Here is a 72,089-nt window from a genome sequence, read left to right as displayed (position 1 = left end):
ATCTCATTTAGCTTACCTTTAATTGAAAGAGCTCTTCTTCATTTTCAGTATTATCAAAGAAATGTTGATAATAAGAGTAGAAAATAAAAAGTGGTAGGGAATGCATGTGTGTGTACTATTCAATGGCATTGATGCAATAGTTCTTTTAAGTACAAGTTGAGATATGGAACCTTAGATGAGACTATAAAGCAACAAGGGAATCACTCTTTTTCAGTGTAATTCATTTTACCACAATTCAATTCTCTAAACTTTGAAATAGCAAGCATTAATGTTGATTTGTTGAGGTTATTTCCAATTACATCTAATATAGACTAATGAAAAATATACATATTCACCTATTGCAATGTATTCTGGAGCAACATAACCATATGTGCCCATAATTCTAGTTGTTACATGCGAGTTTCCACCTGAGGGCCCAATTTTGCTAAGCCAAAATCTGAGATTTTTGCATTGAAGACAGAAGCTTTCAGAATAATTGGTTTTGAATATCTCGAGTAGCATAACACCAAAAGCATGCACATTGCTCTTCACATCACTGCTTCAGTTTAAACAAGTTAATCTTTCTCTTGTTTTGTATTTCAGGACATGTCCAAGTATATATTTACTCCCTGTACTTTTGTTTATGTGTTGCATGCTTGAATGTTCTTTCTTTCTTTTGAACTTGTGTAGAGACAACCAAGTGTGAGTTCTATGCAAAACAAGTCATTTCCATATTACGAAGATTGGCTTGTTCTCTTTGGCAAAGACAAAGCCACTGGTGAGTTAGCTGAAGATCCCGTAGATGCAGTTGAAGCAATTGTTGTGGAAGAAGCTATGGGGGAGAAGGGTGATGGTTCTCCAGCTAAGTAATTCAATGTTGCTAACTTCGAGTGTTCAATGTCTACAAATGGAAATGCATCCAACTCTTCTGCCTTTAGCAATGGAGGAGCAAAAAGAGGCATGACTACTAAAGGAATTGCAAGTAATATTATTGTTGGAAAAATGGTGTGATAAGGCTTATTTTGGGCCAAGTTTGTAGAAGGGAGGAGTTATGGACAAAGTGAACCATAGCCTAAACCACCACACACGCGTGCACGCTCCGCCGAGCCGTGCCGGGCACGGGTGTGGGTCGGGTCGGTTCTAATATTAATTTTTTGGACAAAATTCTTTTGAAGTTTTTCAAAAATTATTGCAAGAATTTAATTCCAAATTTGAATTTGAAATTTAAATTTTTGTCCATAATTTTGTGCCTCTTTTCTGAACCAAATTCCACAACAGATTTTTCAGCCCGAACTAGTTTTTTAATCTATTCAAATCCGGATAGATTCAGATTCAAAAATCTGGATAGTTAGCAGTTGCAGATCTGTTTGAATAATAATTGTACCTGTTCATTTACTTCTTCAACAGATTTATTTTCAAACTGATTTAAACTGTTTTGACAAGTTTATAACTGCCAGAAGCTGCCCAGCAGTTTACAAATTAATTTGTGTCCAGATCTATTCAAATTTTGAATTTGTATCTGTTCAAACAGTGTAGTTTCTGTTCAGTTTAAATGCAACACCTATTGGATTCAAAATTACACATGTTTGGTCCTATTTATACCTGGGTTGTTCCAGCATTTTCCATATTTGAAAAACAGTCTGCAAAATTTATTTTTGCTGTCTAAGTTTGCTCTTTAGTTGCATTATTCTTCATATAATTTTAGGGAAAAAATAAAGAGAGTATAGAACATAAGTTCTAGTTCCCTGTACAAATTTGTTTGGAGTGCTACTACAAATTGTAAAGATCATTGTATCCTAGGAGATAGACGCCACTTAACCGTAAGTATCGTAGCGGGGCGAATCTGTCTTAAGGACAGAGTGTCACACACTCGACTTGGTCTTTTATTTTTCATTCAGTTCGATCAAATAAATTTTGTAAGTTATTTATTTTATTTTGTTCGATTTAGTTTCAATTTATTTATTTACACAAAAGATTGTTTCAACAATCTTAAGACAAATTCAAATTATTCTGTTTACAGAATTTTTTGTTTGTTTCCTTTCTCTTTCTTCTTTTACAAAAATTATTTTTTCTGGATTTACAAAATAATATTATGGTTGGAAAAATAAATAGTGATTATATACTATTTGAAAAATAGTAGTAATATACTGGTGTCATTAACAATTCAGAATATTTATTTGTGGAAATTTTTTTTTCAAAAATTAATTTTGTTTTTCAGAAATTATTTTTGAGTGTTCATTAATTAAAATTCTATTTTAGTGTTTTAATTATTGAATTATTACAGAAATTTAATTTTCTCTGTGGAATTAATTTGGTTAAATAAAATTTTATTTTATTTCCAAATTAATGGAAAAATAAAAGTTACATTTCTTGTTTCTTTTATTTTTACAGAATTTAATTATGTGAATTTGGTTTAATTTTCTGTATAGTATAAATTCTAATTATAATTTTGTTTTATAATTTAGAATTCATGGCTACTGAAACTAATGCCCAAACATGTACTAGTGTGGTGGCTGCAATTGCGCCAACCCCCTCTCTTGTTGTGGCAGTACCGGTAAATCACGGTGAGAAGCCATAGAAGTTCTCTGGAACTGATTTTAAACGATAGCAACAAAAAATGTTGTTCTATCTTACAACTCTGAACCTGGCTCGTTTCCTCCATGAAGATGCTCCTGTTTTGAAAGAGGATAAAACCGACCGGCAAGTGGTTACTGCAGTCGATGCCTGGAAACATGCTGGTTTCCTTTGCCGGAACTACATCTTGAACGAACTTGACAACACATTATACAACGTCTACAGTCCTATCAAGACAACAAAGGAACTTTGGGAGTCTTTGGAGAAAAAAATACAAAACAGAAGATACCGGGTCAAAGAAATTTATGGTTGGAAAATTCCTGAATTTTGTGATGGTTGATTCTAAGACTGTGATCAGCCAAGTTCAAGATCTCCAACTCATTCTGCATGACATTCACGTAGAGGGCATGTCTCTCAGTGAATCCTTCCAAGTTGCAGCCTTAATTGAGAAATTACCACAAGGTTGGAAGGAATTCAAGAACTACCTCAAACACAAGCGCAAAGAAATGTCTTTGGAAGAATTAATTGTGCGTTTGAGGATTGAGAAGGACAACCGCAATTCTGAAAAGCGGGTTGGTAATTATCCTATGGAGTCTAAGGCAAATATGGTGGAACATGCTTCAAAAACCAAGAAACGAAAGTCTTCTGGAGAAAGTTAATCACAAGGCTCTAAATGGGGGGGGAAATAAAAAGTACAAGCTTAATGCAAATGTTACATCTGTGAGAAAGAGGGACATCAGGCCAAAGATTGCCGTAGCAAAAGCAAAAACAAAAGAAAAACAAGTAAGAAGCCTGCTCAAGCTCATATGACTGAAGTGAACAATATTTCCAATGGTGTAGATAACATCAATCTTTCTGTAGTTGTTTCCGAGGCAAACCTTATCGGAAATCCTAAAGAATGGTGGGTGGACACTGGTTCTACTCGCCATATCTGTGCTGACAAAAAGATATTCACATCTTATTCCACAGTGGACAATGATGAATAACTTTTTATGGGTAGCTCCTCAACTTCTAAAGTTGAAGGACAAGGGAAGATTGTTTTGAAGATGACATTTGGAAAGGAACTTACTCTCAACAATGTGCTGCATGTACCGAACATTCGCAAGAATCTTGTTTCCAGATCTTTGTTGAGTAAGAATGGGTTTAGGCTAGTATTTGAGAGTGATAAATTTGTACTTACTAAGAATGGGATGTATGTAGAAAAAGGTTACATGTCTGATGGGCTTTTCAAGATGAATGTAATGACCGTTGTACCCTCAGTTATTAATAAAAATACATCTTCTTCTTACTTGCTTGAGTCTTCAAATTTATGGCATGGTAAACTAGGACATGTTAATTATGGATCTTTACGTAGATTAATTAATATGGAATGTTTACCTAAATTTGACATTGATTCAAATCATAAATGTGAAATTTGCGTTTAGGTAAAATTATCCAAAACTCATTGTCATTTAATTGAAAGAAGTATGGAACCACTTGAATTAATTCATAGTGACATTTGTGATTTTAAATCAATTCAAACTAAAGGTAGGAAAAAATATTTTATCACTTTTATAGATAACTTTACCAGATATAGTTATGTTTATTTAATTCGAACCAAGGATGAAACTTTAAAAACTTTCATTCAATTGAAGAATGAAGTTAAAAATTAACTTGGTAAGAAAATCAAAAAACTTAAAAGTAATAGAGGTGGTAAATATGAATCACCTTTTGATGAGTTTTGTAAAGAACATGGAATAATTCATCAAACCAGTGCTCCTTTCTCATCTCAGCAAAATGGAATTGCTGAAAAAAAAAATAGGACTTTAAAAGAAATGATGAATGCCATGTTAATAAGTTCTGGATTATGTCAGAACTTGTGGGGGGAAGCAATACTTTCTGCTAATTATATACTTAATAAAGTACCACGAAAGAAAGTGAATCAAACACCTTATGAAATGTGGCATGGAAGAGTACCATCCTACAAATACTTAAAAGTGTGGGATGTTTGGCTAAAGTGGCTATTCTTAATCCTAAAAAGACTAAGATAGGTCCTAAAACCATTGATTGCATTTTCATTGATTATGCTAAGAATAGTAGTGCATATCGGTTTTTGATTCATAAATCAGAACATTCCAAAATGTATGTAAATGCTATTATTGAATCCCGGAATGCATCTTTCTTTGAACATGTATTTCCAAATAAGACTGGACAAGAGACTAGTAGTAATAAAATATAGCGATCCCGGCTTTCCCTTTTGTGTTTAACTATAATCCGGATTCGATTTCGTAAGGGTGCCGTTGTCTTATCCTCTTTCCATCCCTTCCACTTTGTGTTCGAGTTTTGGGTCGTGTTGGGCAAGTTGGGAATAAGTTGGTTGTGTTTTAAAACGTAGAATCGTCGCCCAGTTTTTGGTCTCTCCGCTCGAGCTGCGCTTTTGACGCTCGAGCGGGGAAATCACCCATCTAGTATTTCGTCTGCAAAGGTAGACGCTCGAGCGGGGTATTGGCCGCTCGAGCGGGAGCTTGTGTCTGACGCTCGAGCGGGAACCATGTCTGTAAAAGTTCTGGGAGCGTGCATCTGCCGCTCGAGCGGGGAATTGGACGCTCGAGCGGGGATCTGTGAGTGACGCTCGAGCGGGGAGTTTGGCGCTCGAGCGGGGCGACTTTTATATAAAGCCGAGATCTGACTTTTTTGTTCACTTTTCAACATCCTTTCTCTCTCTTACTTTTCCAAAAAGCTATTTTGAGAGTTCCTCTCACTAAAACCCTAACTTCTCTCTTAGGATTGATCTAGTAGGAGTTGTTTTCTCACCTTGGGCCTTTACAAAAGTTGTGTTGATCGTCGAGGGCTATCTTTTAATCTGAAAATTTTGGGATTTGGAGCATTTCCGTTTCTTCACCTCCTTCGTTGGGTCCCATTATTTGAGGTAGGGATAACCTACTCCATCTTATGAGCTTTGTCTTTGAATTTTAGCATTTTGATGCGTTGGGGGTTTGTTGGGAAATTTTGAGAAAGTTTGGGGCCTTTGTGTAATTTTACAAAAGTTGGGGTTTAAAATATATAAACCTATATGCATGTTAAGCACAGAGAAATGAGATTTATGTTGGGACATTGATGGAAATGGAACCTTAGGGTTGTTTTGTGAATTATGGTAGTTTATCCTAATTGGTTTAATTAATTAATGCATATAATTAATTGAAGAAAATGAGGAGTTGAATTGAGAATGTTGATATATTATCTATTTGTGCATTTATTTCCTGCTTAGAAATAATTGCTTTGGGTTACCGGTGGAGGGTAGTGTTGATTGTTGTAGACAATGCATGATAATTAGGCAAACTAAAACTAATCAATTGGATGTGTCATAGAGTATGACGGTTGATAGAATACATTAACTTTATGTATCTGTGGATTGTGCATGTGACCAATGTGTTTATATGCATTATGTGTAGACGGTTGATAGAATACATTAATTTTATGTATTGATTGATTGCGTATGTGATTCTGTGTTTATATGCATTACTTGTGTATGGGAAGAGATGGGGGATGTACTCCACGGTTTAGGGGAAAATGGGGGATGTACCTCTAAACCTGTTAATGGTTTAGGGGAAGATGGGGGATGTACCTCTAAACCGGTTATTGGTTAAGGGGAGATGGGGGATGAACCCGGGGATGCAGCTCATATGCTTATCTATTGGAATGTTGATACAGCTCATATGCTTATCTATTGGAATGTTGATACAGCTCATATGCTTATCTATTGGAATGTTGATACAGCTCATATGTTTATCTATTGGAATGTTGATACAGCTCATATGCTTATCTGTTGTAGTATTAAATATAGCTCATATGCTTATTTGTTGAAGTATTGATATAGCTCATATGCTTGTCTGTTATGGTAGTGATATAGCTCATATGCTTATCTATTGAAAAGTTGTTTGATTTGATATAGCACTAAAATGTATGTCATCATCGTTTGTGAAGTATGGAAGTAGTTCATATGCTATTGATACAACACCAAAATGTGTATCCACCTTGAATTTCGAAAATGTTCTAGTGATGAACTATAATCCCATCAAATGTGTTGGCCAGAGTATTGAACCTTGTTTTCAAACCCAAAGTTGAATAAGAAATGGAAGGTGAATTGTAACCTAGACTTAACCGTCATGGAATTGTAATAAAATGTAAATGGAAGTGTCAGTGTTGACCATCTATCAGTTGCTAATTTCTTAGTCATTGTTCATAGTTGGTTTAGTATATTTCTACTGGGTTGTGGGTCACCCTATATGGGAACATCATTTTCAGGTACAGGTAGCATGCCACCTCCAAGGACATAGCTTGGGAGGCTAGAGACGGACAGACTTTTGTTGTCTTATTTCCTTTTGGATGTATTACGTGTAAATTCAAGCCAAGGGCTTAATGTGTAATTGAGTTAGTACTCTCTTTTGTAACCAAGTGTTAACTTGGAAAGCTGTAAGCCCGTAGGGGCATTTGCTTTTGTTGTTAAAATGTAATACTTTTGCAATGAAATACTCTGATTAATTGAAGAATGTGGATCTTTTATATATAAATGTAGGTTTATATTGTTGGGTTTAATGTCATTATTTTGAGGGCGTGACATAAAAGATCTCATGATGCTATTACTAGTCAGGATCAAGAACATGAACATGATCAAGAGCAGGAGCTAGATCAAAATGAAGAAGAGGAACTTAGGCGTAGTAAACGTGCTAGAACCTCAAAATCTTTTGGTCCAGATTTTCTAACATTTTTGTTAGAAAATGAGCCTTTAACTTTTAAAGAAGCTATGTCCAGTCATGATGCTCCTTTATGGAAAGACGCTGTCAATAGTGAAGTTGAATTCATCTTACAAAATCACACTTGGGAATTAGTGGACTTACCACCGGATTGTAAACCTCTTGGGTATAAGTGGATTTTCAAAAGAAAAATGAAAGCGGATGGATCAATTGACAAATACAAGGCAAGACTTGTGGTCAAAGGGTATAGACAAAAAGAAGGTCTTGATTACTTTGACACATACTCACCAGTTACTAGAATAACATCCATTAGAATGCTAATTGCTATTGCATCTTTGTACAATCTAGAAATTCATCAAATGGATGTAAAAACCGCTTTCTTAAATGGTGAGTTAGATGAAGAAATTTACATGGAACAACCAGAAGGATTTTCTGTTCCAGGAAAAGAAAAGAAAGTGTGTAAATTGGTTAAATCATTATATGGTTTAAAACAAGCGCCAAAGCAATGGCATGAGAAATTTGACAAGGCAATGTTGTCAAATGGTTTTAAAATTAATGAGTGTGACAAATGTGTTTATATTAAAAACAAAAACAAAGGTTATGTCATTGTATGTCTTTATGTAGATGATATGCTTATCATAGGTAGTAATAGTGATACTCCCTCCGTCCCAAAATAATGGTCCCTTTTGGGAAATCTAACTTTTTTTGGTAGTACAATTATTGCATTTGAAAAAAGTTGATTTTCCAAACTTATCCTTTTGATAGTACATTTTTTGGGAATATCAATGTCATAATTGTACCTTTTATATTGTTTATTAATTTAAAAGAAGGGCAAAATAGGAAATTTATATTATTTTTGTACTTGATTTTTGAAGAGGGACTAATATTTTGGGACAATGAAAAATGGAATAAGGGACTAATGTTTTGGGACGGAGGGAGTATGATTAAAACTACCAAGAAAATGTTGAATAAACATTTTGACATGAAGGACATGGGCATTGCTGATATAATTCTTAGTATGAAAATTACCAAAACATCAGAAGGATATGTTTTGTCACAATCTCATTACATTGATAAAATACTTAACAAATTCAGCAAAGATGATGACCACCTTGCTAGAACACCTGTAGATGTTAATTTGTTTCTATCTAAGAATGTACAAGAAAGTATTTCTTAATTAGAGTATGCCCCAATTATTGGAAGCTTAATGTACTTGATGAACTGCACTCGCCCAAATATAGCTTATGCAGTAAGTAAATTAAGTAGACATACGAGTAGTCCAGGAGTAGAACACTGGAAAGCTATTATAAGGGTTCTTAGATATCTCCGATTTACTCGTAACATTGGGCTTAATGATACTAGATATCCAGCAATTTTGAAGGATACTGTGATGCAAACTAGATATCGGATACTAGAGACTCAAAGTCCACCAGTGGTATGTCTTTACTCTGGGTGGTGCGGCTGTATCTTAGAAATCTTCCAAACAGACTTGCATAGCTAGGTCTACTATGGAATCAGAATTCATAGCTTTAGACAAAGTTAGGGAAGAAGTAGAATGGCTTCGCCACTTCCTTGAAGATATTCCAATATGGTCAAAATCGATGCTTGCTATTTGCATACATTGTGATAGTTAATCAACAATTGGTAAAGCACAGAGTCATATGTATAACGATAAGTCGCGACACATTCATTATCGACATAACACCGGAAGACAACTACTCTCTAATGAAACTATTTCCATTGAATATGTGAAGTCTAAAGACAACATAGCGAATCCACTAACCAAAGGGTTAGCCAAAAGAGTTAGTTGAAAACTCATCGAGGGAAATGGGACTAAAGCCTATTAAATAAGAGTTACCACAATGGCAACCCAACCTAGTTGACTGGATATCCCAAGATCTAGGTTCAAAGGGACAACCGAGTTGTGATTGACTCAGAATGATCATTAGGGAGTTAAACTCCTACCCATTTCTATGATGAAATAGTGATGTCTACAGTGTTTTAGGTTAAGTAAAATTTTAATGGTTCTTATATCTAGGTAAACTTAATGGAGTATGGCAGGATACTCTTCATAAGAATCACCTATGTGAGTGTAAACTGGGCCAGTTCTATGAGATTTGTGAAGAGCTACAATTCTCTAGAGCAATCATGAAAGACCAGGTTGTTCAGGGCCAAAATGAACACAATAGTGAGAACTAAACTGTGTCTGGAGATATACTGTGTGAGTTCTGTTGTCTTGGTTTACACAAACGGTTGAACAGTTCAAGACATCATGTTCACTGGTTAGCTGGTGAATCCGATAGTGTCTCACAAGGGAAGGTTCAAAGCCAAAAGCCACCTATCCTTTGCAGAATATTTCCAATTTATGTACTCTCTGTATTTAGATCATGTTGTTGCATTTTCTCTCTGTCAAATTCCATTCATGTGGGGGATTGTTGGAAAATGGTGTGATAAGGCTTATTTTGGGCCATCTTTGAGCCCAAAATAGAGTGGGCCCCAAACCTCTTTTGGGGTGGGTCTGAAAAGGTGACATGTTCGTTGCCACGTAGCAAGTCACATGGTGAAGATGGTTCGTTAAAACCATTTATGAGTGAATGGGAACTTGACGTCGTTTTTGGATTCGTGGAATGGACATTTAAAGAATGAAATGTGGGTTTCCTTGAAATGGGTTGTTCCACATTGAAACTTTAAGAGAACTTTTTTGTGTATATAAGCTCTAGACTACAACACTTGGGTTGGGCCCCAAGGGGCACCCAAGTTTGTAGAAAGGAGGAGTTATGGACAAAGTGAACCTTAGCCTAAACCACCACACACGTGCGCGCGCGTCGCTGCCGCCGTCCGGCCGGCCGGCCAAGCCGTGCCGAGCACGAGTCAAGGTTGGGTCGGTTCTAATATTAATTTTTTAGACAAAATTCTTTTGAAGTTTTTGAAAAATTATTGCAGGAATTTAATTCCAAATTCAATTTTTTGTCCATAATTTTGTGCCTCTTTTCTAAACCAAATTTCATAACAGAAATTTCAGCCCGAACTGGTTTTTTAATCTGTTCAAATCCAGACAGATTCAGATTCAAAAATCTGGACAGTTAGCAGTTGTAGATTTGTTTGAATAGTAATTGTACCTGTTCATTTACTTCTTCAACAAATTTATTTTCAAACAGATTTAAACTGTTTTGACAAGTTTATAACTGTCAGAAACTGCCCAGCAGTTTGTGTCCAAATCTGTTCAAATTTTGAATTTGTATCTGTTCAAACAGTGCAATATTTGTTCAATTTAAATGCTACACCTCTTGGATTCAAAATTATACCTATTCGATCCTATTTATACTTGGGCTGTTCCAGCATTTTCCACATTCGAAAAACAGTCTGCAAAATTTATTTTTGTTGTCTAAGTTTGCTCTTTAGTTGCATTATTCTTCATATAATTCTAGGGAAAAAAATAAAGAGAGTATAGAACATAGGTTCTAGTTCGTCAAACAAATTTGTTTGGAGTGCTACTACAAATTTGTAAAGATCATTATATCTTGGAAGATAGACGCCACTTAACCGTAAGCACTGTAGCGGAGCGAATCTGTCTTAAGGATAGAGTGTCACACACTCGACTTGGTCTTTTATTTTTCATTCAGTTCAATAAAATAAATTCCATAAGTTATTTATTGTATTTTGTTTGATTTAGTTTCAATTTATTTATTTACACAGAAGATTATTCCAACAATTGTTACAATGACGGAGACACTCGGCTCTTTTTTGGACAAAACAGACGCTAGATTGGGTGAGATTGTTAAGAGGATTAGATATCAACATGACTTATCCCAAGCTAGGAGGAGTGTCAATGTTGAACTTCTGAAGCTCCCCCTTACATCAACTCAAACGTTAACAATAGGTTCCCTCATTGTCAAAGATGTTCAGCGAGTTGACTTCTTTTTCAGTCTCTTCGATACCGACAAATTGGAGTGGGTATGTCTTTTGTTGGGAGGGCACATGTGAGTACATATGTTGGGGATTGTGGTTTATTCAACACAATAGAATATATAATAGTATTTAATAATGTCGGAATTTAGTTGTGTAGAAGATATTGGAGATGCTATATTTCTAGCTTATACATATCATTGTTCTACAAACTATTGTGCACATTGCTTTTCTGAGTTTAATATTGAACTTGAGTTGATTGGTGGACCCAAAAAAAAAAAAAACATAATCTGTTACATGTAGTTCTGATGGGTGAATCAAACATAATCTGTGTTCAGACAAATCTGTGTTCAAACATAATTTTGCATGTGTACTTTTAGGCCATGTTTGCATGTGCTTAACTACCATTTTGTGTGTGTGTGGGGGGGGGGGGGGAGAGGGAGGAGGAGGGGGATGTGTTGGTCATGTTTGGTTTGGTTTTTATAAACTCGTTTCAAAATTACTTTGAAAATTAATTTGGTGAGAGAAATAAAAAAAAAATAAAACAGTTATTATTAAATCTATATAATTTTATATTTTAGAAGGCCAAAAATAATTTTTTAAAATTTAAAAATATTTTTTGATATTTATTTTATCAAATTAGTTTATATTTTTTTATAAAAAAAAATTAAAAAACAAACCAAACATGGCCTTTGTATTTTAATTTTGCTTTTATTTATTTATTTATAATTTTTTTCAAAATCATGTTTATGAAGAAATTTTGATGAAGTAAAGATTGTGAAGAAACATTGATGGAAGGTAAGATTGGAAGAGAAGATAAATATAGTTGTGATCCTACATTCATAAGTTTTCTTATCACATGCAAATCAAACAATGGACAAGAGGATAATTTATCTTATTAATCAAATTGGATAGTGAATACCACACTAATTTGATGGCATTATTAATAGCTTCACTATTAGTCTTGTAAATCAAACATGGCCTTAGAGAATTGATGGATATTCTTAGAGCCAAACAAGTGGCAAGAATAGTTGAATGGGAGACTAGAGCTTCATTCCTGAAAAAGGAAATTTTTCGTTCGAATCTTGTCGAGTTTCTTGGGGGTGCTAAACCGTTAAAGGTGAACGAATGACTTGAGCAAATTACTAAATCTTTTGAGATCTTAGATATTTGAGATGGTGAGCTTCGGGTCGCGCTTGCTAGTTATCAATTAAAGGGAGATGCCGGCCAATGGTGGAAATATGCCAAGGGCCGAGTTCAGCATACTTGGGAGACGTTTACTCATGCCTTTCAAGAGAAGTACCTTCCTCCCACTGCAAGGGAACATTTGTGGAGAGAGTTTCAGGAACTTGAACATTTTGATTGCACAATGATGGAGTATGAGGGTACTTTTATGAGTCTATCACGTTTTGCACCCAACCTAGTAGCTACTAAAGAACGTAGGTCTCTAGAATTTGAGAAGAGACTGAGGCCAGGAATTTTGATGAAAGTGATGGGAACCATGATCCGAGATTATGATATGTTGGTGGAGTCTGCAGTACATGTTAAGATTATGCTTGAAGGCGAGAAAAAGAAGCGACAACTTAAGAGACAAGGGTTTACAGAACCTCGAGGGGGTTCTATGGCATCAAAGAAGTCGAGGAGTTCTACACCTTCTCATCTACCGGTGCCACCAGTTGCATCATCAAACCCCATGTCGAGAAAGAGTACAGATAGTACAAGACAAAGTGAGATCACTTATTATCGGTGTGGTGAGTGGGGCTATAAGTCCATTACATGCCTGCAGAGGGGCAACCAACAACGCCAACCTCCTACACGTCTTCAAAATCAGACCTTGAGTGGGAGTCAATTGCCTGTTTGTTACCAATGTGACCAATCAGGTCATATGAAGAAGTTTTGTCCCCAGCTTATCGGGACGGCTAGTGCTTCAGGGTTTCAGGTCGGATAGAGCCAGAGACAGACTCATCAGCCAGTTTAGTCTAGATAAGCATCTTGAACTATACATATAGCTACCTCCACACAATTTGTACCACATGTCTATCAACAAAGTGGTGAGCAAAGTGAACAGAGGCCTCAATGGAGAGTTTATGTAGTTACCACATCTGAACAATTGATCGGACCTATGGTGATGCGAGGGACATATCTCATATATAATACTTGGACAAATGTATTGATAGATACGGGGGCATCTCATTCATTCATAGCATTCTTATTAGCATTCATGTTGGGGTTAGAGGTCAAACCATTAGAATCTTCTATTGTGGTAGAATCGACGGTTGGGAGTAAATTGGTTTTGACCTACGGGTGTTGTGGGTGTGTGATCGAAGTCGCTAACTACCGACTACCTGTTAGTTTGGTGTTGTTGGAGATGACTAGCTTTGATGTCATTCTCGGTATGGACTGGCTATCCTCTTATCGTGCAATAATAGATTGTTATCGTGAAAGAGTTACTGTATGTACTGCTGGGGGTGACTATTTCTATTTTCTGGGAGATAAGTCTGATAGACTTGTACCACTACTATATGACTCACGTAGTCGAGGTAAATTCATTTTTCTTCTTACAGCCTTGATGATTGATGAGAAGAGTAAAGTGCGAAGGGTATTTCCTAGGGTGGTTTGTGAGTATTTAGATGTAGTTTCGGAGGACCTTACCGAATTACTACCACATCGGGAGATCAAATTTTCCATAGACCTAGTGCTAGGCACTGCACCCATTTCCATGTCACTTTATCAATTTGCCCTAGAAGAGTTACTTGTTTTGAAGGAACAATTACAAGAGCTATTAGATACGAGCTTTATACACCCTAGTACCTCGCCCTGGGGAGCCCTGACTCTCTTTGCAAAGAATAAAAATGGTTCTTCACGGTTATGCATTGATTATCGTAAGCTAAATAGGGTCACGATTAAGAATAAATACCCGTTGCCAAGAATAGACAATCTTTGTGACCAACTCAAAGGCTCTCAGTGTTTCTTAAAGATAGATCTAAGATCAAGCTACTAACTGTTACATGTGAAAGAAGAGGACATTCCAAAGATGGCCTTTCATACGCACTATGGTCACTATGAATTCCTTGTGATGCCGTTTGGGTTAACCAATGCCCTTGCCACCTTTATGGACTTGATGAACCGGGTTTTCCGTGACTATCGTGACAAGTTTGTGGTAGATTTTGTGGATGATATTCTTATAAATTCGCCTTCTGAGGAAGAAAATGAGTTGCACCTTCGCATTATGTTGCAATTACTTAGGGAGCATAGACTATACGCTAAGTATGAAAAGTGTGAGTTCTAGCTTTTTAGGTGAAATTTTTGGGTCATGTTGTTTCTAAAGATAGAGTTACCGTAAATTTTTCAAAGATCGAGGTAATGCAGAATTAGGAGCGACCTAGGAACACAGTTGAAATTCATAGTTTCTTAGGTCTTGTCGGTTACTATAAATGGTTTCTGAAGCACTTCTCCGTGTTAGCTTCTCTATTGACTAGGCTAATGAGAAAGGGGGTGAAGTTTGTGTGGAATAAAACATGTGAGAAATCCTTCTTAGAATTGTAAGATAGACTAACCACAACACTAGTTGGGTTATACTGTGTACTGTGATGCCTCTAGAGAGGGTTTGGGATGTATATTGATGTAGGAGGGTAAGGTAGTGGCTTATGGTTCACACCAACTAAAGACCCATGAGAGGAACTATCCAACATATGATTTAGAGCTAGCCGTTGTTATTTTTTCCCTAAAATTGTGGAGACATCATTTGTATGGGGAGAAATTTGAGGTGTTCTCGGATCATAAAAGCCTTAAATATTTATTTTCCCAAAAGGATTTGAATTTGTGTCAAAGGAGGTGGATGGAATTTTTGGAAGATTATAACTTTGAATTACGCTACCATCTCAAGAAAGACAATGTGGTGGCTGATGCTTTGAGCATAAAATATGTAAGTACTTTTGCTACTCTTGTTATTAAAGAATGGAAAATATAGGGTGATTTGCGTGAGTTCAATTTGCATCTTAGTAAATCTTCGGCGCATGCTACCTTGCTTTCTGTCCTGGTACAACTTACACTTGTTACTCGAGTTATGGAGGCACAACAAAATGATTTAAAAACCGAAACAATCAAGGAGAAAATTGCACAAAGGGAAGAAGAAAGGGGTTTGAGGGTCGATTCCAAATCAAATGTCCAGTATCTGAATCGTCTTTTTGTACCAAAGTCATGTAGAGAAGAAATACTTTGAGAATTTCACCATTCCTGTCTTGCGGTATACCCAGGAGGTACAAAAATGTACCGTGATCTTAGTCGACAATTTTGGTGGAAAGGTATGAAGTAGGATGTGGCATCATTTGTATCTTGATGTCTAACTTGTCAGCAAGTCAAAGCGGAACGACAACGGCCAGCCGGGCTATTGCAACCCTTGCCCGTAGTGGAATGAAAGTGGGAACACATTACTGTTTCAGGCCTTCCTAGAACACAAAAGAGGTAGTGATGCAGTTTGGGTAATAATGGATCGGTTGACTAAGTCGGTTATTTTCTCGTTATGAGTATGGGGGACACAGGTGATTACTTGGCAAAACTTTACGTTAAAGAGATTGTCCAACTTCATGGAGTCCCAGTGAGTATCACCTCAGATCGGGGCCTTTGTTTTACAGCACGGTTGTGGCAAAGTCTACAAATAGTTATGGGTACTCAATTGACTTTTAACATTGCTTACCATCCCCAAACAGATAGACAGTCCAAGCGCACTATCCAAATTCAGGAAGATACGTTGACAGCTTGTGTACTAGATTTTAAGAGTTTTTGGGAAAAATATTTGTCCTTAGCGGAATTAGCTTACAATAATAGCTACCAAGCTAGAATTGAAATGGCTTCCTTTGAAGCCTAGTATAGGCGACCATGTAGGTCACCGGTGTGTTGGACTGAGGTGGGAGACTCACCTATGCTTGGCCCGGAGTTAGTTCATGAAACCAGTGAGAAAATAATTCTTATTCGGAAGTGGTTAATAACGGCTCAAAGTCAACAAAAGAGTTATACTGACAGGAGGAGAAGACCCCTCTCTTTTGATGTAGGCGATCATGTATTCTTAAAAATATCACCTATAAAGGGCTTAATAAGATTTGGGCAAAGCGGTAAATTGTCAACAAGGTTCATTGGCCCTTCTGATATTATAGAATGAGTGAGAGAATCAGCGTACCGCCTTGCATTGCCCCCGCAATTGTCCAAAGTGCACAATGTATTTCATGTTTCCATGCTTCGTAAATATGAACCTGATCCGTCCCATGTTCTGGACTGGACGAATTTAGAGGTGGATGAGAATGCTTCGTATGAAGATTTAAAACACGATCAAAACACATATTTGATTCACTATTCATCTTTTCTCTCTTTCTCTTTCCCTCTTTTTCAAAAACCCTAGTGCTAAAACACTAGATTTCATCTATATTTAGCAAGAATTCATCTTGGCTTCTTTATTAAAGTCGTTCTCCCCTTCAAGAGCTCAATTTTGAACCGATTATAATGTGGTATCTCGAAAGCTCATCGAGTGGACCTCCATCTTCCATTACACAACTTTGAGGTAGAAATGTATTTACTCTTGTATATCTTCATTTTGGTTTAAATGTGTGTAAATCTTAGAGGGTGTTGAACTACAGAGATAGATGTGACATATCTATATAATAAGATAGAAGGGTTTTTGAATTTGTCCTACACACATTTGTCCCACTAGAATATTTGAACGGTTAGGATTCATTTCTGCTTGAGGATGGATGGTAGAGATAATAACCTTCTCTCTCACTCTATCTCAATTTCCCACCCAAGAGCCACACTTCAAGAATAAACCTAAAACTTTGCAACCACCCATCCTAATCTGTCTTATCCACTCTCTACAGAAGAGAGACCCACACTCATCGAACTCTCTATAAACTCTCCTCTCTGTCTTTCAGTCTCACATCCCAATTTTCAAATTCTCTCTCTCTCTCTCTCTCTCTCTCTCTCTCTCTCAGTCTTATTTTCCACTGCAACACCAGTATATCTCTCTTCGACGGTGATACATCTCTTTTTGACGACTCTCTTGCAACCCAGCCACCACACAACGCCACTTTCTCCAGTCATCTCCACCGCTGCTGCTTATCACCACTGCCATTGCTCATCATCGCTGTCGCTATGGATGGATCGACATCAGGCTACTACCATAAAGAGTTTGTCATTTGATCACCACTGTGATTTGGGTATACGAAGCCCAACGAAGGCCCGATCCCTAAAGATGTTGCGACGGTGGAGCCTGATCAGTCACTAGATAAGAACTTCAGTTATATCCTGATTTGGTCGTACATGCCAAGCAAAGGGCAAAAAAAGAGACCTCAGAGACCTACCTCTTGCTGTGAAGGTTCCATCTTCTTAATTATCTCCTAATTTTAATCACTTTTAAGTAAACTGATGTATCATACATGTGTCCACTTCACTTCTACAGCATTTGTAGTTTGATCCAATTGAGATGAGAGAGACCAGCATTTCTGGAGAGAGGATAGATGAGAGAGAGAGTAGGGTAGATGTATCTCATATGTGAAAGAGAATGAATGGTGGAAGATAGAGGAGAGAGAATGAGTGGGAATTGATGGACAACCCATGTGGGTTCTGCGTTTCTAACCCTTAAATTGATGTGTTTGGGGTTTTTTTTTTTTTTTTTTGGTTCTTTATTTATATAGATTTTTTTTTATGTAGCTTATGGGTTTGGATTTAATTTTTTAAAAAGTTTTTGGTCTGAAATAATACTTGATCTTCATAAAATGGGTTTTGATTTTGTAAATGTATTTTTATTTTCAGTTTGATTTATGAAATGGATTTAATTACTTAATGAAAAATGAGTGTTGATTTTTTATGGTTTTGAAAAAGCTTTTGAAATAGGTGTTGATTTCCTATGGTTTAACAAAATCAAATCACAAATTTGAGATAAAATAATTATAGAGTGCTTTTTTTTTCAACATATTTTTTTTTATTTATATTAAAAACACGCGTTGTCTCTAATTAAAAAGAGAAAGTGAGTCAGAAAAAGAGACCAATCTGAGACACAATAAATAATTGAAAAGATGAGTGTAATTGGCAACGAGAGTGTGGTCTCTAAAAAAATTAATAAAGCCACGCAGAATTATAGGAGGTGCTTGGGAGGATGGTTACTTTAGTAAGTTATTTTAATTTTTGGTTAGTTTAATAGGTTAAAATAATTATGTTTAGCAAGATTGTTGAATTTTTTTATAATTACATGTAATGTATATGAGAAAAAAACGTAAAATGATTATGAATTTGATATTATTTTGACTTATTTTATTTTTAATATTATTTTAATCAAAAAATATTTAAATACATATGACTCAAAAAAATGTTTGAGGTGACATTGTTTAAATAAATTATAGATTTTTTTTTTTTTGATAAATACACTAAAGTTTGTATATGACTCAATTCAACTACATTTTAAAATTTTAAAAATGTGTTAACACACCTTTGTTCAATACTGTATTAGTCACTATTTTAAATTCTATTTTTAGATGGTGAAATTCTATAAAAAGTTCAATAAAAATTTCAAATACGAATTAATATCGCGGCCGGTGGGGGTGTGGTGGTAGATGGTGGCTGAAGTCTTATGTGTGCAGTTTTATATTGCAGTGAGATTATTTTCATCTTGAATTGATTTATTATAATTGATTTCTGTAGCAGTGAAATTATTATTATTTTCAATTGATTTTTTTTGTAAATGATGTGATACCAATATTAATAATTTATGTTAATTGATTTTTGTAAAATATGTGTACCAATATTATTTACACTGTGCCTTTAAGCAAGGGTATACACTAGTATATATATATATATATATATATAAGCTTTGTATAGATGATGTGTTTTTGTGAAATTGATGGTGGATTAGGAAATCATCTATGAGATAGTAAGTAAATATACTTGAATTAAGGAAAATAAACCTTAGAGTTGGAAAACCCCAATTTTCATTTGAACCCAAAGGGATTGTTTTATGAATTGGATGAAATGAATGATGGATAATTAAGTTGGAAATTCCTTGAAATTGTTGATATGGGATGAGAAATGTAAATATTAAGGAATGTATTTGAGGTGCCCACGTACCTAGTTCGTGTGAGGACGACGAATGTGGGGTTGTGCTTGAGGTGCCCACTTAACTGTTTCACATGAGGGCGACGAATGGCGAAATGTTGTGAGGTGTCCACTGACTAGTTCGTGGGAGGACATGACAAAAGTGGAAAGGCTTGAGGCATCCACATGCCATCCATGTGAGGACGGAAAAAGTGTGGAGGTTGATTGTGAATTGGGGTTTATGAAATTTAAGGTTTAGATACATGTGCACTCTTGGTTTAAATATAGGTCATACATATTTAAATCGAATGTATATCTACTTGGATAAAGTCATGCTCTACTGGGCAACATTGCTCATTCCTGTTTTTCTAACATCTCAGGAAATGAAAAACCCCAAACCTACTTATGAAGACGAATGATGAAAAAGATATTTTTTCCCTTGTTGTTTTGTTGCCTTTTGATCTTTAGTAGACTTGGGATTGTAATGAAAACTTTTGAAATCCTTTTTATTTATTTTAAGTTTTATAATTTTGCTAGAAGTCTCAATGTAATGTATTCGTTTTGAAATTTTCTCTAGCTCACTGAACAGGGATATGTATTTTGTAATTGTTTTGTAAACAAAGACCTACAGTTCAATGAAAAAGAGAATTATTTTGATTGGAACCATGTAAATCTAAAGATATCATATTCGGTAATGTCATGTCATCTATTTAATTTCGTGGATGATTGTATTGTTAATTTCTTCGAGGCGTTACAAGAGTGGGGAAGATGAGGTGATGATTGATGGGAATGCAATGGTAGCAGGAAAGTCAAAGGAGGTTCCTGTTGACAGTAAAGAAAATACAAAGTCTGAAAGTTCTGGGGACTTTGGGGAAAGAATAGATGCAATCAGGTTTGGTTCTTTGCCTACAAACCCTGATTGTAACATGATTTTGGCTGTACCAAAGAGGTTTAAGGCAAAACCTAGGCAGTTAGAGCAACTAGAAGGTGATGTAAAAGATATGTCAGAGCCTACTATAATGATGACGAAGGTAAGTGAGTTCAAAGGGGCTGGCAAGTCTATTCAGGTGGTCAAAACTGGTAGTAGTGAGAAGGTGGTACTCCAGTCACCCAAACCAGAAGTGATATGGCACTTGAGGCCTTTGTATGTAAGTGCTCACTTGAATGGTTGTCCTCTAACTAAGGTGTTGATTGATAATGGAGCCATTGTGAACATTCCACCCACTAAGATTTTGAGTGTGATTAGGAAGACAGCTGATGACTTAATCCCTTCTGGTATATCCATAAGTGATTTTTCAAGAGGGTTATCTAACACAAGGGAAGTAATTACCTTGCATTGCAATTGCAAGTGGGGGCCAGAGTTCTGGAAGCAACATTTTTTGTGATTGACTCCACTTCAAATTACAACCTGCTGCTTGGAAGGGATTGGATTCATTCCAATGGTTGTGTGCCTTCTTCCCTTCATCAAGCTTTAATTTTCTTAACAGTAAAAGGCCAATAAGGGCAAGACATGGAGGTTTTCTGGGCAGAGGCAAATCCACTCAAGGCTGATATCCACAATGTGGAGGCTATGTTGTATGCTTAAGAATTCAGCCCCTATTGTGCTAGAAAATGAAGAGTTGAAATCAAGGGGGATTAGACTAACCTATGGTCAATTCCAAAAGTTTGTTGAGGAAGGGTTTCGATAGATGAGCCAGTAAATGGCCAGGCCAAGTATCTTGTAGACCAAGCCTGTAGATAAGGTGCTGAATGAAGACATTACCAATGAAAATGAAGAAGAGTGAGAGTGAATCTGATTTTGATGTAATTAAAAAAGGAAACCTTTAAAGTTGTACATTTCAACAAGAGAACAGTCAACTGGGTGCTTATTGGCTCAGGATAATGAGGAGGGCTGTGAGCAAGCAATGTATTACCTAAGTAGGAAATTAAATGAGGTAGAGACTATATACAGTTTTGTTGAAGAGTTGTGTTTGGCCTTGTATTTTGCAGCCATCAAACTGAGGCTTTACATGCTACCTACAGAGGTTAATGAGATTGCTCAGACTGATGTAATAAAATACATGTTATCTAGGCCAATTTTGAGAAGAAGGTAGGGAAAATGGTTATTGGCCTTAATTGAATATTGCTTTAAGTATGTACCTCAAAAAACTATGAAAGGCCAGGCACTAGCAGATTTTTTTAGTTGAGCATCCATGTTGCCTTGTCGAGGTAGATTTGTATAAGGTGTTCTTAGTTGAAAAAGAGCCATGGAAATTGATGTTTGATGGTTCAAAAACTGAAGAGGGTGTTAGTGTTGGGGTGGTGTTAGTTTCACCCCAAGGACAGGTATTTCAATCCTCATACCAGTTGGATGAAACCCAGGTGCTGCCAAATAATCAGGCAAAGTATGAAGCCTTGATTATTGGCTTGGAGTTGGCAAGGAGTCTAAGAATTCCACATTTAAAAGTGTTTGGGGATTTTCAGTTCGTGATAAGGCAGGTGTTAGGTCAATATAAGTGCAATAGTGCAGTGCTTGGAGAGTATTTAGAACAAGTGTTACAGTTGGTCAAAGGATTTAAGATAGTAGAGTTTGAACACATGTTCAGGCTTAAGAATAAGGAGGCCAACAAGATAGCCCAAGCAGCCTCTGCTTTAAGAATTCCAAAGGGTTTCCAGGAAGGGATAGTTAGGATTCAGAAGAGGACAATGCCTTGTGTTAGGTGTCGACAGTTGCAAGGCTTGTCAATATTGACTTTGGAAGTGTTAGAGGATGATTAGAGATCACCTTTGATCAAGTATTTGAGTGACTCAGAAGCAAAAATAGATAGAAGGATAAAATATCAAGTTATGAATTATGTCATTATAGGAGATGAATTGTTCAGAAGAACCCAAGATGGGTTGACATTGTTATATATTGGAGGGTTAAAACAGATGCAAGTCGTGGAAAAAGTCCATGAGGGCATTTGTGGTGCTCACCAAGCAGGTGAGAAGATGAGATGGTTAATCAAAACGTATGGGTATTTTTTTCCCTCTATAAGGAAAGATTGTATTTTTTTGGGTGAATAAGGAAAGATTGTATTGATTATGCAAAAAGGTGCCAGCAGTGCCAAAGCATGGCAGTGTGCAAAAAGTGCCAGCTAGGGACTTGCATTCAATTGTCAAACCTTGGCCATTTAGAGGTTGGGTAATGAATCTGATTGGCCAGATATTTCCTCTACCATCAAAAGAACATGCATTCATATTAGTGGCCACATATTATTTTACTAAGTGGGTAGAGGCAGTCCCATTAAAAGTAGAGAATCAATCTCATGTGGTTGATTTTATTAAGAAGCACATAGTGCATAGGTTTGGTTTGCCACATAGTGCATAGGTTTGGTTTGCCACAAACAATTACTATTGATCAAGGGATAGTACTCAATGGTGATGAAGTAATGGAATTTGCCAAAGAGTATGGCATTCAAATGTTGAACTCATCTCCATATTATGCCCAAGCAAATGGGCAAGCAAAGTCATCAAACAAAACAATCAAAGTGACACTAAGTAAAGTGATAGAAGACAATCCAAGGGATTGGCATGAGTTATTATCTGAGGTTTTGTGGGCCTACAGAAATTCAAAGAGGGATAGCATTCAAGGATCTCCTTATGAGTTAGTTTATGGTTATGTTGCAATTCTACCTTTAGAGGTGACAGTAAAGTCTAGTAGGATGGCTAAGCATTATGATATTCCTATCGATGAGTATGTAGAAGCCATGTTTATGGAGTTGCAAGATGTAGAATGCAAAAGGATTGATGCCTTTGATCGTATGATGGCTTAGAAAAAGAAGGTTGAGAGAGTTTATAACAAGAAGGTCAAGTTAAAAATTTTTAGGGAAGGTGATTTAGTGTGGAAGACTATCTTGCCATTGGGAACAAAAGACGCTGAGTTTGGCAAGTAGTTACCAAATTGGGAAGGCCCTTTTAGGATCCATAAGGTCCTTAAGGGAGGTGCATATCAATTGGAATCTTTAGAGGGGCAGCCACATAGGAGGAATATAAATGTGAAGTATTTTAAGAGATAATATCTAACCATGTAGGATACTTTCAAAGGAAGTTGTTAAGTGCCAATACATTTCATGTAAAGGCAGAGCAAGTCTTTATTTTTGGCCCAAAATAAGCAGGTTTGTTTAAGTTGAATAAATATAAAACTTTATATTTATTCAACCTAAACAATGGGGGCATTGTTTGCACCCATTTTTGCTGGTGAACTAGTTGGGATACGACGTGTGGCAAAATCAAGTGAGGGTTCAACAGTTGCGAGAGAGGGTAAGCGATATGAGAGAGATTGATAAATGTGAATTAAACAGTGTTGGTGATGGAGTAGCTACTAGCTAAGTCATTGGCTTAGTGGGTGACTTGCAAAAAGAGGAAAGTGCAAGGTGAAAGTTTCATTCTCTGTCGATAGAAGGTCCAAAAGACTAAGAGGTGTGTGGCAACTTAAAGGGGAAGCATCTCGATAGACAGAAGTGAAGGTCTAATGTCATTAGGAGTGTAAAAATAGCCCGAGGCCCATGGGCGACCCAAAGCCCGCCCGAGGCCCGAGGTGGGCCCGACCCGTCTCGGCCCAGTTATGCACGGGCCCAAGCCTAGCCCAATACCTTGGGCCTAGGCCTTCCATTTGTGGCCTGGCCTATTGGCCCAACTTGGCCCGACCCAAAAAAATTCAGGCCCTAAGGGCGACCCAGCCCACCCATCTGACCCTCTCTCTACCAATGGTCAAATTTCAAAAAATAAAAATAAAAAACAACTTACAACGGTTAAATAATTATAAAAAATAAAAATAAAATAAATAAAGAGATTAATCTTGTAAAAATAAAAAAAATAAAAACAAAAACAAAATAACATAATAGTTAATAGTTAATAATTTGTACAATTATCTGTAATTGAATTACAAGAATTGAAATAAAAATTTATATAATTAAATAAATAACATTAATAATTTTAAAATAAAACAAAAAATAATAATAGTTTACACCCACTCCTAGGCTACCTAGCCACAGGAACAAGAGAGAGAGAGAGAGAGAGAGAGAGAGAGAGAGAAAAAAAAAGATAGAGAAGGCACTGTGGCTACTACAATAGGCGGCGGAAATAATGGAAGAACATAGGAGAGGGAGAGAGAGAGAGAGAAATGGACTGTGGGAGTGGCACTGTGGCTAGCTGCCATGCTAGCCGAAATAATGGCACAAGATAAGAGAGAGAGAGAGAAATGGAGTGTGGGAGTGGAGTGGGACCCACAGGCTGCTATAGCAGCCAAACGAAATGACATTGCATTGGAAGAAAAGAAGAGCCGGACAATCCTACAAAGATTCAAACGGTAATAAATTAGTATACAAAAATTCAAACGGTAATAGATATACGAACAATCATAATTCAAACGGTAATATATATATATATATATATATTTATAAATTTATTTCACTCTTTAAAACTATTATAAATATCTTTCATTTTTCAAAATAAATCTCACAACAAATGATTCTCCCTCTCTCTTAAACTCTCTGAACCTCTCTTAAACTCTCAATCTCTCTTAACTCTCAATTAATTTTGAAGTGTCATCCCTAAGTGACAATTGCAATTGTGCAACGAGAAATTTTTATTAGAAGAAGCTAATTTCTATATCGCATTCGCCTTTTGATAACTTTAATTAGTTTAATTAAATTTATTAGCTACTCATTTTTTTCATTAATTATTTGTGCACATATATTAATTATTTTTTTTACTGATTGTATTTACACATTATTTAAATTAATTGTTAATTCTTATATATTGTTTTACTTACATTACTATAGATCCTAATATTCCTGATGTTTATGTCAATATTGATACATATACTACACAACATGAATTTGTTGATTCTCCTTCTAATATCCCACTTCCAACAGTTGGATCATCATCTAGGAGCAATAGTAGTAGTATTTGGGAATATTTTGAAAAAAATATCTATAAATAATCCTGATGGTACAATTACATTTAAAGCAGAATGTAAATATTGTGCACATTTACTCAGTACTGCATCTGCAAGGAGTACTAGTCATCTAAAAAAGCATGCTAACAAATATTTACAAAGTCAACAACCTGATATTTGAAATCAAATGCAATTAGGGGCTTCATCAACTGGTAATTTACAAACATTTTCATATGATCATATACGTGTACAAAATTCTGTAGTTGATTATATTATTAAAAAAGAACAACCTTTTACTATTAGTGAATGTCTCGATTTTACCAAAATGATTCACGAAAGTTTTGTACCACAATATCAAAGTTTTTCAAGAAATACTACTAGAAACAGGATTTTAAAAAAAAAAATTGAGGATGTTAAAAATAAATTATTTGACATCTTTAAAATTTTGAATGGAATAGTTTGTTTAATATCTGATCTGTGATCAAATAATGATTTTGAATATCAATGTATCACTGCACATTTTATTGATAATGATTGGAAATTAAATAAAAGAATTATTTTATTTAAATTAGTTGAACTTCCATATACTGGTCATTCGCTTGGTGTAGAAATAAGAAACGTATTATATGAGTGGGCTTTACAAAATAAAATATTTACAATTAGTTTAGATAATACAACATATTATAATCAAACTATGACCCATTTAAAATCAATTTTACAATTACTTATTGATGGTGATTTATTTCATGTTCGTTGTTGTGCCCATATTTTAAATTTGATTGTTAAAGAAGCTATACATGTATACAAGACTTCTGTACTTGTAATAAAAAATACAATTGTTACTATTATGTCTTCTGCTATTTGAATTTCGGAATATAGAAAAATTTGTCAACAAGAAAATATGTTATTTAGAAAATTAATTTTAGATGTAGATAGTAGGTGGAATTCAACATATAATATGTTAAAAATAACTTGTAAACAAAGAAGAGCAATAGATTTATTTTTTATAACAACATCCATAGGAGGAGTACTGACTCCCACTAAACTTAATTGGTGCCAAGTAGCCTTATACAAAGATTTTTTTAAAAGTTTTCGATACTTCAACAAAATTATTTTCTATATATATATATATATATATATATATATATATATATTCCTACTTCACCATTTGTTTTACATATGCTAACAGAAATAATTAAAGTTTTCATAAAATATATGGGTAATGAATATTGTGTAACCATTATTATTTCAATGAAAGAAAATTTTGATAAATATTTTGATCATTTGCCTCATCTATTAGGTTTAGCCATAATAATTGATCCTAGGTATAAAGAAATTGGTTTACAAAAATTTTTAAAGCGTTTTTTCGCTGATCAAACACAGTTTGCTCCTATTATGCAAACATACAATAGATTATTTGAAGAATACAGGACAGCTGCATTTGTAAATATACCTACACACACTACACTAGTAGTCTCATCTCGAGGTGGGAGATTAAGTGTTTTTTCCGCAATAAAAAGTAGAAGAATATCTCAACATACAAGTGTAAGCAGTTCTGAACTACAACATTATTTGGAAAGCCCGTCAGTGGATGATTTCAATGATTTTGACATTTTGAAATGGTGGAAACAAAATGAAACTATGTGGCCTGTGATTTCACAAATGACCCGTAGCTTCACAGATGGCCCGTGATATACTAATCGTTCCTATTTCTATAGTTGCTTCGGAAACAACTTTTAGTGCAAGTGGACGGATATTGAGCGATTACCGGAGCAGGCTTTCATCCGAAACAGTTAAGGCACTGATGATATATAGAGATCATATGCATGCGCTTGCAAGAAGACAAAATTATAGTGAAAATGAGCGAATTCAAAATGATTTGAATGACATATTCTCGGGCAACGCAACTAAAATGTCCGTCTCCTCCGATGATTGATCAACAATTTGTTTTAACTATTTTATTTCATTTCATTTCATTTCTTTTTTCTTTTTCTTTTTTTGTATTAGATTATTGAGATGGAGTATAATGCAAATGATTGGTAAGCTATTAGTTGCCAACTCAGTTGGAATGTACTTGACCTATAGTGATGAAATTGTTCTACCATCATCAATAATCTACACCTAATTTATTTAATAATATCAATTTTTGTAATATTTTATTTCATTTTGAAATAAAAATTATTCATTCAATAAATGTTATATAAATAATTTAATATTGTAATATTGAAAGTTTTATTTTCATATATATATAATTATTCAATTCGAAAGGAAAAAAATTACATAATTACATACTTTTTTTAGTTATAAGTTCATAATTAAAAAAACATAAGTCATATATAATTAAATTTAAATATCACCATGAAACATCGCATAACCAAACAAAACATCTCATTAATCTCAACTAAAATACTTTAGTAATAATAATTTTTTTATTTTTTATTCCTAATATAAAAAATAAAAAAAATAAATAAAAATATAAAAAAAAAAAAAAGCCTGACTAGGCCCAGTCCTAGGCCCTATTATGAGTGGGCTTGGACTTGAGCCTGGGCCTCACTTTTTGGCCCATGGGCCGACCCAGCCCGACTGCTAAAAATGCGGGAGCCCATGAGGCCTGTTTGGGCAGGTCGAGCCATTATTATATCTCTAAATGTGATTGGAAGGCCTAAAAGTCAGGAAGCAGTTACAGCAGTTACATAGCAACAGTTGCAAATTGAGGCGATCATAGGGGCGAGGGAAAGAAGTATAAAGGCTAAAAATTTATAGAAAGAAAGGGATTAACAACAACACAAACAACTAGATTTAGACTTAGCAAAACCTAGGAGTAGCTTTCTTAGCATAGGAGTAGTTTCTATCTATAATTTGTAATCTTTGTAAATATTGGTGGTTTCATCTCGATATCATTTTTAGTTTGCTTTGTTTACTTTGCTTAATCTTGCTGATTGTAACTTTTGTTCCAAAGAAGTCCTTGTACTTTCAAGGCATTTGAATCAAAGACACAGTTGGTTGATTAGTTTGTTCAATTGTTTGTTTAAATTGTTGTTCAAATCCTATCGATTGGGAGTAAGCATAATTTTTACTAACAGAAACAGATATGTTAGAGGATTTGGAGTGCCTATTGTGCAAGGGGCATAGCAGCCACTGCTATGTAAGCAAATGGGCCCATTTCGGGGCCCATTTGGATGATCTGAACCGTTCACATTTTAGAGTACATCGAGTAGAACATACTTGAAAAAAATCAAGTTAATTGGATATTATTAACCCTTTCATCCACACATATTTGTATATACAAAAATAAATGATAATTGTAATTTAAAGCATTAAAATGAATACAAATGTGAGTGGATGAAAAGGTTAACGATATCCGATTAACTTGATTTTTTGCAAGTATGTTATACTTGATGTATTTTAAAATATGAACGGTTTGGATTATCAAAATGGACCTCGAAATAGGTCCATTTAGGTGCACAACAATGATTACTGTGCAAGGGGCACAATAGCCAACCCAAGTCCTATGTTGGATTGTTATTGTTTTATGTAATTGGGGCTTTTTCACTTTCTCGTTTTAAATATTTATGGTGATTGAAATTGATTGACACAATTTGTTGCAAATTGCTTTCATTTTAGGAACCCATTATCAAGAACTATTTCTATTTCAATTTCTATCTTTTGGTTCCAAAATCGTTTGCAGATATTGATTTTTCAAATTTCTTTCCTTAACACCAATATATTTTTGACGGGATAGAACTTTTGTCAGTTTCTCTTTCATTACTATAATCTTGTTCATGTCTAAATATCGATATGTTTCTCAAAAGGTTTGGGTATAAGCAAAAGAGTAGAAGGTATGAATGATAGTAGTTATGGTATTATAAAAAGAAAAATGCTTCAGAGCTTGAAATTTCCGTGGCTTGAGTGGCCCGAATCCAAAACGACGTCATTTTGGAATTTTTTTTTTTTTTCCCCGTTTTATATCTAAAACAGAGAAAGGGAGGAAAAAAGAGAGAGAGAGAAGGAAGAGGGAATAAGAAGGAAAAGAGAAGAGGAGAGGGGAACAGACCATCACTGGCACCCGCCATCCTCTGTATGTATACACAGATAGATCTGTATGTATATACACAAATCTGTATCTCTCTCTCTGTGTATCTATCTTTCTCTCTCTCTCTATATATATATATATATATATCTCTCATTCTCTATATCTCTCTCTATGTGTTGGGTGGGTTTGATTTTTGGTTGATCTCTCTGTGTGATGATAATGATGTGTTGGGTGGGTTTGATTTTTGGTTGATGATGATGATTCTCTCTCTCTCTCTCTGCTATGTCGATGATAATGTGTTAGGTAGGTTTGATTTTTGGTTGATGATGATGATTCTCTCTCTTTTTCTGCTCTTTTCCTCTTCTCTTCTTTCTTCTTCTTCAGTGAGTTATAGAAAAAATAAAATAAAATAAAAAGAAGAGGGAGCCAAAACGACGTCATTTGGAATTTCAGACCACTCGAGTCACGAAAATTTCAAGATACATAGTGGGATTGTTATAAAAATTATAAAAAATTAAAATTAAAATTAAAATTTTTAAGAGTGTAAAGAGAAAATTTTGTGGTGTAAGTAAAATTTCTCTTTTTTTTAGGACTTGCTTAAGATAATTTAAGACTTAAAGCGACAAATTTAGATAAGGTAAATTAAAAATTTTGAGCTCAATTAATTTGTTTTAACGCGATAATTTTAAATGAGATTTTTTATTTTATTTTTTTTTTGTAGAGCTTATCATTAAAATTTATTTTTCTTACTTTTTTAGATAAAAATTTATTTATTAAATATTAAATATTAAATTTTTTATATATATTCAAGGGTTTAATTAATATTTAGAAATAGTTTGATGGATAAAATAAAGTTCTAAATAAAGTTTTGGTGTCACATTAATAAATTCTATCTGATTTAGATTGTAATTAACAGCAATGGTCAAATCTATACTATATATTAAACAAAAAGGGATTTTTATGGGAGCTCCAATCTCCTAATCTAAATTTCCTGATCTTTTCATTTAAAAAAAAAAATAATCTTAGCATTTATTAACTTCTCCCAACTCCCAAGTCTTACTCTCATAATAACACTTTTAGGGGTGGGCGCGGGTCGATTGCGGCCATGAAACCTTCAATCCGCCATCCGTCCGCCAGATTGGCGGATTGGAGAAAATCAATCCGCATCCGTCCGCTAATCCGACGGATGTGGATTGAGCGGATTGGCGGTTTGGCGGTTTGGCAGATGGATGCGAATCGGTTTGGCGGTTTGAAATTTTATAAATTTTCAACATAATTCAACTTGTGCATTTCTTGAAAAAAAGAAAAAAAAAAAAAGTATTACAGTCAATGACTTAAAAAAGTATTACAATTACTGTATGCATCATCCAAAGAAAGAAAGTTTGAAACTTTAGAATATCACAATCACTGCATGTCTCATCCACATATTATAATCACAGTATGCCTCATCCACATAAATTATTACAATATGTGGTTCTTAAAATATAAAAATAATTCAAACCACCAAAACCATGAACAGAGCAATAGTAGAGATTGTGTATGTCTCTGTATTGTTACATTTATATATGTTTTTGAAAACAAAAACCAACCAGTACATATCATATTTTTTATTTATTACTTTTAGAATTTGATTTAAAAACAAAAAAATATAGATAAATAATACCTTTATTTTTTTCAATTTAAAAAATATATTTAAGTTGAAAACTTCTTTTCAACAGAATATTTGAACTCTTTTTCAATTGAAAATACAAACAAAACATTTAAACAAATTGAAAATACAAAATCTTATAAATTATTAAGGGTGCTCGCGGTTTGGCGGTTCGGTTGCGGCCAAAGGAACCTCAAATCCGCCATCCGTCCGCCAAATTGGCGGATTGGAGAAAATCAATCCGCAACCGTCCGCTCGTCATCACGCATCCGTCCAAAATGCGGCGGATCGGTTCGGTTCGGTCGGTTTTGGCGGATCGGTATATCCGCTGCTCACCCCTAAACACTTTAATGCATTAAGAACAGACATAAAAAAAATTCTTTGAAATCCAACACATATGAATTCCTTAAAAAGTCCCAACGCATATGATTATTATCCCTCATAATAACATTTTAATGCATTAAGAACAAGCATAAAAAAAAATTCTTAAAAAGTCCAACGCATATGATTATTATCAAAATATTAAACTTTAATATAATATAATAAAAAAAAGACATTTAACTCCTTGAAAAGTCCAGCACATATGATTATTATCAAAATATTAAACTTTAATATAATATAAAAAAAGAAAAAAGAAGACATTTTTAAAAAAAAAAATTAAAAATCTCAATTCACATATATAGATAATTGTGAACACAATCCGTGCATAGCACGGATGATATGCTACTACTATATATTAAGCAAAATGAGATTTTTAACCCCCAAGGCCTGTGAGAGTTTCAATATCCCAATCTGAATTTTCTAAATTTTTTATTTTTTATTTAAAAAAAAAAATCTCAGCATTTAATGATTTGGTCAAAATTCCCTGATCAACATTTATTAATTTTTTTCAATCCACATGTCTTTCTATATGCCTGCATTTATTGATTTGGTCAAAATTCCCTAATCAGCATTTAAAATTCCATCATACAAATAATTATAGATACAATCCATGTATAATTACTGCAATACCCATTTCAACTTCTCCCACACACTATAGTTAGTGATAAGATTGTTAAATTATTTTTAAAAAAAAATCTTAAAAAACATAATTTATATATTTAAAAAAATCTAAAACAAATATAAAATATCTATAATTATCCCGTGCATAACACGGGTGATAGACTAGTTAATATAATTAAAAAGACAGTTTTAATTAATTATTGAGTGATAATTTTGGAGACAACATAAAATTTCTTCTTGGAGTTTTCATAAATAATTTTTTGAGTTGTCAATCCTTTTTTTTTTTTCCTTTCCTTTTAGTGAATGTTTTTTATTTTTTAATCAATTTATTTTTTATTTTTTACATCCACTTAATTTAGATACACTTAAAAATACAAAATTTGTGAAAAAAACTTTAAAAATATATAAATGTTTTCCGAAAACATGAAAAACAAAAATAAAAACAAAAACATAACCAAACAAAACTGAATATTTTCCAGGTTCAAAAGTAAAACTTTATCAAGAGGATACCCAAAATGCTGCCACACTAACCCAATAAAAATTAATAATTAAATTTTGCATATATATAACACCACTCATGTAGCAGCCTGGAAGTTTAATCGACAATTGGGATTAAAACAAAGCAGAATACATACCAGGCAAGGATTGTCACGCACAAGCATCAATGCCACACTTGGGAAGAAGGCGGTTCAATTGAAGGGCCTTTGAATGTTTTCCCTGTTTCAATTACAATAACAAATGTTACAACATGTGATAAAAATAAGAAAATCACGAGTGTCGAGGCAAGGCCTTATTTATTTCCAACATTTGGGAATGCTCAAGAGTTGGTTGCTGTATCAGTAAACAGTATGCCCAGCATGGTAATTCCAGCCATGAAGTGTAACTCGTGGAGTGACACCTGGTGGGACCTCAAAAGAGAGATTCACTGACATCTCTTCACCCGGTACCAACGAGAAATAGTTGTGAGAATAATGAACGGGAAGGATCCTTGTGTCTTCCCCTTCCTTGTGATCTGTTTTTGAAGCATGAACAGAGAAATGGAGAAAGAAAGCAACTCCAACCTCGGACCCATTAATTTCTGTAACCCTCAAACCATTGGTTTCACTCGAGAAGTGATTGAAGATCCTCCCAATTAAACCACCTTCCTGTTTTTCCTCGATCCTGCTATGCATGGGTTCAAGTGATGACATATCAAAATCACTGTCATCATTTCTTTCAATGAAACTGTTCTTGTAGAGTAGATTTTTTGAGTCTGGCTTCTTTGACGTGTTCTGTACATGCATCTGGATTTCGTAAGTGGATCCTCCAATGAAAGCATGAGATTCTATCTTGAGAGGTAATTTCTTGGTCTTGTATGGTTCCAATAGTTTGTAATCTCCACCCGGAGGATACAACCAGTAAAAGTTCCTAGATAAAATGCCGTAGTCTGATATATTGTAGAGTTTGAGAAGGAGAAAGTAGACTGGCTTTGGATTTTTGGACTTCGGATATTTCATCTCAAAAATAGGTACTGTTCTTTTAGATGGAACAGAAAGCTTTTCGGAAACTTTGTAGTATGGACATGTTCCTTCCAGATCCCACACTGAGACTTCTATAGCGACATCAGATAGTTCCTCTGATGTAGTGTTAACTACCTGCATATGGCAGGCGGTAAAAGGGCCATGAATTCTTCCAAATCATAACAGTAAGGCTATGTTTGGATGAAATTTAAACTAATTTCCAAATCCCCCAAACCTAAATCCATGATCCAAACATAGCCTGAGTGGGTTGCAATAAGCTCAAAGATGTTCCTTGAAACATTATTTGGTTAGGAACATAATATTATGCTGAAGCACAAATTTGCAAGATTTTAAATCATTCTAGGCATTAAACTTCTACATCTGCGGAAACTTTTTAAATATGTGAGATCTTATTTATTACATGTTAATGCATTTCCTGTTTCAATATGTTCTATGTAAGATTTTACTTTAAACAATGTCAACCAAAACCTCATGTTAAATTTAACAAGAAAATTAGAAAACTGTAATCAATGAGTTTCTTGACAACTTAATCAACCATTAAAATTACTAAAAAAACACAAGTTACCTCAACAAAATATGTTGCAAGATTCAGCTGAACGTGGATTGGTTCAGCTGCGGAGCGACAGCCATAGAACCCCGCTGTTTGGTCATGAAGATGGTCATAAAACTGACCTCTAAGCCCCGTCCAAGGGTTCTGATTTTTCCAAATCAAAACTCCAGTGTATTTGCTCCACATACGGGAAGTCCAGCCCTCTAACAGAGCTCTGTACTGAACATAGTTCACTAGCTGAGCCTGAGAAGATTATTTAGCACAAGTCAACACAAGAAACAGAAAGAAGAGGAGATTAAAAGCATCCTAATTTGATAGAGAAATTTTTGTTTACCTTGAGACAAAAATCGTCAAGATCCTTGGGAGTTCCATATAGTAAAATCTGATCATGAACCACACTTGGTTTCGAGTAAGGGATGTATTTATGGTATTCCCATATGGGGTTTGGAACTTCTTGTACATAGCCATCAGGTAACTTGTTGAACAATGGAATTTGCCACCCCTCTGGAGGCATTGTCGCTCTGATAGTAGCTGCAACAGGCATTCCCACTGAGCCAACCTCAGGATTGAATCCATATTTGTAAAAGTCATCCTTAAAAAAGCTTTCAGGATATTGAATTTCATATGGGCCATCAGTGAAATCTCCTTTCCCATTTGCAAAGCCATCCCACAAGGATCCTTGGATGTAAATGCGCGTACCATCAAGATATTGGCTCGGATCCTTCAAGACTTCGGACCTATCTTCTTTTGAGTTGCTATTTTCAGTTGAGTTTTCAAACAATGGATGGAGTTTCAGTTCATTTTTCAAAGCTGTGTTGATATCTTCTGGTGGAACTTGTTCATTTCCCCCCACCCAAAGAGCAAGACTAGGATGATTCCTCAGAAGCTTGACAGTGTCCTTTGCACATAGCAAGAAAAGGTCATGATCTAGGGGACCATCTGGGTTTGATATGGGGACACCTCGTCCATCACAATCTCCAGTTATCCAAAACTCTTGCCACACCTACAATTTAAAACATGTAATGGATGTGAATTCTGACAGACTATTTTTAAAAATTGAACTCAAATAGAATAAAAATAATTTGATGCATCACAATGAGGTCCCAAAGATTTAAAAAATTATAACAAAAGATGCCAGTTTGATGCAACCCTCCATGTAAATTATAATAACAAGTGAAAAGAGTTCATTCACAAATGACAGGGAAAAAAAAATTTATTCTCAAACAAACCAGATCTTGTTCTGATAGAAACCATTCAGAACCTGATTTAAATCACCCCATCAGATTACCAAAAATAAATTTCGAGAAAATTGAATTAAATGTTCTGATCAGCAAGAACGTAATGATTTTTTATGGAAAAAAGTCCAGAGCATTGCGAAAGAGATGCGGCAACTGGCAATACATGAGATGATTATTAAAATATGAATGCATCTCAGAAAGAATTTAGAGAACATCACGGAAGATATATTTCTCATAAGCAAAAAGACCAATAATTGCACCCAGTCTCAAAGGCACCAGAGGGAAAACTAAGAAATGGCAACCCATGATTTAAAACCAAAAAAAAAAAAAAAAAAAACCCCTAAGGTCAAGGACAAAGGATGAATGTAGCTGATCACAAGTCCATAGAAAATAAAATCCATTTAATTCCAAGAATATCTTTTGGTTAGTCAATTCCCTGAATGTTCACTTACAATATTAATCATATTTCAACTTAAAACGCACAGTGAGACCAAATGTTTCAAAAAAAAAGCATACACAGCTAGGCCAGCAGATTGAAAGTCATGACCCATGGGTACCAAGCTCCTAGTATACGTTTGTAGACACAAATTTTAAAACATGAAGTGTTTCAACACATTTCAAAATTTTATGTTACAAATGTCCATTGTTTAATTTTTTGACTAAACAGTGATGATTATTTGAATAGCAGGTTCTTATTTCCGATCTGTATTTCAGATCGTTAATTACACATTTTATACAAATGAAACCTCCGATTAATGAAGAACAAAATATACAACAAACGACAATTTAAAAAAAAAGAAATATTTTATTGAGATTGTTATGGGTTTTGAACCCTCGAATACAAAATACAGTTTGGGTTTGGAACCCTTTACCTATTCATCGCCATTAGCGTAGGCTCTTGAATTCTCTAGGCTTCTCTTCTTCTTTCTTGTAACGATTTGTTTAGCTCTCAATTTCTCTCTCTCTCTCTGATCTTTTCACTTCTGATTTTCTTCCCCCCGTCTTGTGTGATGGTCCTCATATTTATGGAGGGCCATCAGGTGATAAGAATGCTTCATCTTCAATTTGAATTTCAAATTGAATGATATTTGAATTTCAAATTGAATGATAGCGCCATTTAAATTTTGAATAATAGTGCTATCTGATTAATCGTATATCTGATTAACCGGATTGATCTTTGGGGTTTCATCCTGTGTTGTGTCCTTGCTGTAGGTTCTACAGGTGTCATCTTTTGTAGGCTCCATGTGTCATTTGAGCATCTTGAATAACGTCGTTAAGATACGACGTCGTTTTATTTATACACTTCAACGGAGCAAGTTAATCATTTTGGGAAGTGATTGCCTACAACAATCTTATCGTAGGCTCTATGTGTGTCATTGACTGTATTTGAAATTTAAACATAAATTTGGTTTAAAATTTATGTGCCAACAAATGCCCCTTGTGATTTGCACAAGTGAATTTTCTTAACTGTGCGAGTCACGACAATTTGACACTTTTATCTGGATGATCTTTAGGTCTTGGATGGGATTATTTCTTTGCTTTGGTCCCTAACCTTTTTTTTTTTTTTTTTTTTTTTGGGTTGACGGCTTTTTCATGAGCCCTTTTACTTTTGTTGCATGGGTCCTTTTTGTGGACTTGATCTTTTTTTTTTTAAATAAAGGGTTAATTGCCCTTTATAGTCCATGGGTCATTTACTTCTGTTGCATGGGTCTTTTTTGTGGACTCGATTTTTTTTTTTTTTTTTTTCTTCTTTAAGGGTCATGAGTAAGGTCCAAGATTTAATTGGACGTTTCCTTTTGTGGATCTCCAACTTGCCACCATTTCTTTTTACAGCAGATTCTTTTTTTTTTAGGCCATAATGGACCTTTCCTTTTCTAGGCCACCATTTTTTTTAATTGGGCCTTTCTTTTGTGGGCCTCCAACTTGCCACTTTTTTTTATTTTATTTTATTTTTATTATTATTATTATTATTATTTTAGAAGATTTATATATATACATATATATATATATATATTTTAGGAGTTTGTCTATATGGAACAGGATGGGTTGGCATTGGTAAGATTTCTAATCCTACACAAACTCTTCTATGGAGTATTTCAAATCCTACATAAACTCTTGCCTCTTTGAAGTATTTTAGGAGACCACTACCTCTTTTCTTAAGCAAGACTTTTTGCTTTATATAACACCTATTCATATATTTTTTCCTGCAACCCCTTTTTTTTTTTTTTCGCTGCAGATTTTGTAGCGATATTAGGTCTTCATCCTTCTAGCACCTTTCTAGCAGAATTTATTCTTGGCGAACACAAAAGATTCCCTTCTAATCCCTTCATACTTCCAGCAGAAATTGTTCTTATTATACTTCTAAGAAAACATAAGGTCATATCAAGTATGCTTTCCTTCTTTTTTCCTTTTTTTCTTTTTTTTTTCATGCAACCAGAATTTTTTTGCAACATGTATATCACCATGTGATAGCCCTTCTCAAAAATTTTTACTAGACCCTAACTCCAAGTAGTCCCAACAAAGACCCTTCTTGAAAGGATGAGTCATAACCTACTGCCTTCTTTCATAAACAAAAGTTGTAGGTCCTTTTTTTTACCTAAACAAAAAACCTGCTGCCTTTCAAGCAGATTTTTCCTAGCCCAAAGTCCTTCCTGAACAAAGACCCCTTTTTTTTCTTTTATTTTTTTTTTTGGGTCACAGTTTAATCTGCTTGCTGCCTTATATATATATATATATATATATATATATATATATTTGTTGTTAGATCATGAACTTAACTAGCCCAGATAAAGTCCTTGCCCTATACAAACAAAAGAGCCCCTTTTTTTTTTTCTTTTTTTTTTTTCCTTCTTTTGTTTTGTTTTTTTTTTTTTATTTGTTCTTTTGATAGAACAAACCAACACAAGTTGCTTTGCCTATCATTCGGGGAACAAACTAGCACAAGATTTACACAGTTTGATTACTCTGTTTTGCTGCTGCTATGTTTTTAAAAAAAACTTGAGCCCAAACAAAGACTTTTCCTGTTTTTTTATGATAACAAGAAAAATTATTTTTTATAACAGCAACTTGTTCGTTGCAGATTTTTTTTTAACATGTATTAGCAAATTTTGCAAAGACAATCCCCTTTTTTTTACAGCAGCAACCTGTTCGCTGCTGTGTTTTTAGCAAGCTTGCTACCTTGTATTTTATTTTGTATTAGTAGCAGCCCCTTATACAATTGGCCAAATTTTTTTGTTATAAGTCAAATCAGCCTTGCCCCCTCGTGATTCGTGCAAGTGAATTTTAATTGTACGAATCATGATAACTAATTTCCTTTTTTTTTTTTTTTGGTTAACAATTATTTCATGTCTTTTTATCTCTTTTGTAGGCAACACGCAAGGCGTCAGAGTTTGTTTGCAAATATCATTGTCCCTTCTAGCCTAATGGCAATGAGTAGCTTGAATCCTTGGCAGTGATTGTCTTTTCACCCCAATGGCTTGAATCTTTGGCAGTAATTGTGTCTTTCACCCCAATGAGTTGAATCCTTAGCAGTGATTGTGTCATTCACCCAATGGCTTGAATCCTTAACAGTGATTGTGTCCGTCACCCCAACGGCTTGAATCCTTGACAGTGATTGTGTTCGTCACCACAACGGCTTGAATCCTTGGCAGTGAATGTGTCCGTCACCCCAACGGCTTGAATCCTTGGCAGTGAATGTGTCCTTTCACCCCAATGGCTTGAATCCTTGGCAGTGATTGTGTCCTTCACCCCAATGGCTTGAATCCTTGGCAGTGATTGTGTCCGTCACCCCAACAGCTTGAAACCTTGGCAGTGAATGTGTCCGTCACCCCAACAGCTTGAATCCTTGGCAGTGAAGTGATTGTGTCCTTCACCCCAATGGCTTGAATCCTTGGCAGTGAATGTGTCCGTCACCCCAACGGCTTGAATCCTTGGCAGTGAAGTGATTGTGTCCGTCACCCTAACGTCTTGAATCCTTGGCAGTGAAGTGATTGTGTCCTTCACCCCAATGGCTTGAATCCTTGGCAGTGATTGTGTTCGTCACCCCAACGGCTTGAATCCTTGGCAGTGAATGTGTCCGTCACCCTAACGGCTTGAATCCTTGGCAGTAAATGTGTCCGTCACCCCCAACGGCTTGAATCCTTGGCAGTGAATGTGTCCATCACCCCAACGACTTGAATCCTTGGCAGTGATTGTGTCCGTCACCCCAATGGCTTGAATCCTTGGCAGTGATTGTGTCCTTTACCCCAACGGCTTGAGTCCTTGGCAGTGATTGTGTCCGTCACCCCAACAGCTTGAATCCTTGGCAGTGATTTTACACAAGCTTCTGAGAGTATTTCTAAATTAGAGGCAGACGTGCAAACTGCTCTGAATGTTTTGAGCCAGCACAAGAAGAAGAATGGACAACACAGTATTGTGGAACGTGCTGTTGAATGAATGCACTTTTTGTTATTCATCCGAACATAATGTATTTATGAAATTTCACTCAGTGATAGATTTATTTGTTATATAAAATTTCTCAATACAATACATTGATTTGTCTTATTTTAGCCGTACACAATAGATTTATTTGTTATATGAAATTTCTCAATACAATACATTGATTTGTCTTATTTTGGCCGTACACAGTTTATACTCTTGCGGGCCAGGAGTATCTAATGTTTTATCACCTTAGATTTCAGTGAGGTATTTTAGCAGTTTAACCACATACAATACCGTTAGTGGGTTTTGACACCGTTGGTGGTCCTTGACTTTTGTCTGGCCGTACACAGTTTATACTCTTGTGGGCCAGGAGTATCCAATGTTTTACCACCTTAGATTTCGGTGGGATATTTTAGCAGTTTAACCACATACAATACCGTTAGTGGGTTTTGACTTTTGCTCGGCCGTACACAGTTTATACTCTTGCGGGCCAGGAGTATCCAATGTTTTACCACCTTAGATTTCGGTGGAATATTTTAGCAATTTAACCACATATAATATCGTTGGTGATTTTTGACTTTTGTTTGGCCGTACACAGTTTATACTCTTGCGGACCAGGAGTATCCAATGTTTTACCACCTTAGATTTCGGTGGGATATTTTAGCAGTTTAACCACATACAATACCGTTGGTGATTTTTTTTTTTTTTTTTGCCCTAACTTTTGCCTAAGCAGGCTTTCTTAAGGGTAATATCTCTTCAAGAACCTTGCATTGGTTGGGAGAATGATTCTGTCACCATCCATCGTTATCAACAAATAGGCCCCATTAGAATAAACCTTCTCAATCACATAAGGTCCTTCCCATTTGGGCTCAAGCTTTCCTTTGGTTCTTCGTGAGACTACTATGGGTGTTCTAACCATTAGTACCAAGTCTCCCTTTTTAAAGGAACGAAGTCTCACTCTTTTATTGAATGCATTTGCCATCCTTTGTTGGTAGATTTCCAAGTTCTGTTGAGCATACAACCTTCTTTCATCCAGGGTCTCCAGCTCAGCCAACCTCACTCTTGCACTTTCATCTTCTGTTAAGGATTCTTGTATTGCCACTCGCAATGATGGTTTTTGAACCTCAAGTGGTAACACTGCTTCTCCTCCAAAAACCAACGAATAAGGAGTTGCTTGAGTAGGAGTTCTGTGCGAAGTCCGATAAGCCCACAAAGCTTCTTGTAACTTTTCGTGCCAAGCTTTTTTGTTCTTATCCACCATCTTCTTAAGAATTTTGCACAATGTCTTGTTGAAAGCTTCTGCCAAACCATTGGCAGGTGCATGATATCTTGATGAATGGTTGTTTTTTATTTTGTACTTGGCAAATAACTTGTTCAAAGCATCACTCCTGAATGACTGTCCATTATCCATGATGATACTTTCTGGAATCCCGAACCTGTAAATGATATGGGTTCGGATGAACTCAGAGACAACTGTGCTTTTTATATCCTTTAAAGCCACGGCCTCTGCCCATTTTGAGAAATAGTCAGTTGCAGCTAAGCTGTATCGATATCCTGCTGAAGATGGAGGTACGAAAGGACCAATAATGTCCATACCCCATGCTGCAAATGGCCAAGAACAAGTTGTTAAATGTAAAGGCTCTGGGGGTTGGTGGAGAAAGTTCCCATGGAATTGGCAGACTTGGCATCTTCGAGCATAATCTATGCAATCTGCAATCATAGTCGGCCAATAGTATCCCAACCGTTTTAGCTGCATATGTAATTTAGGACCACTTTGGTGTGCCCCACATACACCTGCATGTATTTCTGCCATTACCTCTTGAATAAGCTTCTTGGCTATACACCGCATGTACATTCCATCCAAAGACCTTTTGTATAACGTTCCATCTTTCCACAAGACAAATTTGGTAGCCCTGTGTCTCACTTCAATTCTTTTTACTTTGTCTTCAGGTAGCCAACCATGTTGGAGGTAAGCAATGAATGGTTCCCGCCAATCCTCCTCGTTTTCTCCTTTCGTGGTGACGACCAAGATTGGAACCAAGTCAGAAACTTCTTTTAAAGGTTGTAACACCCTTCTTTCACCTACCGTGATAGTAATTGTTTTGCTACCTGGTAGGGTGAGTGATGCAGCCAAACTTGCAAGTGAATCAGCTCGAGCATTTGTTCTTCTCTTCACGTAGAAAATGTGTTTTCTTGATTTGCGAAAGCAATTGATCAGCCCTTTCATGATATGGGCTGAGACTTGTTTTCTTAACAATGTATTCTCCACTGAGTTGCTTTACCACCAATTCCAAATCTCCATAAATTGAGTGTTCTTCAATAGGAATTTGTAATGCCAATTCTAATCCAGCAATTACAGCTTCATATTCTGCCTCATTATTGGAGCATCCTTCACTTAAAGCGAAAGAATGGGTGATTATAGCATTGTCTGGAGTCACAAACACAATTCCAATTCCAGTTTTATTGTTTTTAGAATTTTCTTGCTTCTTGCCATCTAGACTCCTTGAAGCTCCATCAAAATACATCTCCCATCCTTTCTGAATTTCTACTTGCATAACTTCTTCATCTGGTAAATCAGTTATTAGAGGTGAGTCATCAGGTATAGGATGTGCTGCCAAAAAATCTGCTAGAGCCTGCCCCCTTTACAGCTCTTTGGGGAACATATTCAATTGCGAATTGTTGGAGAATTACAGCCCACTTTGCAACTTTCCCTGAAAGTATGGGCCGCGAAAGTGTATATTTCAAGGGGTCTGTTCTTGATATCAACTTGACGTCGTGTTCCAAGACATAGTGCTTTAGTTTTTGCAAGGCGAACACTAAGGCAAGACATGTCTTTTCGATAGGAGAGTAACTGACTTCTGCCCCAACCAAAGTACGACTCAAGTAATACAAGGCATTTTCTTTCCCATGCTCATTGTGTTGTGCCAACAGTGCCCCTAACGAACCATCCAGGGCTGTTATGTACAACAAGAGTGGTTTCCCTTTTATTGGGCTCATGAGTACTGGAGGCTAAATAAGTACACACTTTTTATCTTTTTATCTTTTTTCCATCACATCATCTCTCTACTTTTCTGCACATCTTTTCGTAAAAAAACAAAAAGTGCACTTATTTAGGTTATCCCAAACAACCCCTAAAAGCATTTTGGCACTGCTGATCCCATTCAAATGGAACACCCTTTTTCATCAATCTTGAGAATGCCAGGCATCGACCAGCCAAGTTCGAAATAAATCTTCTGATATAAGCCAACCTCCCTTGTAGCCCCTTCAATTCCCTTAAATTTCGCAAAGGAGGCATTTCAGCAATGGCTTTAATCTTAGTAGGGTCAATTTCAATCCTTTTGTTTCGAACCACAAACCCTAGAAACTTTCCTAAGGAAACTCCAAATGCACATTTTAGTGGGTTCATCTTGAGTTTGTATCTCCTCAAACGTTCGAAGATTCTTCTCAAATCTTCCACATGGTTTTCCTTCTCCTTCGCCTTGATAACAAAGATCATCAACATAGCATTCAATGGTGTCATGGAGCATATCACTGAAAATTACAGTCATTGCCCTTTGATACGTGGCCCCAGTATTTTTCAAGCCAAAAGGCATTACCTTATAGCAAAAGACTCCTCTCGGAGTCCTAAATGCAGTCATTTCTTCATCTTCAAGTGCCATTCGGATTTGATTATATCCTGAGTATCCGTCTATAAAAGACAAGGTTTCATACCCAGTAGTTGCATCTACAAGAAGCTCAGTGATGGGCAAGGGAAAGTCATCTTTAGGACAAGCCTTATTGAGATCACGGAAATCGATGCAAACCCTGATTTGACCATTCTTTTTCTTGACCGGCACTATGTTTGCTAGCCAGGTTGGATATTGGACTTCCTGATGAATCCTGCATTGATGAGCTTGTCGACTTCGACTTCAATTTGGGCTGTAAGCTCTGGTCGAGTTCGCCTCTGATGCTATTTAACTGGCCGTTTCTCAGGGTGAATTGCAAGCTTATGGACTGCAATCTCTGGATTAAGACCAGGCATCTCACTGTAGTTCCATGCAAATATGTCACGATACTCTCTTAAGAAGGAAATATATTGCTGAGCTTCTTCTTCCTTTAAATTTGCACTAATGAAGGTTGGTTTGTTTTCTCCTTCATCACCCAAATTTACCTCACGAAGGCCATCCACAGTGGCTTGGCCTCCTGCTTCAAATTCTGTTGGTGCAGGTTGAGCTTCATCTTGGTCAACATCTTCCAACACATCTTGAGTGATAGTCATGTTTACTGGAAATTTTTCCTCATCACCCCGATAGCCCAACCCTTCTGTCCTAGTGGTGATAATGCCGCCTTGCTGGATAGCCTGCCTCTACGAAGGTGTTAATGCAAAGTCAAAGGGTGTCATTGTTCCTGGTATTTTTTCAGGATCTAAACCAATTTTCACCAACCTCTGTGTAATTTCTGCACTAAAGGTAGGCTTCTCAAAACTCGAGATGTTTTCTTCTGGCACTTGTTCAACTTTCACTTTCTGTTCAACATCTCCAAGTGAGTGGAATATTATGGGTTTCGACCATTTTCCTTTAGGAGGGACGACAATCTTATTATATTTCTCCACATAGGTGCATTCTGTCCTCCTTAATGGCAATGTGAACTCACCCTTGAGATCCAAAACTGGATTTATTGGGGCTAGAGCCTTTGCCCCCAGTTTCCTTTCGGACTTTGGCACATATCGAAAAGTTCTTTTTGTTGAAACTGGAGTAGACTCAAGAGCGTCTTTGACATTCGGAGTATCTTCAGACTTTTTCACATCTTTTCCCTTTCTTTGTGAAGTCTTTGTGTAGAAGCGAGCATCAGCATAATAGGCCTCTACTTCTCCAAATGGATCATTGTCAGCCACAATTGTCCCCTCTTTTTTGGGTGAAGGCAACGGGTACTTGATACATTGGTGATAAGTTGATGGCACTCCATGATGATTATGCATCCATGGTCTCCCAAGCAAAGCATTGTAAGAGGTGTCTACATCAATGACCAAGAACTCAGTGCTTTCTTCAATATCCCCAAACTTGGTTCGCAATTGAATCTTCCCCATTGGGCGTTGTTCATTCTGATTAAATCCTTGAATGACCAAACGACTTGGGCGAAGTTGTGAAATTCGAACCCCTAACAAGTTTAAGGCCCTCCGAGGCAGGAGGTTCACCGTAGATCCTCCATCAACCAGAATTCGAGAAATTTTCACATCATGGATAAGCCCAGTGATAAACAAAGGCCGATTATGGTATGTCATTTCAGCACACACGTCTTTGTCACCAAAGGTTACCATGGCCATGTATGTAGTTGCCTTCTCTTGATTTCTACCCTCGATTTCTTTGTGGAAATCCTCTGGCTTGGACAAGGCATATATTAAAGACTTTCGAAGCTCTGGAGACATTTTCAGTGCATCATATACGCTCAACAATGCTGGAATTTTCTGTAGAAGAGCTAATACATCATATTTCACTTGCTCTTCCTCCAGCAAAACCTGTGGAACTTCTGACGTTTGAGGGTCCTGAGGATTTCGTAATTTCCACCGGTAGGTCAAGTAAGTCTGGCATACTTCAGCAACCGCCTTTTCGTAGACCTCAACTTCTTTTATTTCCTCACTTATTTGGACCATGTTAACTGGTCCAGCTGCAGGGTGATCATCATCATCAGTCACTTCTCCATCTTCCTGGAGCTACATTCTTCTCCCATTTCTTAGGTACCGGGAGTCACGCCTATAAAAGCATTGAGATTCTTCAAAACCATTCTTCATGGCCTCCCAACTAGGCACCACAACTCCATCGAGGGAGCAATACCAGTCAAAGGCGATCCCCTCCAAAGAAAGGGGGAATTGTTTTAGGCAAAGTGCTTGATTTTGAGCTGTTTCCCCACACTGTTTCAAAAAACGCCTAATATGTTTTTGAGGATCTCCATACCCTTCATATAAGACAAAATTTGGAAGCTCGTATCCTTCAGGAAATGGTGTTTGCTCTACCCAATAAAGGGAACAAATCCCTTGGGCGATAAGTGCCCATCTCTTGAAGATCAAGGGCAGTTTCAATCTTCTCCTCAGTTGTGTCTTCTATGAAATCATATGTTTGAGAAGATGTACCTTCGTCATCCAAATGTTCTGACATCTCAATTTCTATTGGCCATGGTTTATAAAATGTCCTATAGAATCGATCAGCCATAATGTCCCAATCTGGGATTGAATTAGGTGGCAGGCTGAAGTACCAATCTGCTGCCCATCCTTCCAAAGAAAGAACGAACTGCCGTAGAAGTAACGCCTGACTTTTTACTGTGTTTCCACATTGTGCAAGGAAACGAACCAAATGGCGCCTTGGACAACCTGTCCCGTTATATAAAGGAAAACGAGGTACTGCATATCCTCGTGGGAACTGAACCCATTCAACCCAATTACGGAAAGGGTGTCCAGAAATTTGATTTCTTTCAATAATCAAATTTTGATGGGCTTCAAAACCCTCATCTTTCAAAGAAACTGTTACTTTTGCTTGATGTTCCGCTTCCCTTCTAATTTCAATTTTTGCTTTCTCATCATCACCTGGATTGCGAATGATACGTATTTCTCGTTCTTCAAAATTTACGTCCACAGTCATGACATTACAAGGAAAGTCAAAGTGGTCACTTGATACACTTTCTCCATCGTATGTCCTAGCTGGGGATGTGTATGGTGAACCATCAGGAGAAAAGTCAAGTTCCCAATCTTCATTAGGATCCTCAACTTGAGATGACTTAGCTTGTTTACTTGAATGCTTCCATACTTCATCATCCGACATACACCTGCCATTCACCTCATCATCCTTGAAGTGTAGTCGTTTTTTTGCCTTTTTCACAAGCTCAGAGTCGGACCTACACCTGGTGTCTCCTTGTTCTGTTCCCCGTACATATTCTGGAGTGCTTTGATAGTACATTGGTGGTATTGGCAAATATTATGGAGAAAAGGCTTCTGTTGTGTACTCTGGAGAAGCTGGTGTATACTCTTCTGGTGAGGCTGGTGTGTATTCTGCAAAAGTTGGTGTATACTATGGTGAGTCAGGTATGCAGATAGGAGATGTAACGCAATCTCCTTTTCTAACTTATAAACCAACTTCACCCTCATCTTCCTCGTCATCACTCAAAACAATGATGGTTAGGCAAGGGGCCAAAGTAAACTTTTCCTCCCTTCTTTTATCAAAGTATGTCTGCAACTCCACAGATTGAAATTTTGAAGGTAGAAATTCCTCCAATGTGACTGGGACAAGAGGACCTTGCTCTAACTGCTCATTAGGGACCAATTTCTCCCATTTTTCCTTCTTTGGGTTCTTCTTTCCTTTTCTCTTACTTTGGCTTTTTTCTGTTTCCTAGAAACTTTTGTTTTTTGCTTTTTGGAAACTTTTGGCCCTTGTGTTGTTGAATCAACCACACTTCTAGCTTTCACTGTGGCATTTTGTTTTTTCTTCATGCTTTTTGACTGATAAACAACCCATTCACCTTCATTATCATTGTCGATAGGGATTGGGTTAACATATGCTTTCTCTTAAAGAGGGAGCTCGATAATCTTAGAATCCAAAAGTTCCTGAATTTTATCTTTCAGAACAAAGCACTCTTTTATCGGATGGCTAATCAAACGATGGTAAGGGCAATACTTTGAATCGTTGGTCTTTCCTACCTCATGTGGTCTTTTCACCTCAGGGAGAGCAATCAACTTTTGCTCCAACAGATCTTCAAATAGGTCTTCGACCAGATCATCCATGAAAGAATATTTCTTCTCCAACCTCTCTTTCATAGTCACCTTTTTAAATTCTTTGGGCTTTTTAGTCCCTACTACAACGGGACCCTTCTTTCTGGTTTCGATTGTAGCTGCAGTCGAGGACTCAACCCTTTCAACGGTCCTAAGCCTTCTTCGTTTAGCTAGATGCAGCTCCATATCATGAGCTTTAGTGCATAGATCATTGAATCCTTCAAAAGTTTGAGCCATAAGAGGAGAGCTCATGTCGGAAGTTGTCAAGGCACATCCGAATTAACTCTAATTGCGTAAACTTCTGAGGACAAGCAAATGTCAAAGCTCGCCATCTTGCAATGAAATCTGTAACAGACTCATTGTCACGTTGCTTGGTCTCAATCAGTTCTGGTACTCCAACTCGCCTTTGTGTGTTGCAGAACTGTTTAAAGAACTCCTTCACCATGAAATCCCAATTTCGAATTGATCCCTCAGGAAGGTTAGCATACCAAGTAAATGCAGAACTTTCAAATGACTGAACAAATAGCTGCAGACACAGGGCCTCATTATGGGCTATTGGCCCGCACCTTGAAAAAAAATGAGCCACATGTTGTCTTGGATCTCCTGTTCCATCAAACATTTTGAAATCTGGTTGGGAAAAACCAGAAGGGAATGGAACAGCATCTACCCATGCTGGGTAAGGTTTTCTAATTATTCGAAAATTCTCATCATCTTTTTCTTTGACTTTCTTTACTTGTCTCCTCACCATATCATCAATCATGGCCATGAGCATTGGATTCATACCACTACTCGTTAGATTAGAGTAACAAGGACTATTGCCCCCTAGGGCTAGTGTGCTTTGTATGCCAACGGATGTCCCCACAACCGGTTGTGTCATTTGTTTGGGTGCACTTCCTGGTCCTGTCATTTGGGCCTGCAACTGTTGCATTTGCTCCAACATAGCAGCCATTTCCCGTTCTCTTCTCTCGAGTTGTTCCTGTAGGGCCACCACTTTTTCCCTGAGGCCTTGGTCTTGTTGGACTTGCGAATTTTCACCTTCTTTCTCAACCTCAGTCATCATAACTGCGACTTTGTTGATATCTTTCAATTCATTGTTTCCAATATTCGTTGAAACAAACGAGATAGAATCATCTTGTTCGTATAAAGGATTATCAACCCCCACAACATTACTCATATTTGAAGCATCTGACTGCGATGCTTTGTTTTGAGCCTGACGGGTTATGGACCTTGTTACAGGCCCTTTTCTTATTCCTTCCATAGATAGTTCAACCAAAGTAGAAATATTTCCCAAAGGTTGCTTACCCTCCTCCACCTTGGATTTTCAAACAAAGACAGGACTTTCAATTTGTTTTTGGGGTTCATCTTTCGAGAGAGCCCTTTCAATAACTCCTATAACATTTGTTGCCACTGTTCTTAGTTCCAGTTTCTTTAAGGCCTTATTTCTTCTTCGCCTTTGTCTTTTCGAAACTGGAGCGGATGACATATCAAGTCGAGCCCATAGGGGCATAGAAGGAACCGTTTGCGTTTCTGCAAATTCCTTATGAACAATCCCTACATTTTTAGAGCAGATCAATTGATGTTGATTCAAATCCCGTTGGGCCAACAGGTATTCCTTATTCAAACCTTGTCGGGCCAACGGGTGTTCCTTATTCGAACCCTGCCGAGCCAACGAGTGTTCCTTTGGCTCCTGAGAATTGACTGAGATTTGGTTTGACCAATTTTGTGCTCTGAACAGAACTATCAGTTCATAGGCCGAAACTGTTTTTTCAACAACAAGGGCCTTTTTTCCATCAACAGGAGTTTGGGTCATCACCCTCCTCCCAATGGCCCTAATGATGGCCATGTTTTCAACAGAGACTTTCTTCTGGGCAAACTCCACCATTTTAATGGAGTCTTCTACCTTTTGAGTAGTTGGGCCATAACATTTTTTGTTGCCCCCGTTGAAGCTGCAACAAAAGTTGTAATTGCAAACTGATTAGCCTCATTTGCCTGAATTAGAAAGCTCTTCGTTCGGGCTGTGGCCCTCACGGTTGCGTACTGCTTTGACGCTTTCACATAATCTTCGGTAATCTTTTTCAAACTTTCAATTTTCTGGAGAAGTGTGACTTTCTTCGTCACACCAGTTACCTTCAGGACAACCAAGAGCTTTTGCTCCGGAGCCCCTTGGGTGATAGGGAAAAGAAGTGCATCTTTCCAGGATTTCGCTAGTTCTACCTTTGGGACAGCCAAGAGCATTCGATTCAGAGCCCCTTGGGTGATGGGTGCTATCTCTACCCTTGGTTATTTCAGAACCACTGGAGCGTAGGTTTGTCGCTTGACAGTTGCTTCAGCATTTCTATAACAAAAGAATACGTCAGTAAGTTTCAACTATATATATATTTTTTTGTTCTTCAAAAGATGGGAGGAGAAATAAGTCCCACTGGGCGTGCCAGAATTTGTAGACACAAATTTTAAAACATGAAGTGTTTCAACACATTTCAAAATTTTATGTTACAAATGTCCACTATTTAGTTTTTTGACTAAACAGTGTTGATTATTTGAATAGCAGGTTCTTATTTCCGATCTGTATTTCAGATCGTTAATTACACATTTTATACAAATGAAACCTCCGATTAATGAAGAACAAAATAAACAACAAAAGACAATTTAAAAGAAAAAAGAAATATTTTATTGAGATTGTTATGGGTTTTGAACCCTTGAATACAAAATACAGTTTGGGTTTGGAACCCTTTACCTATTCATCGCCATTAGCGTAGGCTCTTGAATTCTCTAGGCTTCTCTTCTTCTTTCTCTTAACGATTTGTTTAGCTCTCAATTTCTTTCTCTCTCTCTCTCTCTCTCTCTCTGATCTTTTCACTTATGATTTTCTTCCCCCCGTCTTGTGTGATGGTCCTCATATTTATGGAGGGCCATCAGGTTATAGGAATGCTTCATCTTCAATTTAAATTTCAAATTGAATGATATTTGAATTTCAAATTGAATGATAGCGCCATTTAAATTTTGAATAATAGCGCTATCTGATTAATCATATATCTGATTAACCGGATTGATCTTTGGGGTTTCATCCTGTGTGGTGTCCTTGCTACAGGCTCTACAGGTGTCATCTTTCGTAGGCTCCACGTGTCATTTGAGCATCTTGAATAACGTCATTAAGATACGACGTTGTTTTATTTATACCCTTCAACGGAGCAAGTTAATCATTTTGGGAAGTGATTGCCTACAACAATCTTATCGTAGGCTCTATGTGTGTCATTGACTGTATTTGAAATTTAAACATAAATTTAGTTTAAAATTTATGTGCCAACAATGTTCATTCAATAACACAATATCAGCCGAAGAATCTACAAGGACAGTCTAATCTCTGCCCTTGTTTTACCAAAACTATGATCACTGCATCTCTTTTCAGGTACTTCCAAGACAAAAATATCTTACCTCAAGTGTGAATACTTATTCATTTGTAGATTTTAAAATGATTCATAGCTCAAGATTCTCAACCTCCACATAGTACATCATATTCATACATTGGAAATGCAACTATGAAGAACAACAGTATGTATATATTAAGTACCTCAAAATTCTTACCAAGGCATCCAAAAGCAACAAGCAGCTAGTATATTTACTTCTTTGTATGACATGACCTATGTTAGTACCATAACTCCAATTTTATCATGTTCACGCAACTCTTTCATGCCAATATTCTATGACAAAATCATTTTTATCATCCTAAAAACAGGCTATTGCTAGTTGCAATTATTGGATAGCTTGACATAAATTGTTGGGCCCATAATCTATTTCCTAATTGTTGAATAGCTTGATATACATTATTGAGCTCGTTTCCTAACAGCTTAAGCTTTTGGGACAATTGTTGGCTTAAGATGGTATCAGAACTTAGGTTTGGAGATGTCTTGAGTTCAAATCTCTCCGTTTGCATTTGGTCCCCATTTGCATTCTTTCTTCTCTCTATGTATGGATATTTGCATCTCCAAGCGCAACATGGGGTTGCATGTGAAGGCGGGTGTTGAATAACTTCATATACATTGTTGAGCCCGTTTCCTAATAGCATAAGCTTTTGGAACAGATGGTGACTTAACACTAATAGCTTAAAATTTTGGGACTAGTGGTGAATTAATATTGTACTATAACTCAGGTTGGATGAGATCTTGTGTTCAAGTCTTTCCGTTTGCATTTGTTCCTTGTTGGCATTATGTTTCTCTATTCGCATCTCCACATGCAATGGATAGCTTGATATATATAGTTGGACCCATTTTCTAATCGCTAAAACTTTTGGGTCTAGCGGTGATTTTATTTGTGCAAGTAATCCAAAAGGTTAGGTCTACATTCAATCCAGCCCATCAAGCACCACACTTGGGTGGAAATAACACTAGGTAATGGCCCTTCTTATTTTTATCATCCCCGGACTAGATTCAATTATCACAATCATTAAAATGCAGCTGAAACTGAATATTGACGGTCTTAGTACATTTTATATAAATACATTTACCATATTCATTTTTATATTAAACAATTTAGAAAACATCATTTAATAAAAAGATTTATATGGATGAAAAGATTATTAATGTTTCTGCGTAAATCATTTTTTTAGGCCGTCCATAATCGTACCTTGAAGTTGGTATGTACAGATTATTCTGCGAAGTTCATTAGTTCAGATGTCCACAATATGAAGGAAGACATCAATGAATTTCACGACTTTATCTTTGATGTTGTAGAGTTACCAAGTTAATCGCCCTCTCCCCATAACCCAAACCCCCCAAAAACCCCTCTGAAAAAATTGAAGAAAAAAAAAACCCACCCACCTGTTAAGCATATATGTTTTGGATATTGTTAAGCATTTATGTTTTAACACCACCCACGAAGACACAGAGAAAGAGAGCTAACCAGCAGACCATAAATATCACAGTAATGATAGAACTCTGGTCTCTCAGCCAGTCCACCACCCCAACAGCGTATCATGTTGAAGTTCATGTCTGCGTGAAACTTGATGTCTGTCTTGTAACGTTTCTTTGAAAGACGCAGTAACCCATCTGACAATATCCAATTACCTCCACGGATAAAAACCGGCTGTCCGTTGACCTTAAACAATCTACAAAGTAGAAAAAAATACAAGTTACAAGAAACATATAGAACCTTGGAAATAATGAATAATAAATTTAGAGATGAATTCTACCTCCCACCAGTTGCACTATCAATGTGGCTCTCAATTTTGCGAAAACCAAAATGATGGCTCCACAAATCAGACACTCCAAATCCCTTTACATCAATACTAATTCCAACATTGTAGAGGGATTGCTTTCCCATGCCATTTGGCCACCATAAATTGGGCTTGTAGAAGAACAGCTGTGAAAACATATCATTAACATTTGAACTGGGGTATTGCACGTAGAATTTATACTAGTTATTCACAAAATAGTTCTATGCCCATGTCAAGTGCTGAGGAGCAGTTATGTGACAAAATATGCAAGTGACTACAACAACCACAACAAGAAAACACTATATATTTTTCCTGAACTGTTCATTTACTTAATAGAAATACAACAAGATTTTTGTCTGCTTAGATCAGCAGAAACATATATGACACTGACCTCAGGAATTGTATACTCAACAGATGCTCCAGGAGGGATTGACACATGCTCTGTCTGAAGATGTTCTACCAAGAAAATACTCCCCTCAAGTTCTGTTGTTACTTGAATGTTTAAAGAACAGTCAGCAACCCAGGCACTTCTATTTACCAACCCAGTGGTGGTATGCAAATATACCCTCTTGTAATCGTCAAAGAATGATGAAACCAAGTGGGGATCCACTATTTTCACAGGCTGCACCAAATGATAATGCAGTAAAATCAAAAAATTGAAATTTTCTTACAAATTATTGTAAAACAAATGTTATTGTAGACTTAGAAGTAATGATGATTACTTAATGGTTTTTGTTTAAAACAAGCACAAGAAAAAGTACATTCCATTAAAAATATAAAACATCAAGGAGGAAAAGGAATATTATACACTTCCTTCAAGCATGTACATTTATAAACGGCCAAAATCAGAAGGGTCATGCTTTTATATCTAGATGACAATCATCAATACTTGATGTGATGTTTATCAGTTGCTCTAATATTGAACAAGGTTACAGCTTGAACTGATTAGCTTGTTTAACAAGTGTAGAATTTCAAGTGCCAATAAAGAGATAGAACAACCACATGGAGAAGGTAGTCGAAAGAAATTACGCATTTCAAAGTTTAATATAAACTCACCCCAGTAACAGATATTGATACCTCATCCCAGATGCCAGTATTCCTATCCCTGTGGCAATATAAAAATTGCTACCCTAGTAAGTGATGCTTCCATTTAGTCAAATTATAAATGGTGTTCACAAATGGATTGCTAAAAGGAAAAAACACACGATAAGATACACAGGGACACACTTTTGTAGAAAAAATGACAACTAGATGACATATTTAAAAATAATTAATCTTCTCTATGCTTTACAATTGTGATACCTGGTGACAACATGACATCAGGGCAATAAATTACCTAATAGGAATCATCCAGTCCCATCCTTCAACATATTGAGCAGCAACATCTTTGCCAATCTGACATGAACACAAGATGAAATGAGAGTATAGTCTGTAAACTCAAAAAAGGGGAAAACTAAACAAATAAATAATCTATTAGTGTATCATTAGTTTTCAGCAGAATTGTGTGTTCTGGAGTGCCCCAGCTGTAGTGTTAGTACTGGTAGGTTGACAATTTTATGACTTGTATGTGCAACCTTAGGTAGAACCTAGACCGCTATTGTGAAGAGAGCACATTGGACTGCCTACATCACCTTGGAAGCTTTAATGTCACGGGAGATCTCCAACGGCGTCAAAGGAGCGTGATGAAGATCATAGAAAGAAGAAAAAGGGCAAATATGAAATTTCATATGAAACATGTTTAGGGCATCAAAGATTGAAATTTTGGATTAATTTTGAGTCTTTATTTGTATTTATTATAATTTATTACGTCACTACACAGATTTATGTTATTATAATAGGTATTACCAATTGGGGGTACTATGGAAAATTCAATAATTACTGGACATAGTCGATGGGTCGTCTTGAGAGTCAAGTAATGTTATTTGAATTTTATTTGGAATCCTAATAGTTATCAAATATTCCTAGTTTCCAAATTTGAGTCATAGTCGTTATAGAAATAGGAGTCTGTAGCTTATAAATATGTGTAATTTTAATTAGTCAATGAAAAGTTGATATTATGAGAATTTGAAATTGTGTTTGTGTGTGATTGGCCTAACACTTGCGAGGGTGAAGCACCTCTTTCTCTCTCCTCTTCTACTTCTTCTCTTTCTTCTTCTTTGGGCACATACCCAAGTTACTATTCTTGAGTTACTATTCATAGCTCTCGAAAAGTGCCAATTTCAGTCCCAAAACCATATTCAATCACCCCAAATCAACCCTAATCCCATCTCCTAACTACGAGCCTTCAATTTAACCATTAAAACCCTAAATTACACACTGTTTTGGCGCTTAAATAGCCTCTGTTTAAAAATCCAGCAAGTTGTCCTACATTAGAGTGCCATGGAAGAGCTTCATTGCATGAAAAAGGCCATGGACAAGGAAAAAATCAAGTTAGGATAAACGGAGTTGAATAAGCTTATGTGCTAAGGAGTGTGGTCAACCATAAAAAGGTCTAGAGAGCAGTCTAGGAAAGTCCCACAGAATCGTCCACCATCCTAATGGATTTGGTCGACCAAATGGAAAGTACTTGGAGCCCAATGTGGGCATACCACAACATGGTTGACCAACTGAGTGGATGTGATCAAGGCAGATGGTCAACCACAACAACCTAAGCATAGACACTCGACAAAACACGGACACGGCAAATTTCAAAAAATGCTATACATGACACATGAGGGACATACACAAATTAAATAGTTTTATATATGTCATATATTTGAATATATTATTCAAAAATAAGGGGGAAAAAAATGTAACATAATACTAATTCCTATAAATTTATAATTTTTTTCTTTTATCATTGTATCCTAAGTTATTTTGTTAAAATTTATAATTAGTTTCACGCATGTCTAAGTGAAGGACATGTGTGTCCTCCAAATGTTAGAAGCGTGTTAGGATCTAAACAAAATTTTAAAAATGAGACGTTTGGATGAGTGTCAGAGACATGTCAGGAAATGCCCAACGATGAGTGTTGATGTTTATTCAACAAGTGCCAATGTCTGACATGGAGACGCCACCTTTTAGAAGTGTTTGTACTTCTTAGACAACAACATATGGTCGACACACTTTGAAACTTCCAAAAAATAGTTAACTAGTTGAAGTTTTGACCATAAATTCTCCAATACTCCCATTTAGAGTTTTTTTATGAGAGAGAGGCTAAAACTAGTTGTCAACTATTCATTGGAGGCTCGGCTATAAATGCTCCAATACTCCCATTTGGAGTTTTCTAATGAAAGAAAGGCACCTAGAGCTATACCAACTTTTTTACACCTTCATACACATCTCGAGATAGAAAGTGTCATCTTGATACCTTCAACATAAATCTTGGAATAGCTAGCTCCATGGGAGACTCGGAGTTCTTTGCTTGTGGAAGGTATTATATTATACTCATCCCTCTAGTGTAGCTTATACACTATTATGAGGCACACCACACGTGTTTCACATACAGACTACATTGGGGCCAAGAGTATCAGTTCCCCCTAAGAAGCCCATTTTCTAGATTTTGTAAATCTAGTTAAGTGTTAGGTTTTTGTTGTGGATGTTATGGTTTTGAGTGAGCTTAAACCTAGTGTATGTTTGTTGTAGAGAATTGGGGGTTGTCTTAGTGAAAACCCTGGAAGAAGTGGATGTAAATGTTTTAGGTTTCTTCACTAATCCATTTGATTAGTGGATTAACGCCAGTACGGAGGAAAGGAGTGGACGTAGCCAGGTAACAACTTTTGATCACTGATCAAAAGATCTTCTCCAAAGTCAACTTCTATGAAAGCATCAAAATTAGAGTCTTGTTCGAATTCATTGAGGTCATCCTTTGTGAATTTGTGAATCTTTCATTACCTACAAATACATTATCTACAAATAGGGCCTTCCCAATACTAACACTCTTCTGGTAATCAGTTATCCTATGTCTAAATTCCTTGCACTTAAAGCAATGTGATCCAAAATGCGTATTAGTTGTTCTATTAGGCTGCATCCCTGCTAGTTTTCCCACAATAGGCTGTATTCCCCAAATAGTTGAACTTGTTTCCCAGCAATTAGAAGCTTTAACATTGCACCCTATGTTTCCCTCAAGTTTGCAACTGAGTTGTTTTTCCATTGTAGTGCCCACTAGTGCACCTCCAAAATAGAATAAGGATCAACAGATTAAGCATGTCCTGAAATTGTGACCACATACCACCAATATATCGAGACACCAATTGTTCTAGTCTCCTCGAGGTCACTCCATGACACCAAATTGTTCCCGTCTGCAAGGTCAATCCATGCCACCAATTGATAAAATTCTGCAATGTAATCATCGACAATCTGCGATCCTTGGCGTAAGTTCTGGAGTTGCTGGTATAACAATCTTGTATAGTTATGTGGCATGTCCCTAAAATCTAGTAGCGACTAAGGGAACATGCTTGTTGGCTAACGCAACAACTTGATGTTTTAATCCCTCAACCTGTTGTGCTAAACATGCAACACCATCACGGTTGTACGCCTCCTAAGTCCCAACTCCCAAGCACCAATAGGTCTTCTTGGTGGCATGGTGCAGGAACGATTGCAAACTCTGATACCAGCTAATGCATAGTAGCGTGTAGGAAATAAGACCGACGGACTAAGTAGTGAAACCCTTCCCCTAACCTATTGATTCTGTCACAGAACACCAGAAACAAGGGTGTCGAAGCCTTGTTGATTCTGTACAATACCAAGAAAAAATTTGACTGAAAACATGGAAAATTGAAAACGGCTCAAGAATTATTATCCAACCAAATTTGCCTGAAAGTCATTACAATAGTTGTTTATATAGAAAACCAAATCCTAAAAGCCTTAGGATTGCTAAAAAGAGAAAATAAGAAATTACCCTAAATTGAAAAAAATCAAAGGCTTAACAATAGCCTTAAACAAAGACGAGATAAAGTCTACCAAAAATGATAAAACTACCTAAAACATAAAAGTGCCTAAAAATGGTGGGGTCTAGGGAGGCAGTCATCAATTTTGGATTTTGTTGAAACCTTTTCGAGATGGGTCTTGAGAATTTTCTGAGCTTGAAGGTGAAAACAGTCCAATGAGCTGGCCATATTAGGCCTTCCGATGCTCTCGGGCTACCACATAATTATCTGTTATGCATGCACTGCATCACCTAAACTTCTTCACCACTACCGAGCTTTCTTTGCATTCACCCTAATTTTAGACGAACAGCACCATAAACATCACTTGCTTTTTTCTTTCCATATAACCTTTAAATGTCAACATAGTATACCTCCCACAATATAAGAACATACGTCATCAATTAAACTATGTAGCTTGTATTTCATTTTTTCTTACCTCAGCATTTTAAATTTTACACATTTTCAATATTGTTTTTCTGAATGTCACCATATACTCACATAGTCTCACACTAGGTGAGATTCAATGAAAGTTGGAGAATAACAGATGGTAATTCATCATTATGTTTCAGGGGAATAGAAGTATACCTCATGGTCACCACCTTGGCCCCCCTCAGGAGGAATCCTCCCAGGATGATCAGGAGGGTGAACTAGAACGGCAAGCAAATTTTCACCATCAGGATGCAGAATATCTGTGACATCAAGAGAATGTCTTCGAAACATCCCCTTTGGCAGGACTTTTTTGTGGCCATTCAAATACACCTCCGCAGAGTAATTAATTGCCCGGAAATTCAGATCCACATGCTGGTTTCTTGACTAAAAGAAGGTTGGGAAATTTAAATAGACATATAACAAAAAATTAAAAAACAGCTAAAAAGAAAGACAAACAGGAACTGTCAATATGGACATGCAAACTGGAGAAACTTGACCTCAATTGTATTATTAAGTACTAAGCACTAACCCATTAAGCGAAATTGCAATCAAGCTAGAAGATGAAAATTACATATTCATAGGAGACCATGCATCCATTCATATGCATATTAAAGCTAAGTATTGAAGGATTAACATTATGCATTTGTGATTACCTTGCAACTAAAGTTACAAAGACTAGTTGGCCTGAAATCTGAAAGGGCGTCTAGGGATCTCCTTTTCAGAATAAAGGCAATTGTTGTAGCATTGATCAAACTAGGGCTGTTGCAATGATATTTTAAGTAAGCGGTTTAAGCTCAAACATAATCAATAATGCACACACTCATACATGCCATGCATTTATAGAATGTTTCCATGCTAGAACCAAAAACCCATCAGTATAATGTGCAAGTACAACGTACCAGCTTACACTTGAAAGTTGTAAAGAACCAAAATGTGTAGTACTCCCTCCCTGAATCAGCAATATCTATGATTGACTCATTTTCCAACCCGTAGAAAGGATCTGACACGACTTTGTTTTTTACAAGGGTTGCCAAAACACTGTCAATAAAATTACCAGCCCAATTAAGTAAAAGAAAAAAAGAAAAGAAGAAAAGGGAAAGGCGAACATAGCTATTGTTTTGTTTGATACATATGGTAAAGATCAACAGAAGGTTAAACCAAGTAAAGTTCTGTTATTTAATCTAGAGTACTATATGTTCACCTTTATGTTCTCATTTGCTCAAGAAAAGAAAATTCTAAGAAAAATGACAATTTTGAATTTCATATTTTCATTCATTGAAAGAACAAACCTCCACAAATGACATAGTATAATATTTGACTTATTTAAGATGTATTCCCTTTCCCCGAAAATCAAATTAACATATTCAATATGTCATTCTTTTGCTACCCTCAATTTTCCTGGAACAGAGCAAAGGGTCAAGTCATTCTCGTAATGTGCACCTTTGTCCTGCAATCTCTATTTACTTGAAAAGTAAACTGGAATATTTAGAAAAGAAAATATAAAATGCCAACTATGAATGACAGTGTAAGTAGATTATGACAAAAACTTATCCAGCTGAATTTATTAATCAAGACCCTAAGAACTCATCCAGCTGTTTTGCATCCTCAATAATTTCAATGCATATATAACTATAATGGTGTTACAAAATTATCAATTCACGTTGTAATTGCTATCCATAATAAAGTTCTTAACAGCCATAAATCATACCTTTTTCAGCCTTTCAAATACAAAATTTCCAAAGAACCTACTTTTTGTAAATAAAGAGAGATGGTTTGCGTAATTTTCAACTACTAGAAACAATTTTCCTTATGGAAAATTCTACCATACACGCCCCTTGAAAGGGTATACCATATGCAGTCCTAATTATGTCATTTTCTTCTTTCGTTATGGCCAATTTTCTTATTTAGTTATGACATTATTTTAATTATAACTCATAAGATCATTGTTATGACTCACATGCTGTTTGGTTATCACTTTTCTTTTCTTTTTTTATTTTAGTTATAACTCAAATAGTATGAAATTATGCCTTTGACGGGTGTGTACATAGTCTTTCCCTTTGTTTATGCTTCCTCTTCAACTAATTGTTCAATTGAAGCTTCTAAACAGACCTTATTTATGTCCTCCATAAAAATTCATAAACAAAACCAACGATCATCAAACTGAATTGCTTATTGAACACCAAATATACTAAACTAGTGTAATTGATGAGCAATCATAATTCCACAAAGATCAATTCACAAAAAAAAATAATATTTTGACTACGATAAATTCAAGAAACAAGCAACAAAACGAAGCAATTTCAATAATTTGGAATGGAAATTACGTTCCGGGGACAACAGCCTCCATCCAAGGAGAATTGGGGGCGGAGGAGGGAGGGTGAGTGGTGGTGAGCTGAACTCCGGTGAGTTCAACCTCCGTGGATCTCGCAGCTAGCCACCCTGAATCGAGCTTGGTATTGCCTATCTCCGCCATTGTTGTGTACTGTGCTTGGTCTCGGGAAAACCCTAAAGCTGTGTAGAAAAGAGAAAAAAGACGAAAAGGTCTAACACGAGTTTCTCTCTCTAAAATAAATTCCTTGAGTCAAGAGTCTTCATGGTTTGCCTTGAAGTAGACGAGGAGACTAGTGTGAATTAACATATCTACATATGACAGGTAAGACTAATTAATTCTGTCTCCTTTTAGCCCGGCGGATCTATCTATCCGCATTTTGTGGATTTTTTGGTTCGGTAAAAATTGATTTATTTTTGAAAATTAAATTCTTTTATTTTTTATATATTTTGATTTTTAGTGAATATTTTTTAAATTTTAAGTAATGTTTTTTTATTTTTTTAGATGTATCTTATTTAGATGTATCTAAATAATAAAATATTTGTGAAAAAATATTTTTAAAAATTAATAAATATACAAAAATACGACAAATATATTAAATATCCATATTATTTTTGCATTTTTTGGTATTTAGCATATTTTTTAAAGATTTTTTTTACAAATATTATACTTTTAAACTGTATTTGTATTTTTTGGTATTTAGCATATTTTTTAAAGATTTTTTTTACAAATATTATATTTTTAAAGTGTATTTGTGTTAGGTGTGTTTAAAAATTAAAAAAAATACTTAAAATATTTAAAAAAATCATTGAAAACATTAAAATACGAAGAAAAAAAATGAATTTTCTAAAAATTATTTTCTAAAAATTGTCTTGTTTTCTTTTTTCTCAATCAAAAGTAATTTTTATTAAAAGTAAGATTAGGCAAACGGATATCAATAAGAAACTTACACCAAATTAAGAAAAAATTATAATTCAGAAAAATAAATGAAAAATCTTCAAATGAAGCACCAAGAAGAAGTTATGTATATATACCAAGACATAAAATTTATACTGCAAAACAGAAGTCAATCATAAGAGTTCGACAATAAAATAGTTTAAAATAAATATATAGACTACATCTATCTGTGCAGGTAAGCTACAATCACACCACAAAGATTTTTTTATTTTTCGTTATAAAAAAAAACACACAAAAACCCTCAAATTCAAAATGCTTGAGCAATGATGGCAGCAGATTTGATGATGGAATGCAACAAGTCTGGTTCTTGGAAGGCAGTAGATCCGGCAGAAAAGATGTGGAAGGCGACAGATTAGGTTGATGGTGGAAGATCAAAAGGCGGTGACGTAGTGGTGGCACCAGAGTAAGGTGGAGAAAGAGAGAAAATGCGAATCCAATGAAGGTCATGGCTAGAGTAAAGGTGGAGGAGAGAGAACACTTCACAAAAGGAGAGAGAATGTTGGAAAGACAATGTTTCCAAGTTATTTGAATAGAAAAAATAAGGAAACGAAAGAGAAATTGAGGTAAAAGGAAGAAAGAGAATGTCACAGGTCGTCAGAACCCCCTATCCTACCCCGGTTGCAGCATACAAACAAAACCTTAGAGGAAGAAAAGTTTAGAGAGAAAGACTCTCAAAGTTTAGGCTAGTGTTACTTTCCTCTTAAAAATTGTCTAGTTAACAAGTGTTTTTAATGTACAAATAAAAGATTAAAAAAATTAAAAAATACAAGATGCTTTACTTTCATTTGACAATTTTAATTTAAAAGTTAAATCGTGACTGAAAAAGTCAATAAATCAACAAATTATATAAAAAGTCAAACATTCCCTAATTTCTTTACTTTTTACACTTTTTTTGGTAAAAAGTCAAAAATTTATCCTAAACATACTAGTTTTTTTTACCTCATATGTAAGCCAAAAAGTTAAAAAGTTACTAAAATAACTTATTCTCAAACAAAACCAATACATTTTTATTGAAATCAATGTATTTTTAGCATTTTCACATATTTTTAAGAAAAATTTTGCATGCTTACTAATATTAAATAGTACATAGGAGGCACTTGTTAGCATTTATATATCTTCTAAAAATTGTATAACCAATTCAAAATTTTAGAATATTCTGGGAAAAAAATTCTATTTACACAGCATTATTTGTTTATTTGAAGAAATAACTATTTTAAGTAAATAGAAAAAGCATAAAAGAAGACAAGTTGAAACTTCCTCCTTTGGCAACATAAAATTTTAGTCTAAAAATTAAAGTCATTAAAATGTCAAAAAAAATTATTTATTTTCATTAACTCTAATTTTTTGCATGTGTTTTTATAAAAAAAAATCAAAAAATCATCACAAATATATTAATTTTTTAAAATAAATTACACTAAAATTAAAATAAATTACACTAACACCTCCATATTTGTTTAAAATCACAGTGTCACCTCCGTTGTTCGTTGTAACACACTGCCACTCGTTGTCAGGCGACACAAGTCAAATCTATTTACTGAAGAGTCAAATGACTTTTATACCCTCAGATGCCTTGGTAAACATTTCATCTAATCTACCCACAAATGTGGTCATTTTTTTTTCAAGAAAAAATTTTCTTTTCTTTTTTTTGAAAAAAATATAAACTAATTTAATAAAAATAAATATCAAAAATATATCTTTAAAATTTTAAAAATTATTTTTGACTTCTCAAAACATAAAATTATATAAAAATTGTAAGTATTATTTATTTATTCATTTATTTATTTCTGTCATCAAATTAAATTTTAGTTTTTTAGAGAAAATATTCTGAAACAAATTTTTGAAAATCAAACCAAACCAAACATAGACATACTCTCTTATTATTTTCTCTATATGTGGGAGGTTTGCACATATGTAACGCACTTCAGGATGGACACTGTTCTAATTTATATTTAAAGACTCAGTTTGCTTTAGTTTTTTAAACTTATTTTGTAAAAAAAATTTAAAAAATTACGACAAAAATATATTTTTAAATTTTTAAAAATAATTTACATCCTTAAAAAGAAAAGAAAAAATTAATTTTTAAAATTTTTACAAAAAATAAATTTTAAAAACTTAATCAAAAAAAAAAATACACAAACAAACAAACATCTCAAAACCCTTCAATTTACCAGACATCTCACTTAGCTTAAGCTAGCAAAGCAAAGTTTTCATCCCATAAAAATGAAATGTATATTCATTTGAGGGTAATTTTGGCATTTAGATGTATTTAATTGATGGAGTCATCTAATCTTATTTGGTCAACAAACGTTTGACCAATTGAAGGATTAAATTGTTATACAAAATTTTAAAACGAGGGGTGGCAGTATGATTTTAAGAAATAAAAAGGGTGATAGTGTGATTTCAAAAAAATTGAGGGGGTGTTAGTATAATGTGGAGAAGTGGTTTGGAAATACTCTCTGGATCCTGTAAGACGCTCTTGATCCTCAGCTAGTCACTTGAAAATGAATGAACACTCCGATCGGGGGTGTCGGAATTAGCACTCTGACGGATAAGTCAATGTATACTCTCTTGGTAGCTTATATCTTAAGTTAGTCTTACTTATTCTCATATACCTCTTTTTTAGCTGATACTCTTTTTATTTATAGTCGTCCTTGATGTTGATGGTTGGGCCCACATTTCGTCCAACGAACAACCGCTCATTCAGCTACCTGTTCATATTCGGCCCGGTTTACACCTGATTCTTCGGCCGATCTGGTTATTCACCCTCTGTCCCTCCGGGATAGAGCCGTATAGTACATGACTTGATTTCCTTCTTTAAGTTATTCGACTAACCTACGTAATAATATATTCGGCCCCCACAATTGCCCCTAAATATTCTACTAATGTTAGTTAGCCAGCATGTTTGGTTTTGGACTTAGAGGGTCAAAAAATATGGCGGTTTCCCTTATTCCAATGCAAGCGTCAGAACGCCTATTCTTTTTAGGCATGATTACAATTTCTCGCCCCTTCGTACGCTTTATTCATTTAATACGATTTGAAACCATGTTGTCTCTTCGTTTGTATGCTTTTTCGAATGCACAAGGTTTCTCGTTGTCCGTCAATTCACCTCCCTCGCTTTACGCCCTCTACAACTTCTTTTTGTTCTTCATTGTCCTCATTTCTTGTAAGTTTTTATCTCTTCCATTTCGACTCATTTTCCTTGTTTGTTTGCTGTTTAGAGTGTCCACTTTGCTTGCTTTGGTGGCGAAATATTTGAGAGCCCTTCTTTCTGCAGATCGAGTCTCTAGTTTCCGTCGTCATTTTTCTATTCTTGACAACATCCATCTGTCACTCTTGGCAGAGAACGTGATTGACATGGAGATGACTGACGAGAGAACAATCGTTTTTCCTCTCCTATCAATCGCTGAGGGCGGAGTCCGTTTCCCCCCTTCATCCACTTTTGAGGGTTGTCCTTCGCCATTAGGGTTTAATCCCTTCTCAGTTGAACGTAAATTTTTACCGAATAATAATAAGAATTGTAGAACTAAACTGATGCCATAGGCTTAACCTTGGAATCCCTGCCATTCGGCATTGCAATGCCTTGGCCAAATCCTCTGGTCAGCAAGGGTGCTATTTCCTTAGGGCCAAGGACACTGACCATCATCTGGTGACAATGCTTGCCAGCTCTGGCAAGCGTGTTGATGATGTCATGGTCGTTGTTCATGGAAACTGGGAATTCGACGAGGGCGAAGATCATCAAGATCCAGTGCCTAGGCGAAGGGGTGAGCCAGGTGGCCATTTAATCCCCCACGAATTTTTAGTAAATATTTACTTGGTTCAAATTCTACGTACTTATTGTTTTATTTGTGCAGAAAACGATTTGAAAAAAATTCTCGTTTCGGCCGACGACGCTATACTTGCACAGATCAGAGCTGCACTCCAGTTTTTCGGCCGTCCGAATCTCCAGAAATAAGGGAGGGCGACCCACATTCTTTTGAGATATAAGCCGACCTACACTACTTTTTCGACCGCAGATAACATTCCGATTCCGAGAGGTGAACAGCACCTTACGGCGCTTGTTTTTCTGAGCTTCAAGAACCTTAGGCAGATTGGTTTTGAGGCTTCGGACTCAGAGCCAGCGGACGAACAAGCAGCCGAAGGGGTCGCTGACCAGCCGAATCAACCATCTCAGGATAGTTTTGACGGATTAGAAGAGGTTGACGCGACACTAAATTTGGTTTTTGAAGAAGCCGACCTTAATCATCCATCCACTTTTGGCCCAGCGGACGTGTCCTTCGAAGATATTTTCACCAACTTGGGGGACCTACCCGGCTTGTATCTTGATGGCATGGCTGGTGAGTTGCTCACTCAAATGGCCAAGTGAAAAAATACCGAGAGGATGGCTGCTCATAGAAGAGCCGAGGCCGAGCGGAATCAACCTCCGGCCCTTCCACCTGACGGTAGGGCAGAAACTCCACCTGCTCCCGTTGAGCAGGTGGTTCAGACTAATATGGCCGAGACAGAGCCTATTGTCGATCAATAGGACGACCAAGTGACGGAGTAAAGGATAGAAAAACGTCCGACCGAACAAGAAGCTGGTTATTTGGAAGACCTAGCAGATAAACGACCACGCATAGAAGAGTCGGACCTGGTGGTGTCGTTAATAATACAACCAAGGATAAAGAACACATCGGTTGCTTCCGATGCATCGACTGTAAAAGACCCAGTCGTGGCCTTGAGCTTGGCCTCATCCATTTCTTTGCTGCTTGATAGAGTAACCTTTAGGGCATAGCACGATCTGCTGTCTATCGCATTAGCCGTAATCGGCGATATTGGTACGTGATCCTTGTTTGTAATTTTGCAAGGCTAACCAAAAGAAAAAAAATTATATTGGCTTACCGATTTCTTGTTTTGTAAGCAGGGGAAAGGATAGCTAAGATTGGTCATCGCCAACATAACGCTATCGAACAGACCGGCTTTCTCACAGTTGAGGTGGAAAACGAGAAGGGAAAGGCAACATAGGCCTCTCTCAGAGTCGAATCTAAGGCCATAAAAGCGGGAACATAGAGAGCGAGGGTTGATGTCAAAGTAGATAAGGCCAAGGCTGTTGACTGACTGAGATTGACCACCGAGGAGAGGGCGAACGCCAGTGGAGAAACGCTCAAATTGGCCAACGAGACAATTGCCAAGCTGGAGGCCAATTTGGAGGTGTCGAAGAAGGCGATGGCAAACGCCGAATCCGAGATTTCCAAGTCATTCCAAGCTGGCAAGGATGCGGCCTTGGAGAATTATGTAGAAGAAGTGCCGAAGTTTGAGAACAGGGGGTTCAAACACGGTTGGCTTAAAGCCTTAGTTGCCGCTAACGTGGTATTGAAGCAGCCGATTCCATACGAGTAGGTATATATTGAGCCGCTGAAGTCTGACCCTGAAAACTAACCTAGAGTCAAAGTATTTTTCGTTTTGTTTTGGTATCCTGTGTATGTAGCTTTTGTTAGAGTTTTGACTATTTATTTATGTCAGAAGCTAATGTAGGGTAGTTTTCATTTGTAAAATGACTTCTGTTTGTGCTCAATTTATGAATGAAAATTGTTTTTGCCTGATGCATGTGCTTGTTAACGGCTAAGTAAGATGTAAAAACATGAAATGTGATGAATGGAACAAACTACTAAATTAATACTACAACTTAGCTGAATATATTAGTGAATAGGCCCTTACCCCAGCAAATTGATGAACAAGACCGCCGAAAAATGGCAGTTTAGGGATTTGCTGGAGCATAGGAACGTCTTAACGCATAGCACTGATATCTAGGCCGAATAGATTGATAAGTCTACCATTGCCTCATCAAAATTGAACAGGACCGCCTAAAAACGACAGTTCAAGAATTTGCTGGGGCACAATGGCAAATCGGCTAGGAGCTCTGGTATTTAGGCCGAATAGATTGATAAATCTGCCATTGCCTCAGCAAAATTGAACAGGACAGCCTAAAAACGACAGTTCAAGAATTTGCTGGGGCACAATGGCAAATCGGCTAGGAGCTCTGGTATTTAGGCCGAATAGATTAATGAATCTGCCCTTGCCCCAACAAGTTGATGAACAGGACCGCTTAAAAATGGCAATTCAGGAGTTTGCTATGGCACAATGGTAAATCGTCTAGGAGCTCTGGTATTTAGATCAAATAGATTGATAAATTTGCCATTCCCTCAGCGAAATTGAACAGGATCGCCTAAAAATGGCAGTTCAAGAATTTGCTGGGATACCATGGCAATTCAGCTCGGAGCTCCGATATTTAGGCTGAATAGATTGATGAATCTGCCCTTGCCCCAGCAAGTTGAACAGGTTTGCCTAAAAACAGCAATTCAGGAGTTTGCTCGGGCGCAATGGCAATTTGGCTCAGATCTCCGATATTTAGGTCGAATAGATTGATGAATCTGCCCTTGCCCTAGCAAGTTGAACAAGATCGCCTAAAAATGGCAGTTCAGGAGTTTGCTGGGGCACAATGGCAATTTGGTTAGGAGCTCTGGTATTTAGGCTAAATAGATTGATAAATCTTCCCTTAGCAAAATTGAACAGGACCGCCTAAATGGCAGTTCAAGAATTTGCTGGGGCACCATGACAATTCAGCTCGGAGCTCCAATATTTAGGTCGAATAGATTGAAGAATCTGCCCTTTAACTAGTAAGCTGATGAACACGGCCGCCGAATTAATGAACAAGACCGCTGATCCACGTTAGTTTGTGGCGCAGAGCATTAAAGGGAACGCTTTGGGAACGTTGCACCCGCAATTAATAAAATGGATGGGGGCTGCGTTCATTTAGGGTCCATATTGGTGTCCAAATTTGGCAGATCACATGAGGGAGAAGAGTAGTAGGTTTGAACTAGATGTCTAGAAGGCTATTTTTCAACAGCAAAAGAGAAGGTAAGACACTGGCTGAGCTACATTCAGCGATGAATCCAGGTGGCGAACCATTGCGAATGGGAAGTAGGATGTCGAGAGAGCGCGAAAGGCGCCATTCTCCGCGTCGTCAAAGCAGGTCACCTAGGAAGGAAAGGCAACAGCGGGAGAACTCCCCTTGCTCACGAAGTGAGACCAGTGGGGCACCGCGCCCATTGAGCTTTTCAGTCTTCGTATGGAACAAACCAATGACAAAGGCGGATTTGATCATTCACGACCCAAACATGGCAGTGGAATTCGCTCGACAGATTTTTCGCCGGAAGTCCAACAGTCGATGGTTGGGCGTCCTGATTTCGAAGTTTTTCGGGAGGGCGTCCATGGAGGGGTGAAGGGATTTTACACTGCATATGAAATCGGCATGCGCCTGCGTGTTGCGCGAGGAGAGATAAAGCAAAGGGATGCTCGTATTCAAAGCTTGCAAGCCCATGCAGAGAGGGCCGAAAATGAGTTGAAGAAGATTAGCACCTCTAAGGCTCATTCGGCGAGTGAAATGAATCCGATTGTTGCGGAGCGAGTAAATCGCCAAATTTTGGATCACGCAATCGTCGACTGAGACACGGCCGGCATGTTCGCAATTGAATCGGCGAAGGCTAGGTCCTACAAAAAAGGCTTCCATGACGGTCGCAAATTAGAATAGACAAGACGAAGGAAAAGCTAGCCGATGAGGTCTGTCGATGCGAAAATCGGAGATTTAAACATGGATGGACAAAAGCACTCCAGGCTACGAGCGTTGATTCGGCGTCACCCTTATATCAGAGTTACACATTTCTATTCGAGGCTTTTGAAGCCGATAAGACTGACGATGAGGGTGGCATCGAATAACTTTGATGTATTTTTTTTTTTAATATAAAGCTTGTACTTATGATCTGTTGAATAAAACACGTTATTCTGAATGTAGGCATGTAATTTCGATCAATGCTTGTAGATTTACTACTTCACGTCGTTCACGATATCCACGAAAGGCGCTCCGGATTCGGCCCAAACGTGTCATTCGCGAAGGGCACTCCGAATTCGAACTTTTTGTGTTGGCCGATCGTGTCATTTACGAAGGGCGCTCCAGATTCGGAGGCTTTTTGTGCTGGCCGATCGCGTCATTCACGAAGGGCGCTTCGAATTCGGAGGCTTTTTGTGTTGGCCGATCGCGTCATTCACGAAGGGCGCTCCGAATTCGGAGGCTTTTTGTATTGGCCGATCGCGTCATTCACGAAAGACGCTCTAAATTCGGAGGCTTTTTGTGTTGGCCAATCGCGTCATTCACGAAGGACGCTCTGAATTCGGAGGCTTTTTGTGTTGGCAGATCGCGTCATTCACGAAGGACGCTCTGAATTCGGAGGCTTTTTATGTTGGCCGATCGCATCATTCGCGAAGGGCGTTCCAAATTTGGAGTCTTTTTGTGCTGGCCAATCGCGTCATTCATGAAGGGCGCTCTGAATTCGAAGGCTTTTTGTGTTGGCCGATCGCGTCATTCACGAAGGACACTCCGAATTTGGACTTTTTGTGTTAGCCGATCGCGTCATTTACGAAAGGCGCTCCGAATTTGAAGGCTTTTTATATTGGCCGATCGCGTTATTCATGAAGGGCGCTTCGAATTCGGAGGCTTTATTCAGCCTAAATGTGTCATTCACGAAGGGCGCTCTAAATTCAGAGGCTTTTTGTGTTGGCTGATCGCATCATTCACGAAGGGAGCTCCGAATTCGGAGGCTTTTTGTGTTGGCCGATCGCGTCATTCGCGAAGGGCACTCCGAATTCGAAGACTTTTTGTGTTGGCCGATCGCATCATTCACGAAGGGCCTTCTGAATTCGGAGGCTTTTTGTGTTGGCCGATCGCGTCATTCATGAAGTGTCACGACCCCAAACCGCCCCTAGTAGTTTGGTGCCGTGATGGCCAGTAATCCAGGATTACCGAAGGTCAACTTACAAAATCCACACACAACAGAGTATAAATATATGAGACTCACAAGTACGAAAGCGATTTATACAAACAAATTAGTCCATAAGAGCTGTGCATAAGTCAAATGAGATAGCAACCATTTATATATGGGTTATAACTTAATTACAAACAAAGCAAAGTACAAATTACATTTTACATATTAGCAAAGGGCTCCGCAAGCCGACATAAACAAATTGTACGAATTACAGATCTAAGAACATAGTCTACCAAATTGCCGACATCTTCCTTACCGACATAACAATCATACAAAACACACGTCTTGATCAAAAGGCTTCTCAAGCCGACGTGTGCAACATACAAGCAGTACAAGTCGAGAAGCATAATTTTCAAGACTGCCGATGTTAATACAGGTTAAGCCGACATAATCAAAAACCCAAAATAAGGTCCAGAATCACATCTAGGCGTCACCGCCTTCTTGTTCATCACCTACATATATATAGAGAGGGTGAGCTTGGATACTCAGTGAATGGTATAAATAATAAAGGGGTTTGCATGAATAATAGTCGAAGTCCTTTCAAAACAATACAAGACAAAACTTTATATATAACAAGGAATGGACCTCGTCCATCTAACAGATCTTCAAAGCTTCAAGGGATACTTACTAGCATCACATATTACAAATAATAACATTCCGGCAAACGTATCCACGCGGTAAACCATCCGTGGCAAAACAAGACAAAGCAAGAGAGGCATCTCAAACAAGGGTGCTACAAAAGTTTAGAATCCTCTAGCACAAGGGACCTATGTTACAAAGGCCCATAGCCTTTTAACACGAGAGTGCTGCGAAAGTTTAGAGTCCTCCAGCACAAGGGACTTTCAAGGCAAGATGTGCTGCGAAAGTTTAGAGTCCTCCAGCACGAGGGACATCAAAGACGAGACGTGCTGCGAAAGTTTAAAGTCCTCCAGCACGAGGGACTTCAAAAACAAGATGTGCTACGAAAGTTTAGAGTCCTCCAGCACAAGGGACTTTCAAACGAAATGTGCTGCGAAAGTTTAGAGTCCTCCAGCACAGGGGACTTTCAAACGAGATGTGCTGCGAAAGTTTAGAGTCCTCTAGCACAAGGGACTTTCCGAGAAGGTCATCACGACAAGATCATACTTGATATACAAAACAGGGACAATTATTCATGCTTAACAAATACTTTCAAAACAAAGCAAAGCAAAGTCTTTATCAAAACGTATAACATAGCTATATTAAAAATACCACTCACCTAGTTCTTCAAACGTCGGGGTCAAGGCAAGTCCAAGTCCTACAAACACATGGCAAAGTCTATTGAATGCACTACTCAAAACAAGTCTAGCTTACATGCAAATGACCTCGGCATTCTTCAAAAACTAAGTCAATCAAATCGAACACAGTTTCTTATCTTTGGAAAAACACGCTGGGCAACTACCAGGTCTAGGCCAAGGTCCCACACCTCCTTGCCGAGGTGTAGCCTCGATGGCCACATTCAAAAGCGAAGTCGGGAAAATCTGGGTTTCCCTCTTGATAAACATGAAGAACATGAGTATGAAGAAGATGAACGCAAAGATCAAAACTTGCTATTACAAAAGCTGAGATTTCATGCTATAATTTCAAAAACATGGACCTGGGTACCCACACTCCAGGATCTTATCAAAACAAACACAAAAGCATGAGCCTTAATGCAAACTTTCAGATCAAACGAGGCTTTTCTTCAAAAACACATGAAAATCATTTTCTCTTCTAAAACCAACTTTAAATCGATGAATGGCGTGTAGAACAGGTTTGATCGTGCAATGCAGCTAGATGATCAATAGGAATAACAAGAATAGGTTAAGATTCTAACCTCAAAACTCGAGTCTAACGGCTCAAGCTCCAACGATCAAGCTTGGAAGTTCACTCTCTCTAGCTCAAACTTCTCCTTTTTCTTCCTAGAGTTTCTCTCTCTAAAAGGCAAGATTAATACAAAAAGATATGCTCCTCACGACAATCACTGACTTAATCTCTCTGCCGGGACACATGGCATCGGCTGATTGGCTCTATCCAAAAAGGTGACTGACATGACAAGACAAGACCAAGACA

At 36.7% G+C, this 72,089-nt stretch overlaps 2 protein-coding genes across 2 annotated transcripts; one reads left to right on the top strand and one right to left on the bottom strand.

Moving 5' to 3' along the window:
• The first annotated feature begins 22,094 nt into the window (after positions 1-22,094).
• On the top strand, positions 22,095-23,062 carry LOC114310732 (uncharacterized). Its single transcript, XM_028256816.1, has 2 exons — positions 22,095-22,230; positions 22,653-23,062. The coding sequence occupies exons 1-2, from the start codon at positions 22,095-22,097 to the stop codon at positions 23,060-23,062; spliced, it is 546 nt and encodes a 181-aa protein (XP_028112617.1).
• A 9,350-nt stretch (positions 23,063-32,412) lies between these two features.
• Positions 32,413-60,557, bottom strand: LOC114310720 (glycoside hydrolase family 2 protein). Its single transcript, XM_028256806.2, has 11 exons — positions 60,203-60,557; positions 58,778-58,916; positions 58,035-58,262; positions 53,879-53,937; positions 53,599-53,647; positions 52,934-53,164; positions 52,519-52,688; positions 52,230-52,434; positions 34,276-34,944; positions 33,957-34,184; positions 32,413-33,505 (listed from the first exon to the last, which is right to left on the bottom strand). The coding sequence occupies exons 1-11, from the start codon at positions 60,349-60,351 to the stop codon at positions 32,708-32,710; spliced, it is 2,925 nt and encodes a 974-aa protein (XP_028112607.2). The 5' UTR covers positions 60,352-60,557; the 3' UTR covers positions 32,413-32,707.
• Between the last annotated feature and the right edge of the window lie 11,532 nt (positions 60,558-72,089).

Source organism: Camellia sinensis, chromosome 2, assembly GCF_055761805.1.
Source record: "Camellia sinensis isolate YWXY chromosome 2, ASM5576180v1, whole genome shotgun sequence".
NCBI classification, from domain to species: Eukaryota; Viridiplantae; Streptophyta; class Magnoliopsida; order Ericales; family Theaceae; genus Camellia; species Camellia sinensis.
Note: the sequence above shows the minus strand (reverse complement) of the source record. Positions and strands in the feature narration are given on the sequence as shown.

Excerpts from the sequence above, each read along its gene's own strand:
- LOC114310732 (XM_028256816.1), top strand. The coding sequence starts at position 22,095 with ATGAATTATGTCATTATAGGAGATGAATTGTTCAGAAGAACCCAAGAT. Across the intron at positions 22,231-22,652 it reads TTGTGGTGCTCACCAAGCAG|GGATAGTACTCAATGGTGAT; the intron begins GTGAGAAGATGA and ends CTATTGATCAAG.
- LOC114310720 (XM_028256806.2), bottom strand. The coding sequence starts at position 60,351 with ATGGCGGAGATAGGCAATACCAAGCTCGATTCAGGGTGGCTAGCTGCG. Across the intron at positions 58,263-58,777 it reads CAACTTTCAAGTGTAAGCTG|TCAAGAAACCAGCATGTGGA; the intron begins GTACGTTGTACT and ends ACCTTCTTTTAG. Across the intron at positions 33,506-33,956 it reads TTGCAACATATTTTGTTGAG|GTAGTTAACACTACATCAGA; the intron begins GTAACTTGTGTT and ends TGCCATATGCAG.